The sequence below is a fragment of the Amblyomma maculatum genome, chromosome 1, assembly GCF_055883805.1.
Source record: "Amblyomma maculatum isolate TAMU_Amacu chromosome 1, ASM5588380v1, whole genome shotgun sequence".
Classification (NCBI taxonomy): Eukaryota; Metazoa; Arthropoda; class Arachnida; order Ixodida; family Ixodidae; genus Amblyomma; species Amblyomma maculatum.
The window spans coordinates 74,427,839-74,499,927 of NC_139344.1; the positions used below are offsets into that span (position 1 = coordinate 74,427,839).

Genomic DNA, 72,089 nt, shown 5'->3' on the forward strand with positions numbered 1-72,089 from the left:
GCGCTTTTTTTTTTTTTTTTTTTTTTTGCGACTTGCCAGAGATTTTGTAGCAAGTGATGTTCGAACGCTGCTCAGTCGTTTGTTGAGCAGAGAAGCAGCAAAGAAACTAAAGCAACTATTTTACGACAAAAGAAAACGAATAAAAATAGCTAATTGTTACGCTAGAGGCTTAACACGCCCTATTGCTGTTCACGACAAAGACGTCACCATGTTCAATGTTCATTGTGGAGTCCGAGGGTGTCGGCAATGAAGAAGCGGAGCAGCTAGACCGTAATCTCCTCTCTTGTGGTAGCGAATCTCTCGAGAATATGCAGCGTTCATCTCATGACAGTGTCCGACTCGCCCGTTATGCCTAGCGGCATTTTGTTCTGCCTCACGCAAAGGTTGTATTTCGCCGTCGCCGGAGCACCTTTTCACGTTCACGAGCTCACCGAATCTTGGCTGCTGACAGAGCGCGGTACCGCATGTGCCCTGAGAAGCTGCATTAACTCCGGGTGACCTACGCGGACTGGCCACGGCCTCTAAATGTGCGCTCATGCTGCATTGCAGTTGCACTTCGGGTCTACGGATGAATACCACCGCAAATAAGATGACCTAAGGGAACGTTTTGCTGTAAAACTAAAACGTGGAACGATCAACCTTGCCATGCGGGTGGTGTATACCTGAAAAGTATGGCTGGCAAAAGTGCCGAGAAATATTTTATTTGCTGCTCACCTTTGTGGTTGTTTTCTTGCAGCTTCGATTTTCTCCCTCACCCCTGAAAACTATCACTAGTTGCCACTGCGCTTTATCATGATGCCACTAGAGGAGGATTACGTTGAGGAGCTTGTGCACAGCTATCTCTGAAGCTTGAACTGACAAGTGAACGAGAAACGAGGTTCTGTGGTAAGTGTCACGCCCGCAAAAGACAGCAAGCTGAACCTTCTTCCGGCTTCAAAACGTATTCACGAGATACTGCCAGACAGCAAATGTAGACATATCATTCAATGCTGGAAATATTTCTTTCCTAAACCGCTGTCGCCATCATAATTATCATCTCTACAAGGCGAAGGCCTGTCCAATACCCCTCTGATTAGTCCGGTCCTTTTCTAGCTGCATCGACCTAACCCCTGCAGACTTATTAACCTCATCCACCAACCAAATTTTACGCCATCCCCTGCTACGCTTTCCTTGCCTTGCGACCATCTGTTACCCTCTCTTTAAACTACATGCCCTGCCCATGCCCACTTATTCTTCTTTATTTTGATTAGAATATCAGTAACTCGAGTTATTTCCCTGACCCAGTCCGCATATTTCCTACCTCTTAACGTGCACCTACTATTTCCATTCAATTGCTCTCCGCGTTCTCTAATAAACTCCTCGGCTTACGCTGTGTGAAAAAGAGGTTTCGACCTCGATGCCGAAACGGCGAAAGGCTATAGAATATTGAACATCATTTCTGGAAGCATTGCAGCACTGTTTTCTCCAGTCGGCCTGAGTGGCCTTTTGAAGCTAAAGCTTCACTACGCCATGCAAATCAAATTTGGCCGTGGAGCCGAAGCCGCTACTGCGCGTGCGCCGAGCAACATGTGTGCCGCGCGTGACGTTAGAACTGCACCCCCGCCTCTGCCGCAGCCGACTCGGTGAACGGCGCGCCGCTCGGCTGCCGCCGACTCCACAGTCTCGCTGCGCGCGTTGGTCATGCGCAGAAGCTACAGTTGCGATGTTCGTGACGTCACAGTTGCGTCGCTAAATAGGCAACAATCTGAAGGTAAACAAGCTGCGACAATAAAAAGCTTTACTACGTGTAACCATGCTTACAAGCTTTCGCGATACGCTAGGATAACTGGAACTAAACCAGAGCAATTTTTGTTCGCCACTCCGCTGTCGCTGACTTTATCTCAGCCGCCCAACCAAACCCATGCACTGGCCATCGTTCGCTAAGCCCGCGCCGGGAAATCTAACCCCAGCTACCTGCAAAGCCGCTGTCGTCGGGACATGTCAAGAACCTCCGATTCTAGACCCCCAGCCGGCGAAATGTGGACAGATGCAGGTAGCTACAGTATCCGACTTATACAAACAGACAGCCCCAAGTTCACCACCCTGCTTGATACCGGCTCTGGTCACTGTGTAAAAAGAGTGTATTTGATCGATAACTGAACGTTTGTCGTGGCTGGTGACCTTCATGGGGTCACCTAATTTCATCTGTGATCTCATGTCTGTGAGCTTCTCGTACCCTCCGAGTGAAACCGAGATCACCGTTCACCGTGCGATCCTCAGGAAATTACGGTTTACGTTCGTCCAAACGTGTTGCGGACGCCTTTGATCCCCCAGGATTCATTCAGCAACGCTTTGCGTATCGTAGAGCAAGAAGCCCATTACGGTGCCATACGGTGCCATGTGCGGAACGACTTATTGCAACTACACAGAACAGGCAGACGGCCATTTGTAGCTGTAGCTTCAGCAAGAACTTTTTTTATTTCCAGAGACCTTGTCCGATTACGTGACGGCCGTACCATCGTCCCCCCTCATCAGCTTTGCAAACGAATTATGTCCGGGAATGGCCGTCGCCTTCCTCCACGACTCAGTTTACGGGTTTGTACGCGGTGCGTGCATCCGCTCCATGGGACATTGACCCATATCACGTTCTTCAATCTCTCGAAATAAATTCTACCTTCCATCAGTTCAGAAAAATTGGCGGACGGACCTGTAGAATATTTGGAGACTGCTTCACCATGGGGTCGAAGGCTGACCGAACGCTAGTTCCCAAGCACCGTATTTTATCAAAATAAAAGTACGCGACCAGTGTGCAAAAAGCCACACCGATTTCCTCCGAAGAAACGAGAAGCCTGTAGGCATCATGCCACTCGCAGACAATGCAGTTCGGCCATTTATGAGCCCGTGGGCGTGGCCGGTGGTTGCTGTTTTTTTAGAAGTAAAGAGAATACTCCGCGTTCCTGCGTTGATTACACGAAACTTAATGATGTCAACAAAAAGGACGTTTAGTCGTTGTCCAGGATCATTGGCGCGCAAAACTGATTGATGGATGCCAGATACGTTTGATCATTGGATCTTAAAATCTGGTTCTGATTAACGGAGGTTTTCGCTATACGCTTGACACTAAATTCTCGGTTGCGTGTCTTATGATTTGTAATGATTCTCAAGACATCGCTAAATATTTGATAATCGAATTTCTTTTCTCATCTGTTTAGGTTTCAAAGCAGAGCGGTATATATGACGTCAAAGTCCAGTCTAGGTCACGGGGGGGATAAGAAACTGCGATATAATCCTTCAATCATCGTTTTAATACACTAACCTGCCTCAAAAATGGGAATTACAACTTATGAAGATGCAGAGGTTATATCACAAATTTTTCGTCCCTCACTTGACCTATATTAAGCTTCAGGTCATAGCCACCACTCGGCTTTTTAAGCCGACACCGAGACAAGGGAGGCAAGAATTCAGTTGAATATTATTTAGTGGTTGGAGGCAAAAACAAATCGAGATTCATGTACACTACAGTAATGCTTTAGATATTGTTCACAAGAAGAAAAATTTCCCTTCTCCGTGGAGGAACTTGACGCTGCGCTGGCTTCTTGCAGACGGTCATCATCGCCGGGTCCCGACGGTGTAACATACACTGCGCTTGCAAATCTTGGACAAGAAGCCAGGCACGCTCTTTTGGAATATTACAACAAATCATGGAGTGAGGGTACAGTTCCACACGAGTGGAAGTGCAGTCGTTTAGTTCCGCTCCTGTAACCTGGCAAATCGCCTCTGGACTTGACATCATACCGTCCACTTGCACTGGCTAGTTGCGTTGGTAAAGTACTTGAAATAATGCTGCTTACACGTATTGAATGGTACCTGGAGCGCTAGCGCATATATCCGGATATTATGTCAGGGTTTCGACGTGGACTCTCTTCGATTCACAACGTGGTGGACCTGGTATCATCTGTACAACGCCAAAACATTTTGTAGTGCTTACCCGCGACGTTGTTCCTGGATATAAAGAGCGCATATGACAACGTCACTCACCAGGCCATTTTGAACGCACTGGAAGCTGCCGAGCTTGGCGGTCGTGTTTTTTGCTGGACACGCAGTTATTTATCCAACAGATCTCACTTTATGCAGGCTGGGGATGGCCCAACATTTTCTCATTTCACTTCCCGTGGAGTCCCACAGGGCGGAGTACTAAGCCCAACGCTTTTCAATCTTACTCTTGTCGGGCTTGTCCACTTAATACCACAATCGGCGCAACTTTCAAAATATGCAGACGACATCTGTATCTGGGCATCAGGAGTTACCCGCCCATAGGTTAGAGCTAGGCTTCAAAAGGTGGCAAGTATATTTGCGACCTACCTCCACCTGCGTGGTCTACAAATATCAACTTAAAAGTGTTCGCTAGTTGCATTTACACGCAAGAACATGTCACCTTACACCGTACGCATTGATGGTAAAGCAATACCCTACGAAAGCAGCCATCGCTTTCTGGGAGTTATCATCAACAGAAATCTTTCGTGGACTCCCCATATTTCATTCATGAAAAAGAGGCTGACAGCAATTACTCACGTATTTGCCCTTATTGGGGAAACGTCATGGGGAGCGTCCGTGCGGTCGATGCTCCAACTGTACCGTGCATTATTTATGGGATTTCTTCGGTACAGCTTACCTGCACTTGGAAATATCAAGAAAACCAACTTAGGAATTCTACAGAGCGTTCAAGCTCAAGCTCTGCGAACCTGCCTGGGATTGCCGAAATGTGACTCTACGGCTGCTACCATTTTAATTGCAAAGGAGCATCCCATATCTACCTACATAACAATTGACTCCCTGAGGGCACAATTCCGACACATCTCTCGGATTCCCTGTCATCATTTGGCCAGTCTTCCTATTACCAGGCCGCGTACATCGTTTACAAAGACCGTTAATGCGCATCGCGCTATTTTGCCGTCCCAGTTTACAGCCGCATCTAGACCGTCCTCTCCACTATGAAGCCTGCATAAACCACACGTGCTTCTTTCAATACCCGGCATCAGGAAGAGGGTTGAACTATCGACGACAGAACTGGAACAAATCACTCTTGAATATTTACATGAGTACCATGCAAATCGTTTGCACGCCTACAGCGATGGTTCAGTGAATGCCGGGAGTTCTTCAGGCTCCATGGTCATACCCTCAATTAATACAGAAATAAAAGTTAGGACAATTCACCAGACTTCTTCAACAGCTGCAGAGCTAACCGCTCTTCGTGTCGCAGTTAGGCATATCAGACAGCAGAGCCCCCAGTGGTGGTCTATTTTTACAGATTCAAAAGCAGCCCTGCAAGCCTTAAAAGCGGCTCTTCGCAGTGGAGCGCAGGAACAACTCATTGCGGAAATACGACAAATTCATCACTGTGCGATTAATGGAGGACACGACATCATCCTCCAGTGGCTTCCAGGACACAGCGGCATAGCGGGCAATCTTCGGGCGGACGAAGTCGCACGAATAGCCCACCAAGACGGCGATTGTGTGTTGATTCCCTTTTCCAGGGCAGACGCAGCGGGCAGGCTTCGCGATCTTGCGCGGGAACAGACTCTCCTTGTGGAATTCTGGCCAGTTTGCGAACTGCCGCTTAAAATCCCTGGACCCTGACCTGAAGCTCCGCCTTCCACCTGGCCTACCCCGACGCGAATAAACTTTGCTGTGCCGCCTGTGGGTTGGTGTAGCATTCACAAACTCGTACTCTTTTATGATAGGCATGGCAAACAGCCCTGCATGTACAAACTGTGGACGCGACGAATCTATAGGCCACATTCTTTGTGAGTGCCCGATATACAGCGAAGAAAGGCAGTGTCTGTGCCGTACGCTGAAGCATCTAGATGGACGCCCATTGACTGAAATTAAGATTTTAGGTCCCTGGCCACGGCGATCGTCTGCGGTGAAGGCTTCCCAGGCACTGCTCCGCTTTATGAGAACCACAGGCCTAATCGAAAGGCTATGAGTTTGCTGTGGCATGACTGTGACGTGATGTGATGTGGCGTGTCTGTTATGTGACTGTACTAACTTCAACTATCCCTCTCTCACAACTTTTATATCTACTCATTCCCTTCCCCCAGTGCAGGGTAGCAAACCGGTTGCTTTTTTTTTCTTTATTACCAATTTTTTAAGCACACACCGGTTGCTTTTTTACTGGTTAACCTCCCTGCCTTTCCTCTTCATCTTCCTCCTCCTCCTAACCAACATTAGGTGCATATGCTCCAGTTTGGTCGGTGCTCAAAGCCATGCACGTTCAACACACACACCGTTCTCACTTTTTTAAATGGATACAGTTATGCCTGTATCCGCTTGGACTTGATCGACATCTCTATCTATATTCTGCCTCATTTTGCCAACACGTGGCGTGGTTTTCTTTATGTTCTACATGCGCACAAAGGCGCACAATTTACGATAAAATCAGAGAAATGGCATCTTGGCTTTAAGGAAATGCGCTATGTCGATCTCTCGATCACGTTGCCAGCATACAAGGTGTTCGCCCGGGACCTGAAATAACCGCTGCCGTCTGCGACCAACTGACAAAAAGGCCACTCGACGTTTTCTGTGCGCGTGCTCCTATATGAATGAATGAATGAATGAATGAATGAATGAATGAATGAATGAATGAATGAATGAATGAATGAATGAATGTGAATGAATGAATGAATGAATGAATGAATGAATGAATGAATGAATGAATGAATGAATGAATGAATGAATGTTTATTCAGCTTTTGTCGTAGGTTAGTTGTCCCGAATCGCTGAACTGTTAACCTTATTGACTCAGGACGCTTTCTCGGGAGGCGGGAAGAGGCTGTTTTCTTCGAGCTCCCCGGCCGTCTGCTCAGTATCCCGATAATCGGGCATTTCAATGAAAAAAACGGCAACTGACGTTCACACTGGTGCCAGCAATGTTGGCTTTGGTGTGATACTGATACATCGGCAAGGCGGCGCAGAACGCGCCCTTACTTAAGCGTGCTTAACAATTACGTGCTCCATGACGAACTATTATATGAATGAGAAAGAATGTGATTTAGTAATATGGGTCACCAGCAAGTGGCGACCATACCTCTACCTTAGACCCTTCAGGGTTGTTAGCAACACAGGATGCAGGTTGTTTGGCGCGGCAACTGTCGCAATGAATCCTGCCCAAACCGCAGATTTAATTTTTTCTTGGCGCATTAGTACAATCCAAATGTCACAGCCTCATATGAGGGACTCAGAGGCAGCGCCACTGGAAGCCGCCGACGCTCTCAATCCATGCGGTTTTTTTTTGTTTTGCTTTGCGTTGGCTCTAAACCTTTACTATACTATACTGTGTCTTGTTCTTTAGAAGCAAAAGTTTACCAAACGCGAATAAACGTTCTTACTTATGCCATCACAGTTGCAGGGCTAGATATTCAGTCCCTCTTATGCTGCACCATTTTCCGGCCACCTGGGAGTCAGCAGTACACTCGCTCGGACTAAACAAAATTAATTTAGGCCCAGGTTGCTCCCAGCAGTGTGGGCCTAATTAAAAACAAACTGCGACTGCCAACGTCGCGAGTCTCCTCCATTAAAGTCTCCGAGATTCCTCGACACCGTCGATCCCTCAAAGGCCCCTTCTGACCAAATGGGCAATACTTTTCTGATCCTTTCTCGACGTCCTTGACTAGCCGTTGCAGCCCACTGCTTGGCTCAGTATGCTGAGATCCCTTCCCTTGTCAATGGCACGGATGCTTAACTGGACTGTTGTGTCCGGAAAATTGTCGTGGGTCATGGCGCGCAGACGTTACTGAAAACGGGATAGATTTGACTCTGTCTCTCACCAACCATCGAGATGCGATGGTGTGTCACCCGCAGACGAACAGGTTGGCGGAGTGCCTCATTTGAACACTGCCGGACATGCTTTTTATGTTATGTTGATATTGATCCCAGAACATTCATCCAGTTCTTCTGTCTGCAACGTTTCCGTATAACACCGCCCTCAGGAGATCCAGTGACTGCTCCGTCGGTTGCTATGCTGCCTGTTGGCCCTCATTGCGACACTGTCCTCTATGTCAGCACCTTCGATCAGCTTGCTAAGGAAGCGCGGCAACTGGCATTCCTTCGAAATTTCCGTTAACAGGAGACTGAGACCGCTAGGTATAACCTTGGAGGATGAATCTTCACTTTGCGCCTGGCGACATCGTGTCGGTTTGCACATCTTCGCCACAGACTTCCTGAAAAGTTGCTGCCCAAATGCTTCGGCCATTCCAAAGTGGCGCTTCGCATCAATCATTTGGCGTGCTATGCGTGATGAAAGTTCCCGGGACACTCCGCGCGCAGTCGGGAACTGAAGCCAAAAACTATATTATTATAGCGGGTGGTCTGAGACCAGGTTTGTCGAGAAAAAAGTCGCACCGGAGTGACGTGTCGTGAGCTAGAGAAATTAAGTGATCACAAACATACCACTTGCACGCTACAAGCTCTTTCCGCGCCTCTTTGAAACTTGTGGCCCGGATAGTACGCTGTTACTACCACCGCGCAAGCTCACTCATCCTACTTGCCGCATCGCACCGAAGCCGTGTACGTGGTTCGAACGAAGTCGTATAGTGGCGGACTGCATGGCTCTTGTAGCTAGCTGCTGCTCTGTCTCCACTGTGCTATTTTCGTCCACATTTTCCCCTGACTGTTTCATCCCAGCTGCATCGCCTCGACACTACAGAGGAGGATGGCTGTGATGAAGTAATTCATGCACTGTAGAAATAGACACTGATTTTCTTCTGCTGGCGCGTTCAGCATGCTTAGGTGGCCAACTGCAGTTCTTTGGCCTTGATTCTGCGATTCTGCCTTGACCAGCGCGTTACAACATTATAACAGCGTGCTTGAAGGGACTCCAACCTTCTGAAAAGCGGCTGCAGAGATATGACACCGATAGTTCTTTGCAGGTAGCTGAGTTTATCGCGTGAAATTATTTTGCAGATGGCATCTTTATAGGTAAGCTTTCTGCGAACGTTGCAACCTCCACGGTATTGTAGCTTTGCTGAATGGTGGGGCTCGGTATGGTATGGTATGGTATGGTATGGTATGGTATGGTATGGTATGGTATGGTATGGTATGGTATGGTATGGTATGGTATGGTATGGTATGGTATTAATTTTACTACCATTGTACTCAATTTTATGAGGTTAGAAGACGTCCCGCCTACGTATGCTTTGGGCACGGATTATAAAGGGGTATTTTTCTGAACTCGCCACTTCACATTTACGAACTCGCCGCCTTTGCTAGTTTACGCCATTCAGCCGATATCCTTTCTCATATTCAAATGTGCTGGAGTTTCTTCCTTCGTATGCAGCTGGCAGCGAAGTGAAAATGGTTTGTAAAGAAGACTGCACAGAAACACAGCAAACCTTGCAGGGCTACAGACAATCATAATTTTGGTACATATAACTGCCAAAGTACGTTGTCTCACAAAAGAGCAAGGCTTGAACTGCAAAGCGCTGCCGTAACAGCACAACTCGCATCAGAGTGTCCGACAGGTACGATTGTTACTTCAATATTGATTATATAACCTATAGAAACACAGCTATAAAGCAGGAAATGTACGACAAAAGCAGTACGGACCGAAACCTATATCTGCGATCTATGAGCAAACCTAAAGCAGGCGACACTGACAAGTGTGAAAGTTAGGGTTATGAGGTATAACGTCCCAAAGCGACTCAGGCTGTGGCACACGTTGTAGTATAGGGTTCGGGAAATTTCGACCTGTCTTGCACTGACATCGCACAGCACACGGGCACCTTGTTTTTCGCCTGCATCGAGACGTGACCGCCGCGGCTGGCATTCGATCCCGCACTGTTGAGCGCATCAGTCGAGAGCCCTAACCCCTTCACCGCGGCGGCGGAGCACCTGTCCAGCAAGAATCGACGTAGTGTAACACCGCTGGTAGAGTCCATGCTGGCGCAGCGTTCCACAGATCGTCGCTTCACATTCCGCGAGCTCATCGTTTTATGCAGTGCCAAGAAGAGTGCTGCAACAGAGAAAAAAAGACTTTGCAGTGGCCGCAAGCCGAACGAGAACACGACGGACAGACAACGCTCAACGACTGTGCAAGGCGAAAACTTCGCAACCGCCACATTGTGAAAGCTGCGAGTTTACTGATGCACCCTCCCGGGCGCTGCAGAGGTGGAGACGACAACGATGAGGAACTACTTCGTAAAAGGCTTCATAAGGACGCGCCAACGCGACCGGAAACTGAAACAAGACCTTCAAATTCGCACTGCCAAAGCAAACACACCCCTTAACAGGAAGTGCGGTAAGTATGTAACAATGAAATTACAGACTTTATCATTATGCTAGCAATAACTAGTGATAACCTACTCATACAACAAAGTATTCTAATAATTATTCTTGTTTTGCTGATGAAAAGCATTCGAATTGGCCGTATAATCGTTTCACTTTGCATGAGCGTTTGGCCCCAGCTCAGTGGCTATCTTGCAGTCGCTCTACATCGCATCTTGGTCTTGCCTTGTCAGTATCTGGTTGGTTATTAGTTAGGCGTACCCATGCTTCTAACAACACTAATTTCAAACGAAAACGTCCAACATACAGGAAATTTGATTGAGCTGTGGTGAAGCCAAGCCGAATGTGTGCAGAACCCCGTTTAGAGGTGCATCAACCTCAAACTTTCTGTGGCACTGGCTCCGCGCTGTTACAGCAGCTACCCAACTGTTAAAAAAAAAAAAAAAAAAAGCATTTCTGAAAAGGCAACAAATAGCAAGACACAATAGCACCTTGTTAGTTTAATAGCTTGGTCAATTGCGGGCAGCAAGACATGCGTTAAATCGCACTCTTCGCCCATAACGCCCATAACAAAACTTTTATTTTGCTCTTTATTTTTTTTCTTGTTTCCGCTCCCCTCCCTCAATTATATATGAAGCTGGCTGATAAACTCGCACGCAGCGCTCCCCCGACGGGCAACAACGGCTAGAATACCCCAATACGATCATAAGCAACATGCAAGTGTCCTGCCACCGCATAAATTATGCTACTGGTAGCCTCCAAACTGCTTCCCTGACACGCTTGGTTGCTACAAATGTGCAGCCGCATTCTGAACCACCAGAACCGCGCATCAAGCTGACTATAATGTTTCTCTATTCCCTTTTCTCCCCGTAGCCCAATTAGCTTACAGTACACGACGCATGCCTTCGACAGAGTGCGAATGTTCAAGCTGGTAAGCGAAGACAGGTGGCATGGAAGAGCACTGCGGATGAACCAAAACCTTCTCCTCTCGCTGGGCTGTCATGATAGGCACCGCAAACTTCATTGCAGGTCACCAATTAATATCGTTAGCTACTCCGCAAATGACAATTAACATTGGCAACAGCTTTATCAATGTCTAAAGGCACACAGTATATATTCGACTGTAGCCTCAAAACTGTCGCAAAGCGTCACCATAATAGAGAAGAAAAATGTAGGGAGACACATAAGCTCCACCGTTATGGATACGACGCGACAGCGCTTCACACACACGGACGATGTTTTCACTTTTCTATATTTATTTTTGTTTCATATCTATTACAACTGATTTCTTTAAGCTTTTAATTTCTATTTTTCTTCGTGTTTTTAATTTTTTTTTTACCGATGCTTAGCAACAGCGAAAATTGGCTTTCCATTCTGCACAAATTGACATCTTTGAACACATGTGTATTTTTTCAGTTAATTTCTTTAATTCATCACTTAATTAATTACAATGATTTCATTACCTCGTCATCACCTATCACACGGCAATCAATCATCAATCACTAGTACCAGAAACTGCCATGATACAATTTTGTTTTACTTAGCTTCCGAATACTTACAGCACGCGGTGCCGAGTGCTACTACTACTAATGCTACTACTACTGCTACTACTACTACTACTACTACTACTACTACTACTACTACTACTACTACTACTACTACTACTACTACTACTACTACTACTAATACTAATACTAATACTACTACTACTACGGAGACTACGAAGACTACTACTACTACTACGACGACGACAACTACTACTACTACTACTAATACTACTACTACTACTACGACGACGACGACGACGCGTCTTCGACGACTACGACTACACTACGACCCCTACCGCTGCCGCTGCTTGCTGCTGCTTCTACTACTTTGCTACTACTACTACTACTACTACTACTACTGCTACTACTACTACTGCTACTACTACTACTACGACTACTACTACTACCACTACTACTACTACTACTATTACTACTACTACTACTACTACTACTACTACTACTACTACTACTACTACTACTACTACCGCTACTACTACTACTACTACTACTACTGCTACTACTACTACTACTACTACTACTACTACTACTACTACTACTACTACTACTACTACTACGAAATGTACAACTACTGCACCGTCTGGAACTATTGCGATGACAACGATGGCTTTTCGACCTAGTGAGCTGTATAAGCTATCGCTTAAAATAGGTATGCCAAACTCCTCGTATATGATTTAAACACAGCGTCGAAGCATGACGACGCCAGAGACGACTTAAACGTTTTGTAAACACAGCCGTCCTCACTCGCGAAACTAGGAGCAAGAACGAAACAAAGCCTTCAGATTAGTTGATATTTTCGGTCATTTTCTTGTTGTTAAGAAAAGGCTCTTAGGCTCTCCGATTATAATGCTATGGACATGCATTTTTTTTTCTTATTTTGCTGGCCATCGTTTCTTTTCTTTTTTTCTTTAACCTCCTTACTCATGTTTACTAGCTAATGCAAAAACTAGCGCAGATCTCTTTGACACACAAAGTATACTGCTTGCTTCACGTGTCATGACGGCTTTCTTTAGAAGCGTTGTGTAGAGAAAAAGAAAGATAATGATAATGAGAGAGGAATTCATTTCTATGGCACTTCAACCTACGCTTAAAAGGAAGGTTAAGAGGTTTGAGATTTCAACAAGCTTAAAGGGGCCAAATATATGAATCGTGGCCAAGAAGAATGCGAAGTCTTTTTGTGTTAGCACTTGAATAAACGATGTAATAGCAAAATAAAGTAGCTTAGGCATGCAGACTTCTCCGCAGTGCACCGCACCCGGCTGGGGCTGCAACAATGGCGTCATAAACAGCGGCGCTACGTTTCAAGCGAAGAAACGGTTGCTAGAAGGGAGAAAACCAATGACGTCATTACGAGTTTCTGTGCACTACTCCGACGCATTGAGGATAAGTCTTAACTTTTGACCTGTAATTACGTCGTCATTTTAAAAGATAGCACAAAACCAGCTCGCAGGTTTCACCTACAAACTTCGTACATTACAATCGTTGTATATCGTCCGAATGTCCAAAAACTACTTCAGCTTCCCTTTAAGTCGTCGTTCCCGTCATCAAGCCCCGACCAACGTTCTTAGAGACAGTTGGAAATGGAGCCAAACGATCGCCTATATTATGTCAGCTAATCTCAAAACGACCACAGCGCTCTTCCCTCACTACTGCGGTGGATGGGTAAGGCAGGAATTTTAAATGGTACTTACCCTCTTCTTTCAGCAACGCAACAGAAAATGAAGCTGCGTTTACGTTTTTAAACACACTTTTGTGCGCATATGAAAGCCACTGCGTTTGCAGAGGTACCCCAAGCAGGCAGGCAGCAGACAACACGCTTGAGCCGCGTCTGCAACCTCCTTGCTTCAGACGCGTCAGTAGACGCGGTGGCTTTCATATGCGTATAAAAGTGTGTTTAAAAACGCAAACGAAGATTTAGTTTACGTTGCGTTGCTGAAAGAAAAACGTAAGGAGCATTTAAAATTTCCGCCTTACCCATCCACCGCAGTGGTGAGGGAGGGGCGCTGTGATCGTTTTGAGATTAGCTGACGTCATGTAGGCGATTGTTTGGGCCCACTTCGCACCGTACAGTTTTCCAACTGTCTCTTATCTAAGAAGGTTAGCCCTGGATGCTGCACTGAAAGCATACACAACACTTCTGGCGTACCCATAGTCTTGTTAGGCTACGTGGACGCTTTGAGACAGACTTGCGACTAATATTGGAGATATATTGTACGGCTTTGGGCACTAATAAAGATGTTTCTAACCTAGATTGTCGTTTCCCCAGAGGTCAACCAAACTGGCAACCTGCAATGAAGTTTACAGCGTGTATCATAACGCGAGAACGCACAGCCCAGCGAGACGAGCAAGTCATCCGCAACGCTTCTCCATGCTATACCTGTCTTAGCTTATCGGCTTAAAGATTCGTACTGCGTCGAAACCATGCTTTGTGTGTGGTCCGCTAACTGGACTACGGGGAGGAAAGATGGTAGAGAAACATTATAGTCAGCCCATGTGTGGTTCTGGTTGTTCTAAATGCGGCCGCGCCTTTGTAGCAACCAAGCGTGTCAGAAAAACAGTCTGGAGGCTATCAGTATAGTACAGTTTATGGGGTACCAGGGCCCTCCATGTTGCTTATGCTTTTAATGTGTAATTGTAGCCGTTTTTGGGCGTGGGGGGGGGGGGGGGGGTGAGGCGTGCGAGTTTTAATGTCTAGTTTACATTATGAGTTGAGGAGGAGAGTGGAAGCGAGGAAAAAGAAAATAAAGAGCAGAGTTGAAAAAAGTCCAGTTCTACGCGTTACGGGCGAAGTCCAAGGTAACGCGTGTCCCGCGCAGCCTGCAATTAGTAAAGCATTAAACTAACAAGGCCTTATTGAGTCTTAGTCTTTGTTGCCTTTTTAGAAAGGCTTCTTTTGAAATAGTTACGTAGCTTTTTTGAACAGTGAGGAGCCACTACCACGCAGTGTTTGAGAGTGACACACATCTAAAACGGGCTTTGCAACCTATTCGGCTTAGCTTCGTCACAGCACATTAAAGTTACCTGAGAGTTCGGCTTTTCTTTCTTACATTTCACATCGATGTTTGGAGAATGGGTACTACCTATTAGGTACCATCGCCTTGGAACTAATACTGCCTAGTTACTTCCCACTGCGCTAATAAAACAGCTGAATTCAGTTATTCAGGTCCAGCTAATTCTGCGACCGCATTCTGGAGGTTGATAATACAATATTATTACAGAGTGCAATTGGAGGTGCGCGTTTAGTCGATAAAATTTCTTGCCTAGTTAATCTCGACCAAGTTGGTTTAGCCCACGCACGACATGCGCGGCTTCAACAGAGCGCGGATTCTCATGCCTGCAACCGCACGAAGGTGGCTTAAAGATGCGCTACGGCAGCGACCATAAAATGCTTGCTCTTCTCGCTAGGTCATGTTAAGGCATTACGATCGACACGGAACCTCCCTCATGCCGCGGCATCACTAAGTCAGCAGCAGTTTTCGCTTTACAGGCAAAATAGTATCTGCTATTAGTCCGTGTTTAAGGACGCTCACAGGCAGAGCTAACTTAGCTACAAAAGAAAAACAAAACAAAACAGATTGAGCTGGACCAGTAACTATCCCCTGGAAACGTTTTGATGTGAACAGAGTGCGGGCTGGCTTCCTTGTGACCAATATATCTCTTCCCTTATTGGAAATGTAGCATGCGTGAACACGAACCCGTAAGGGTGCGTTCATGGCGTTTTATATTTCCTTGAAGCTGTTTACTAATATGGCTGTCGTAATTCACTCACTCAATAAACGAAGCTCTGCTAAATTGTCGCTCTTGCCCGGTCACTTTAATACAGCTAAATTAGCGCAATTAACAATAAATTTGTGTGAAAAATGCCTAAAAATAAGGTAGCTGTTTTCATTGCATGCTTTGTCGTATGTCGTTCCGTGAAGCGGTGCGTGATTGCGAAGCTTGTTCGCGATGAAGTTGTCATAGGAGGGAACTCGCCAGCTTGTAGCATGTTTTGTTCTAGTTATTTTTATAAATCATCATCATCAGTCTGATTATATCCACTGCACGGCCAAGGCCTCTCCCATATTTCTCCAATTAATCCGGTTCTGTGCTAGCTGCATCCACTTGACCCCTGCAAATTTCTTAACCTCATCTGCCCACCTAACTTTCTTCTGCCCCCTGCTACGCTTTCCTTCCCTTGGAATCCAGTTTGTTACCCTAAGCGACCATCGGTTATCCTCTCTTCGCACTACATGCTCTGCCCATGCTCATACAAAACACAGTAAAAACATTTTTGAAAAACCCAAAATGCAAAAACTTGTAATAAATACCCCACAAAACGGGTAAACACTAATACGTGAAGAAAAATCGAAGTTGGCACTAAAATAGAGAAGAAAGGACGATAAATGAAATATAGCATAAAATTGTCAGAAAGCGTGAAAGTTCCATTACTAAGGAGTCAGAACACAAAAAGCAACGCAAAGTGACAAAAATTGCAAACCAATTTCGGAAAGACAGGAATGACATTAGAATAGCATTGAACAAAAATTAAAAACCCCTGACATTTTCTTCTTCCCATCTCCATCTTCGTACGTTGTACGGAGGAAAATTAGATTTGGTCTGATTTGATTTGATTCTGATATACGAACTCAGAATTTTGTCAAATTGAGCGGTGCTTACTGCAGTGGGAATGTCTAACGGCCGATTATTGTTCTCAGGTATGGCTCTGGGTATAAATGATTGTACGTAATGAGTCGAGTGACACTGTGGACATTTGACTTTGTAATGGCTACCTTTGCGAGAGAAAGTGACTGAAGGTAACTGAAAGAAGTCGAGGAAACGATCGTGGGGATAAAGTTCATGCTAGAGTAGTGTGAAGTAACATGGCTTTGCAAGGATGCAATGTCAGATGAAATGGCACCTGCTATACAATTTCCGGTCTGATTAATCGAAGGTGCTTGCTTCAGTTTATTTGATGATTTCCATGTGCAGTTAGCTGACGCAACAGTAACGTTGATGTGACGATGTCATGTTGGATCCAATTGAAATATAATTTCTCGGTATTTACATGTGCAAATAAGTTCGACAATAATCTAGACAAAGATAACCTAAAAGGTATGATGTCAGAATACAGGAAGAGAAGTGTGCAAAAAACATGCACTTTGTTTCCCTACGCAACCGCCCTTGCGATATGGTGAAAATTAGAACGCGCCTACAAGTCTTTAAGACCTGCGCTCAAGAATCCCGCGAAACAGATGCCGGAACCCTTGAGTATAGCGAGGTTATTGGCGACTGCAGCGCCAACGTTTTGCTTTCAAATCAAGATAATTAGGGTCGGTATGACTTCGCTCATGAGTTGCTGGACAGAAATAGCTTACGCGAGCCGTTGGGCTAGCGACTAATACGATGGCATTTTGCCTTTTCCTCAAGTAACGCGAACGTTTTGTGCCTCCCTGTTCGATGTGTCTTCCGAATGAAAGTAACTTACGCACCACCTGTTCGCTGGCAACTGTTTCGGAGGAAATTTTGAGGGCTCCTGTGCTACCTCGGAGATGTCAGCAGACGCAGCATGTTAATTCATAGTAAATGACGCATCTTTCCCCGACAGATACGCACACGCATGCACGCACGCACATACGCAGGCACGGGACGTTACACGCATTGTTTGCTAGGAACATACTTTCTCCAAGCATTGCTGTTGCTCCAGCATATCTAGCATACATGACAATTTAAGTGGCACCGTGATGCATGCCGATGACGGCAAAGGCAAGGGGGAAGTTAAGGTGAGAGGCAACGATGCGGGAGGCTAGAAGAGGACAGTGGGGTCGGAAACAGAGGCGGCAACCAAGTAACGCTAGGGGAATGTAAGTTCTCTCGACGACAACTTTGGCAGCACGGCTAGATGCCAGGTCGTCGACTGCCGCAGTGCAGTGAGTAGAGAATGCGATATGAGCACGGGCAAAATCACAGGTGGCGCGGTGGCGGAATAAAAAAAAAATCCAACGCAAGGATGAAACCATGCGAACCTGAATGAATAACTAAAATTAATACAATAAATAAAACGCCCCCGATGATGACTCTCGCAGGTGCAAACAGCGCACGTGTGAATGGGCTCGGCGCTTGCGATGTCACGTGTTGAACACCACGTGGAAAGGTGGTCTAGAAAGCGGCGTAGTGAGTTTATGTAGGGATGACTTAAGTTTACCTCAATGACAGAAACGACAGCGCTAGCGATCGCAAGTGCGAATACTCTAACAGTGTCAACAAATACGTGCAAAACATTGGGTGGAGAAATGCACAGAGTTGAGCTGCTGGGAGTGTACGCAGTTCGTACCCCGGGAACTGCACATGCTATTTTTTTTTTTTTTTTTTTTGTTTTAGTCGGCGTTGATGGCCAGTAGAGGGCCCTTGAGGCAGTCCCGACGGCGAGGGAAAGATGTTACGGGCAAGAGAAGACCGGCATAGGAGCCGCGTACGCAGCGTTGCGATAGAAGCGGACAACGTGGCTGTAAATGCCGCACGGGAAGTAAATAGGCCAGTAGTCAGCGGAGCGCCAAAGATGGTAAGAAGTCGGCGCAGATCAGAGTCGCCGAGCGAATGACAGCGACGCTGCTCGCGGGACTTACACAAGGACTTGCGTCCGCGATGGTTGTGTGACGGCAGCGATATACGTAAGAGGCGCAGGCTCGGTGGCAGGCGGCAGAGCGACATCGGAGCTGTAGCTCAAGTGCAGCAATAGGGGTGGGCTTTACCTGGGCCTGTTCGACATATAGGTGCCAAGGGAGCGGACTGCTGAAGAGTAGGAAGGGCATCGCCAACCTCTTGCGTAATGGTTTGCCGACCTTAGGAAGAGAAAAACTATAGGATGAATGTTGGAAACACGATGCAGTGTACAAACAGAACCCACTAACTACAGGAGAAAAAACAAAGTTAGAAACGCTACAGAAAAAACAAACGCAAACATGGCTCACGCTGCAGAAATACCATTTAAAAATACAGCACTGTTTTAGCAACACGATAACTTTGGGAACGATGAACAAATAGAGCAAAATACACGAGGACGAAACATATTGCTGTATTGATATTAACATTCATATTAGTGGTCATATTAAAATGTTATTGGAATAACATTAAATGAGTGTTTGGAGCAGAAGTGAAAACATATATGGAAAAGGAAACAGTGATGTGTGCAGGCAGACTGTTCCAATCGTATTAGTTCACGAGAAAAAAAAAAACAACTAAAAACACTTCCAATTACTTATATGTCGAAACACTAGATTTGTTTGTGTTAGCAACAAAATAGTCTGTTTTGTCGAATTGTTCATTTCTCGTAAACTGCGCGAGGTTACATTTGGAGACATTTATCGACATTCCAATTTGTCGCACCAAGAGAACATAGATTTGACGCCGTGTTGTGAGGTAGTGCATCTATTTCCTGAGAAATGTTGCGGTAGATGCCGCGAGATCATTTAGAAATGTCAGAAAAAAGGTGCACCTCAATCCGGCCCTAGTGGAGCACCCGATGTCCCGCCAACGCTTGCTGAACTGATTATGTCGTAAACTACGCATTGATTTCTTAAATTCTTCCCACAATATATGCTTATATGCAGGTTAAGAGTGTAGTTGGGATATTTAAAAGTGAAAGCTTCTGTGCTAATAGGCTATGAGTAACTATATCGAACACATTACGAAAGTCCAGAAAAAATAGTCTGCCTCGTGAGCGGAATATAGGAAAACGGAGATTTCATGGGTGAATTCTACAAGTTGTGTTTCGTGACAGAAATCGGACCTAAACCCGTGTTGCATCAAGAAGGAAAAAATTGTGTTTTGTAGCTGGTTAAATAACTTCGTATAAATGACATGCTCGAGTATTCAGTAAAGGGCTGATGATCAAGTATAGACATGATCAAGTATAGAATCAGGAACTCATTTAAGCGGACGCAGCCATGTGAACCTATCACACGAACCCCTCTGGCCAGCACGGATCAACTGGACACACACAAAACTGACAACAAACCGGAACGCCCACGACCTCCCATTGTCAGGACCCGCGACATGTGCATACAAACGGAGTTCGTGGAACCAACACCAGTGGAACAACACGCGCGCACAGACCCGAAGACTTACCGCAGTTTCTTCACACAGACACCCACCCATTCTAGGAAAAACACCAGCTGCCAGGCGGACACCGAAGTGGACTTCACCACGAACACCAGCCCTAAGCCAGCTACCCCCAAACACGTAACGCCTGTCAGGAGGTCCACTCGGAACAACAACAAGAAGAAATGACTCGCTCCCAGAGCCGAAATCGCCCAGCACAAACGTCGCCCTTTTCTTGTTGCTAGGAAATTAGCCGCAAAACACAGTAACTACATATCGCATTTAGATACTTACAAACATTATTTAACGAAACCAATGGTACCGAAAGGACTTAAGATAAATGTAAAGTGCGCTCTCGGCACACTTCGCCCTGAACTATACATTCGCTGGAAAAATATTTTAGATGATGCGTCATTAGCTTTGATTGCCATTTTAAAACAACACTGTCAGGAAAAAGTAGATGAACTTAACGATCAAATGGCCAAACTAGCACTAACCGCGGACGAGCATCAAGTACTAAAAGAATTCGTGAAAAGGAAAGAACAAAAGCTTCAGGTTAAAAAACAGCGTAAATTCAGAAGGGATCAGCAGTCTGTAGATAATGACACACCTTGGCAGCGAAGAATACCTCCTGCAGTTTCACAACGACGGATATCACCTACAAGACGGGACACAGATGATAGCAACATCATTGACATTTCTAAATCTCTAAGCGATAATGATAAACAGATTCTAAGGCGAGGCCTGACCTTCTGCCCAACGAATAATAGCTTTAATGAATATGAACTTCACCGAGATATAACTGAATTCGCAAGAAGAATGCGTATTAAAGAATTCTTCGCTGAAAATCTAAACAATATACCGGAAGCTTCCAACCTACTCAGAGCCCCCAGCACATGGTTTCCCGATGCAGAGCGCAGCCCCGAACTAGACCTATACATTAAATCCGTCTCAAAAGAAATTATTGAAAAAACAAAGCTAGCTCGAAAGCCCAAAAACCTCTCTATAACTGAAAGAGCAACTCTTGACAACCTAGCTTCTAGAACTGACTTAGTTATCAAGCCTGCAGACAAAGGGGGTAGCATAGTTATTCTCCCTGTTGAAAATTACAAAAAAGAGGCATATAGACAGCTTAACAACTCTTTCCACTACGAAAAGTTGAATACCGACCCGACAGAACAGTTCAGTGAAGTCATCCTGAATAAAATAAGAGATCTATTAGCCAGGGAACTAATTACCGAGATGGACTATAAATTTCTTCAGCCGTCAAACAAACAAGCAGGTCGATTTTACCTACTACCCAAGATCCATAAGGTTTCCGCAGAAGCATTGTTTACCACAGACATACCAGGAAGACCAATTGTGTCCAACAATAATACGCCCACAGAAAACCTCTAAATATTCCTAAATCACCACCTAGCAGACCTTCCGACCCAGATTCCTTCGTTTGTGCAGGACACACCTCACTTTCTCCGAATTATTGAGCGTATTAATAACACCACCAATCTGGCAGATGATTGTATACTTGTCACACTTGACGTCGCGGCACTCTACACTAATATTCCTATTAATGAAGGTATCGACGCCCTCTCCCAAGCACTAATCAACAACCACCATCCGCATGCCTCTGAAGTTTATCTCTCGCTCCTTAAATTAGTCCTAACTTTAAATTATTTCGAGTTCGATTCATCCTATTATTTGCAGATATTTGGAACCAGCATGGGTACTCCATTCGCGCCGACTTACGCGAATATTTTTATTTTCTCACTTCATGACCCACTTTCTTCTCACCCATCTTCTCCTCCCCACTCTTTCGCACCCACTTTCCCCTCCCCAGCTTTTCTTCTTCGGAAGCAAAAGCGTATTTAAACCCCTGCCAGTGATGATCGCTATGCCCAGACGAAGACAAGGCCACTTGTCGAAACGTTGGCTCATCTGCGACCTGAGGCGTACCCTATTTACCCTTGTTCGGTTCTTCTTTTTTATCACATTGTCAAAGCGTATCAGCATTGAAACATACACTGAATCTTCAGCTTCTGGCTACGCGTAGAAAGTTTGCCCGGTTGTCATTCTTTCATACGTTATACTATAGCGACCAGCCATTTTTTCCGACACCACATCTTTTCTGCGCCCCATTGCTCAGCTCGCATTGACCACGCGCATAAAGTCCGCGCGATTTTCGCTCGCACACCAAAATATCAGAAGTCGCCGCTCGTATTGGCAATAAATTAGGGGAGTGCTTTGCCATATTATATTTGCCATTTATATATTTTTAACCATCTCCCCCGAAAGCGTGAGACCTTCTGCCAACAGCTTCTGCCTTAAAAATGGAACTGTATTGGTAGAGGTGGGAGTCTATAAAAAGAATCAACGGCTAATTACTATCGCCCAGCAGAAATGTGCATCAGACAGCTTCAAAAGAATTATCAAGGTTAACACAAGTGCTTCTCAGACTGCTGTGACCGAATATAAAGACACCACCCCCGCATGCACTGCGATCCTTCCTATACGTGGTATAATACGTAAGAAATATTTCACTACTGCTCAGGTTGCTGTCTAGCGATGATGATTCCGTTCCAACTACCAAATGTTCATTCATTACTTGCAGGAGTGAGAGCAATATGTTTCATTTTTAGGATCTCGGCAGTTAACTACAATGCAGACAAGTTCACTTTTACGAGTATTTTGTGGGCTACCATAGGGATACGGTGACGGTTATTGGTCTACGCAAGTTATATAGTGTCTGTATCAGGGCTGTACATAAAATGTTTATTGTCCGAGTGTAGCTTAGTTATTAAAATACAGTACTCCAATACCCCTCCCCCCCCTCCCGCCCCCAACCTCCTCTATTCTTTAGCAAACTACGGTTTTTCTTTGTTGCCGAAATTTGGCCGAATAGTTCTCTTTTATCACCCAGTTAGTATTCTTTAAATTTCCGGCATTTCAAAGGACACATGGTTCTTATCTTTAAAAGACAAGAACGTAACAAAAAGGTCTGTTCGTGTCTGGTGGATATTGCCATACGCCACTCTTTCTACGGCTACGGCAGAAAAAGAATACGGAGATACATTATATCGTAGCCTAAGTCTTTGCATGCACAGTAGCATGTATTCGTTTGCAGTGATTATTCAGCCGTCCTTCAGCGGCACCAACCACAGAAGCGAGTGGAGCGAAGACCACTAAGCGGCGCTAATTGCATGCAGGAAACCGCAACACCGGTTTGCTATTGGAGACAGCGTAAAGCAAGATTGGCCAAGTCGCTCGTGTTATACTGACCTTGCAAAAACATTTGATAAAGTTCACAATGATTTCTTGTTTAGGATGCGGACATTAGGGGTGATTCGCTCAGGGGAATTCGACTGTGCTCTAACGACTCGTACACAAGGCTAATTGCTAAATGCAATAATAGGTTCTAAACAATGAAATGATCTGTTCGCCAAGGTCGGCACTGTCGCATTTGTTGTTTACCCTATATGTTGCCGTATAATTAACAGTTCAGCTGTCCGTAGTTTAACAATACCTCAATATGAAATTAAGGTTTTACCCTATGCTGATGGTATCACCCTCATTTGTTAAGACGAAAGGAGTTGAGGCTGTACAGGTATGTAGCAGATTTGTGAGTTATCATGAGATGCTCAGATGCTCATAATTTATCTAAATTCAAAAGGTTTTTGGTCGAGCTTTTGGAGTACGTGGTCAAGTCATTTTGGTTGTGTAAGCTGGGACTGTGGAGACCTCTAGTACAGGGGGTTGCTCTGCATTAAGTTCGAAGTAGTGGAGCCTTCTAAGATTCACAAGCCTTGTTTATGAAGAGACAAACACAGGCTTGTATGGATCAGGAACTTACAGCGTTTGCTCGGGCAAAAGTCAGGAACATATTTTTGACCGTAAAGCTTGCCTACATTATCCAAGTATTGAATTGTGTGAAGCAGAAGCTGCAGGTACCGGAAAGAATATTCGTAACCTCCGTTTGGTGACCTCAGCGGGAACCTCTGTATTATGTTATATCTTTCAGTCTGATGGAATAGGCCTTGTTCGCTTGTTCGTGCTGAAACTTATTTTGTGTTCCTTATTCTTCTTTTTCAATCAGCAAAACGCCCACTTTCAATAGTTTGGATCATTAGGCGTCTAAGCGTTCATTTTTCTCACTTATTCACCCCGAGTAGACGTGCTTGTTAGGGATCTCAAAGGGATTTCTTAAGGAAGTAGTTAACTTGGTTAGTGTTTTAATCTGGATTACATACATAGCCTTTCCAGATGGCAGACGACTTAGGTTGTTATTGAGTCTTTGTTCTTTGTACAGCTGCATAAACACCGTTATCAATGTTCCTTGAAAGGAGTGTTTTAAAAAATGAGGCTTCAACACTGTTGCATCAAATATGGTGCGAAAGCATTATTGTTGTTGTTGTTGTTGTTGTTGTCCAAATAACTTATACCCACAGAGGGCGATCAGCCAAGAGTTGGGTAGTAAACAATTTTTTTTTTTTAAGTATACTTGCATAAGAAAAAAAAATTGATTTGAGGGGTAGAGAGGTAAGGAAACAAAACGGTAAATAAGTGAAATATAAAATGAAAAGTGGTAACACTCACGGGAGATTGACACTGCAATTGTAGAACAAGTGATGTTTAAATATTTAGCAAGGCAAACGATTTGATTCCAGTAAAAAAATTTGCATGGCGGTAAAAACAGACCTGTGACTGTGCCCAAGGATGGTGGTGCCAAATGATAACAATGTCGGGCTGCTTAAACTAAGGCCAAGCTGTTGCAATGGCCTTTCCATCAACTGTCTTCTCAACGTAGTGAAGCGGCGGCAAACCAATAAAAAGTGATATAATGTTTCTTGTTCACCTCAAAATGCGCAGACGGGAGACAGTGCCAAACCAGATTTGTAAAGATAGAAATTTAAAGGTGGGATACGGCATCGCAGCCTTGTTAGAAAAATCTCAAGCTGCCGTGAATGAAATAATTTTCTATTCCAAGAATAATTTAGATGCAGGTAGTCATCAGATCTTAAAAGATGTCTATTTTTCATATTTAATAGAACGTTTCTCAGAAACCTCGCTGCGGTGATGTACGCTGTCGCCGGAAGGATAGATAATACGGGGCCATTGAAGGACTCTTTTGCCAAACTGTCAGCATATTCATTTAAAGGCACATTGCTGTGGCCTGGTACCCATACCATATGTACAATTTTCAAATGTCTAGGGATCAGGGAGACAAAGGTTTTTACTATTGCAGAATCCGCCGACGAAGAGAGGGATGAACACAATGATAGAGAGTCGGAAATTACAGCCACTTCGGAAAAAGAGGAGTCTGATTTCCGTAAAGCAAGTACCACCGCCAGAAACTCCGCTTCAAAAATTGGGATGAAGTCCGGAAGCCGGACATAAAAAGACCAGTCTAAATGCGGACAATATATGCCCACACCCGCCTTTTCAGTACATTGAGATGCGTCAGTAGCTACTACTAAACTAGCAGAAAGGCTTCTTAAATGATCTTCTAATAATCCGTTTAGAATAACGGATGATAGGTCTTTAGCATTATTCGGGAATATGTCGCCAAAGACAATTTCAACAGATGAACCGATGGTTTGTATGGGTAGAATACTGGGAAGGGAAACATTTAAAGGGTCCAGCAAATTTGTGACCATAACAACCTGCGGGGTGTGAAATTTAGGCCAATGGACACCAAAAAAGGAGGTCGGTTGACAGCAAAAAATAGACATAGATCGGTGAAACTCTGATTCATATATCCTTGTACGTCTGAACAGTTAGAATTTGTAATCTATATATCAAGGGAGGAATCCGAGCTTCAAGGTAGCGCACATTGTTCGCAACAAATTTTGGAAGTCCAAGGCACAACCGAAGCGCTTCTCGCTCCAAGAGAACAAGCGGTCGAATTTTATAAGCTGCTGATCCAGAAAACAAGACTGAACCGAACTCTAAAATTGGACGCACATACATAACATAAACCATTAAAAGAACATCTCTCCGCATTCCAGACCGGGGACGACTAAATCTGCGCAACATGGCCACGGCCCGAGCCCCTTTCGTAGCAATATGGTTAATGTGGGGCTGCCATAAAAGATTATCATCATAACTGACCCCTAAATACTTTAATGATTTAACCAGTGGTATTATTTGCTGCTGATACATTACAGATAGACTTACAGAATCTTTTATATTGAATACGAGGACCGCGTTTTGTTCACATTTAATGTGAGACGCAATCCATACAACCAATTCTCAATAGAGTTTAGGTACGTTTGCAAGCGGAGATAAAGCGATTGAATATCCAATGCAGTTGCAAAAAACGCAATATCATCTGCATATACATAAGTGCGAACGTCATGATTAACTGGTATTGAGCTGAGTAGTATGCTGAAAAGGACTGATGAGAGGACTGTTCCTTGTGGCACTCTCCTGGCTTGCTTATATCTGCCAGAATGAACGCCATTTAATGCACAGTAAAACTCTCGGTTTTTGAGGAATTCAGATAACCAGGCTACTAAATAATTTGGAAACTGGAGAGATTTTAATTTTTGCAATAGAATGGTATGTTCAACGCTATCATAGGCTTTGGCTATAGGGACCGGGCGCCCGTTGTATGGCGCCACCGTCGCCTCGGTGGAGCAGCGCCTCCCACGGCGGAGTGCCGAAACAGCGGAATGGCGAGGCAGCTGAGCGGCGCAGTCGTTTCCGTTCTGCGAGGCGTTTTTGAGCCTGTCCCTACCCGTCGTTTTGCGGTGTGGCTTTGAGAGCTTAGAGCTGCTTTGAGTAATCGCAAGTATTTTTTGACCAGAAAATCTTGAAAAAGAAAAGGGCCGTTCTCGGCAGGGCGTGCCTGTTTTTTTTTTTTTTTCTGAAACCGCCCGGCGCATTGTATTTCTGTTATATACTCGAAAATGCCGCGCGCGTGATTTCACCATGCGCTAGGAACACCTTCGTTAAGCGCTTGTTAAGGCGACTTCGAAGACGGGAATTGCGCCTGCACTGCGCGTCTATCTTATATTAGGTCTAGTCGAAATCTGCCTGAAGATCAAATACCGCCGAGCCATGGCGCCGTAGTAGTGGTAGTTTTAATGGCCAGCGTTCATGTAAAATGAAGAAGATGCTGCACCTGTCTTTTTTTGGTAATAGCTAGGCTCAAACAATTCAGAGTATAATAATAGCAAATGACATTCCAGTTTCAACCTTGCAACAAGAGCTGTAAAAGGAGAAAAATAAATAAGCAAGACAAAAGTAGGATGATATTTATGGTTTGAATAGCAAACGCACATATACTTCCAGGACTTCCTGCACAATTACGCTGCAATAGCTCACTGAACCCGGCCTTGAGACTATCAAACTTAATCATAATGTAAAGCAAATGAGTAATACCACCTCAGCATCATTTTTACATATACGGCAATGCTCTTGTTGAACACGTCGGAGCTGCAGTTGACCTAGAAAATATTATACTATATATGCATTTCTCCCGACATGCTGCGGAGGTTGTGAAAAGAAAAAAAAATAAATTTCCTGTTAGCGTTCTCTCAGCGCAGGAAGTTCAATGCGATTGACCGCACCTGCCTTGAACATCTGAAGGCAATAGTCCAATACTGTCAAACTGTTAAATACAATCGAAAAAAAAAAACACAGTGTGATGTGTTATAAGTCACCGACAACTAAGAGGGCGTTCTATTGTTAAATGAATCCCTCTGGTGGCTCGTTCGCTAAGGTGGTCTACTTTCTCAGCGTACCACGAACTTGCGGGGCGATACCTAGCTGACCTCGATACCTGATCAGTGTGAGGGGACACGACCATGTATGTAGATTTCTATTTGTACGTAAAGGAATCCGGATAACTGAAAGCCATTCCTTTTACAACTTTGTCACTGCAGCTTGCCGGACTGCTGCTAAATCTGTTTACATTGGCCATAGAAGCAATTTCGGAGAGGTAAAACGGTCTTGTCATACTACGCCACAATCAGGAAATCTCACGTTCACTAAAACGCCGATGAGAAACACATGTATTTAGGCGGACCAGGAAATGGACACTGCTGAGAAAATACGTAAAGCCGTGTCAGGTGCAACGTGAATGCGAAAAAAAAAAAACTGCTACACGGGCTTCGAAATTAAAAAAAAAATGCAACATTTATGCTCGTTTCCACAAATTAAATTGTATTTTTTTTTCTTGTTCGACTTTTATATGAAGCCGATAGCAGATTTTGTGACCATGTGGTATTGATTGAGATGTGAAATGAGTGATTTTATTAGGCGAAATGGACATGCCACAAACAAATGTCAACAAATTATAAGAGTATCAACTCAGAGCTCTCAGCGCATTTTCATTGGTTGACAAACGAAAAGAGGAAAAATGACAAGATCATGGTAATAGGAATTGTTCATGTTTCCTATCTGCTCTTTCTGTTAAGAGAAAAAAGTAAATTATATTTGACTATGTCAACGAAAGTATCTGCACAAACATTGTCTCTGCTCATCACTGAAGATCGTAACGCAGCCCGAACGACGATGGTGGAGCTGCCTTTTCTTTTTCCGTGCTGGGGTTTTCTTGTACACAGGCGGGGAAATGCTAGCGTTGTAACTTACGCTGTTGGGTTACTTCGATTTCCAATTGTCAATAAAGTGACTACAGATGAAGGAGTGCGGCTTCGACTCCGAGACTATCGTGCCGTCACTCCTGGGGAACAGAAGACACAGAGCATCCGGTAGCAAGCGGAATTTTAAACATTCGGCACTGTCCATGACCACACAGTAACCAAATACGTAGATTAGTGCCTTTGCCTTTCAAAGAACCGTGCTTAGGCCACCCGCCACTCATGCTTCCGTGGAAACCCGTATAAATGAATCGACTTAAAAACGTCCGACGAGTTTGCGTAGCTGCCAGTGGAGCCAACAACGCACCATGTTTCGCCAGCCTTGTTTGGCCAGACTTCATTTCACTGGACATATTCACACAACTAGCCCAACTTTCTGTTCTCTTGAGAATATATTCACGCACAACGTCCTCTAAACCTTAGGATTTCCAATTTCCACACAAACCAACGACAAACAGTACGCTCCAACGCGCTGGCAATGCGCCGGCCGGGGCTGGCGCATTCCGGCGATTGAGCGATACGCCGAGAGACGGCGCCACCCGTTCAGCTGTGCGGTCCCTATATCTAGCGTTATCAAGGCGGCGTGCATTTTTTGGCGCCGCGCTATAAAGAACTCGACTCTCGAGGTCAGCATCCGCATTCCAGATGGAACACTTTTGACGGAAACCAATTTGGCAAGGACTGAGGATATTTTCTTTAGTCATGAAGTCCAAAATACGTATAAGTATGGCTCTTTTAATTAGTTTTAGAATGTTTGATGTTAATGCAATTGGTCTAATATTATCAATGGACAAGGCACCGCCTTTATTCTTAAGTAAAGGAATTATTTTGGCAAGTTTCCATTCTGGGTGTATCCAAGTATGTTTGATGGAATAATTTACTAGCTCTAATGTCTCAGATGACTCGTCAAAAAGAATTTTTATCATTTTTGAAGTTACGTTGTCAGGACCGGGAGCAGCGGCTGGTAATCTCATAACTATAGGAGAAAGCTCAGAAACGGAAATTTGAGGATCATAATTAACTGGTTAGCGACCATACGTTATCCTCTCTTCGCCCATTTACACCCCACGCCTATCTCTTCTTAATTTCGACTAGAATGTCACTAACTTGACTGATTTATGTGAACAACTCTGCACGCTTCCTATTTCTTAACATTAAACCTCAGATTTTCCGTTGCTTAGCTCTCAGCGTGGTCGTCTGCTCAAGTAGAACCCTTTTCGTTAGCCTCCATGTTTCAGCTCCATCGGTGAGCACCGATTACTTTCGGCGGCGTCGCTGCGGGAGTCTGGGAGGCAGTGGGAGGTGGCCGGTGTGCGCTCCTCTCACCGTCCTTCCTCGCGCGCGTGTAAACTCGTGCGATTATTACGCGCGGCCGCAATAATGGGACAGGGGATTCACATGTGTCCCCACAGTATGCAAACCACTACACCTGTTTTTTTATTCCAAGTAAGCACTGGTGATGCTGTGAACAAAGCGGGATTTGCATCTATGATTAAGCTACATTCAGAAAATGAGTGCACATTAATAATTACTCTCTTAACTGGGTAAATGGGATGATGCAATTGATGAACTTCTGCTTTCGAAAACTCTAGGACACATTCTGTCCAGTTAGCGTGTAAGGGGAAATAATCAACTATTAATTTGGGCTCCAAAACTAGTGATCCAGACCGCTCTCATTTGTGGACATAAGCTGAGCATGTTTTAGCGAAATTTGGATCATTCTGAGGTAGAGTTAAAATGACCTTGCGGTGTCAACCCCAGAGATGATTCATAGACCCTAGAACGTTTCCAAGTGGCTAAAATCTAGTGCATGGAATACTGGCGTACAGGTTGCTTTGCTCCGAAGGAGTTGAAGAAACAGCCATTAACTGGAAAAGCGATGAGTGATATCCGCACCAATACGCGATTGCGTCATGAAGTAGCGTTGGTCCGTTTGGACACAATATTAAGCCCTTGAATCATCTCCGAGGTCGATACGGCGAAGTCCCATTACCTCCACATCTGGAGTAAACTTTCTCTGGAACATGCTAGGTAAGTCTTATGTGTAATCTATGAGGCGCGAAACAATAGTGAATTGAAAGTGCTACATGCGGACACTAGAGAAACTTGATGCATTGTTGCGTAGACCTCGTCCGCAGATAGATGCTGTGATTTAACATGACGACACTCAGCCTCCCTCAAGTCGGGAGACCAACGTCCCACTGGAGGGACCGCAGTTGCATAATGTTCAGCCTCAGCCGCCTTGCAGTTCCGTCCACACGCCACCGGACTCGTGGCGACTCCTCGCTCGAATGGAACATACCAACGGAGGGCGCTTAATTGGTTTCCGACGAAGAGGCCGTCGGTGTCTTCAACAGTCGCCCACGTTCTTGTACCCCGTCGGCGTGCAGAGGCTGCAGTGCAGCAGTGAATAAAATGCCTTAAGGCCGGCGAAAAATATATGGCGACGCTGTTTGTCCCTTGGAAAGTAGGTGGTTCTGACTTCCATTCCAGAGTAACAACTCCCAGTTCTGTCTTTTAATAGCACCATTTCCAACGGAAACAAGACAAAAATTTAGCCATATTCGTATAATCTGTAGATTATGACCTGATAACGGAGAAATTTTCCTTCTTCGCAGTTGCATATATGCAATTGAAAGCTTGAAGTAATCCTTGCGTCGTAGATCGATGAAGTAACTCGTAGTATATGTACGCACTCTATGATATTATTACAGCGCGATCTCTTAAAGCCATGCTTACATGTTGCATGCATCGTTGTTGATGATGTAACTGTAACATAAAATATTGCGAGAAAAAAAAAAACATTGTCAACAAGGCCAGCGCAAACCGCTGACTCAGACCGCCTGGGGTTCCTAGCGTCAGTTCAGACCACCTGGAGTTCTCTGATCTGCGCTGCCATCCACGGCTCACAAGTGTAATGTATTAACGCGATAACTTTATAGGACCCGGTCTGAAGAAGGTCCGGCGTCGGCGCTGGGAGCAAGAAATCATGGCCATCGGTCTGGCACTGCATTGACTGGTCGTCAGGTAATGTGACGTTACGAGACCAAATTACATGGCCAAGCTGGCAGGCGATGCCAACTCGAGTTTCCTCTTTGAGATTGGAGGGTAGGATCGGAATCCAGCCCTCCAAGACCCTTTGATCTGGAATTAGACACCCTGCCTTTAGGCCCCACAGACCGTCCGTACGGCTTGCTTAAAGCGGCATCTTTTATCTCTGTCAGATGGTCTTTCATATAATTCGGTATCTTGAGACTCCATGGCACGTGCCGGGTAAGAGAGGCATGAATTAAATTATCACTGATTAAGCGAGTAGTGAAGTGAATGGATGCTAAAAAGGATCCGCAAGGGAAGCCGGCAAACGGTAGCCATCAATGCTGTCACTCCCTACTTTCAAAAGAGGAGCTTGAATGCACCCTTCTCATTCGTTTTGCCTTCATTCAAATGTGGCCGCGTGGCCGGTATCGAATCCGTGTACTTGGTACTAGCAGGCGAGCAAAAAAGCCAACAAGCTACTGTGAAGAGTCCTCAGAACCTTTTGTATATTCTAAATCAAACTGTTAGCAGCCAAACTGTGATAGTGACCTCGTAGAAGGACGAACGTTGACCTGAAAGAGCAGGTCGTCACTGGACTTCTCGATTTCGAGCAGCGAATATTTTACGCGCGATCTCGGTGATCGCTGCTGCAGCATTCTCACTCGTACAAAACTAGCATAATCTTTCGGTTCACTTGTAGAAGGTCAATTTCCAGCGCCCCAGCTAAACTTCGATAGCCTTCACAAGCCGCCCGCTGACGATATAAAAAAAAGGTGCAGTGGCCAGCCTGTATGCCTAGACGACAACTGCTACAAAGGATGTCATAAATAACGCGCTTATTTTCCTTGTTTCCTGCGTCCTTTAGAAGAGAAAATGGTATGATATGGTACGGTACGGTACGGTACGGTACGGTACGGTACGGTACGGTACGGTATGGTATGGTATGGTATGGTATGGTATGGTATGGTATGGTATGGTATGGTATGGTATGGTATGGTATGGTATGGTATGGCATATGGTATAGTATACAGTATGGTATGGTATGGCATGGTATGATATGTGGAATTTAACGTTCCAAAGAGACTGAAGCTATGAGAGACGCCACAGTGCGGGTCTCTGGACTAGTTTCGATTACGTGAGATTCTTTAAACGTACACTAGCATCGCACAGTACACGGACGCCTAGAGTTTTCACCTTCATCAATAAGCGGCTGCCGCGGCCAGGATAAAGTCCCCGTCCTCGGGCCAGCAGTTGAGTGTTCTAACCCATGAGCCACGTACCATAGGAAGAGGGAGGGTTTATGAAGAAAAGCGCACAAACAGCAAATCCGCAACAGTAAGCATTTTTGACAGTTTTTCCCGTCCGTGTTACATTCTCCGAGCGCAAGTATAGAAATCGTCAGTAAAAATCGCAATATCGAAGCACGGAGCATTGCTGAGCAAAGATACTAGCTATAGTGATGGATGATCTAAATTACTAGAGAGATACACCTATTGCGAGCTTCATAATTGTTGTCATCACTATACGGTTTGGCTTGATTTGTGGTGTTTACGTCCCAAAGCGAATCCCGCTTTGAGAGACGCCGTAGTGGAGGGCTCCGGAAATTTCAACCACCTGGGGTTCGTTAGCGTGCACTGACATCGCACAGCACATGGGCGTCTTGCTTGCTTTTCGCCTCCATCGAAAAGCGGTCGCTGCGGCCGGGATTCAATCCCGCATCCTTGGGCAGAGTAGTCGAGCGCCTAACCACTGTACCACCACTGCGGGGCATATGTCATCACTGCACGCCCGGCTCATGCAAATCCCCCCTGCCGCTGCTCCTCCTCACGATGCCTTACGTTTGCTAATTCCCTCAGCGTGTATATAACCGTAATCTAAATAAAAATTATGGGGAATACTAAATTTTCAACTTTGAGGGTATGGACGCGGTAGCTAAGGCCACCAGCCAAGTCTCGCTTTAACCAAGCCGCATGAACGTGCCTGCGTGGCCTATAGGGTAACGTGAATGCAAGAAGCGTCCTGGCGGGCTGATTCTGATATCACCTTCCCATATAAAAGGAGAGGCCTGAGCGGGCAGCCCCTGCGAAACGTCATGTCAGGCAACGCTACGTCCAGTTAGTGATCGGCCGTGTCAGCTGTCAGCGCCATTATCGTGACTTTTCGCTCCCAATTCGGCAACGCCGGCGGACGACCGCCGACTCCGGATTTTCGGTTCACGGGGCCTTTATAGCTATCGCGTTAACAGCGAAGTTCAATACAGAACGAACGAGCTTCGATGCCCGTTTCGAAATTGTCGAAACGAAGCGCCGTGCGACGCAGGTTTACTGGGAAAGACGCGAAGAGTCTGCAATGCTGAAAGCTGCCACGCGATTTATTTTCACGCCCCTCCTTTTATGAGCGTCTCGTTCGTGGAACAAAAGAAACGAGGAACGAAGACGAGTGCAATGGCCCCTCGCGGTGAACTGCTGCTTTTGAGTTCACGCTCCTTTCTTTTCTCTTCGCTTTTCCGTTTTTAAAATTGCAAATAGTACATAAGCGCTGATATGTGATAGCAGCTGCTGCGGTCGACTGCCTATTTATGTGGGGGCGCTTTTATTATTTGCGCTGGATACCAGCCTCAAGCGACTTTTTTTTTTTTTATTTCTCGTCGCAGTCTCAGCAGTCAGCTGGCAGAGCACGGAGGTTACAAACTTTCGCTATCTTTAATTTTTATTCCAACCTCCGCCTTGCGATTTAAAAAAAAAAAAAAAGGCATCCTCTCCTTATTCGTTTATTCCCTCATAGAAATGCGTGCACAATCTAAGCACCCGTTGACAAACTTCACTCATGTCAAGAGCTAGCAATAAATTCTTTCCAGACAAAACGACCTCTTTTATCCAAATTGCCATTGTGTAGCAAGCTGAGTGGCTAAAAACAATGCAACCGTGCCAGTAGCTGCACGTGTTGTTCTTTGTCTTGCTTCGCGCAATTAGCGCGGCTCGCAACAAGATATTAGTGCTCAGAGTTTGCGGAAATTTTGAGCCGCTGATAGGCAAGTCCCGTCACCGCTCGGTGGGAGCGTAACACTGATGCCAAGCGTTGGGGTGAAAAAACTTATCAGCACCGGCAGATGCCTATTTCTATCATTGCGGCCGCTGCGTCAAAAGCTGCCATGGCCCTCGTTCCTTTGTTTTCTTTTTCCTGCTGCTCTCGCGATAAGCGGCCTGCGCGTCTTGTTCGTGATTTCTGGACGAGCTATCAGGCGCTTCAAGTTACTATCTGCAAAAACCAGCGTCTTCACATCGTCCCGGCCCCTCCCCCCTCTCACTTCGTCGCTATGTCAAATATTTTCAGACGATGAAGACCATTCCGCCTGCAAAGTAGGCTGAGCGATGAACCTCGAAGACACGTAAGTTTGCGTCTTTAATTATATTTCGTGTTAATATTGAAGTGATTGCTTCTGCCTTTGTAGTAGTCAGAGCTATTTCAAAAGCTCAGTAGACAGCAGCTTGGGCCCGAACCAGTTAAGACCGTCGGTTATTGTGCCGCGTTATGCTGCCCACCATGACGCTACCCACCGCTTTGATGCAAATCCCCCTCGGCATTCGCCGAATGGTTTCTGCGGGTGCGTGCCCCTTGCAAAACCTCTCACAGCCTGATGTCGTTTCATAAAGGATCGAGGCACAGAACAGTTAGTATGAAGTTGACTCCGAAGCTAGTTCTAGGAGAGACATAATGATCGAAGTGCTGCGCGTCGAACTGTCTGAGCTCGAACCCGACGAGTAAATGTCATTCTGTTTCTTTGTGTATGATTTATTGCTCGCTACGTTCAGGCAAAACGAGTGCGATATGTTCTGTAAGTAAATATTATGGGGAAAGATTATATATATATATATATATATATATATATATATATATATATATATATATATATATATATATATATATATATATATATATATATATATATATATATATATATATCCATTGGCTACGCTTTTTATTTATATACTTTGTTGTGCTCAGCAGCTGTTAGGGACTTTGGCATTGACGTTGATGCGTACGCTGGAAATGGCTCAATAAATGCAAGCAAAGCAGCAATGGCGTCTAGTTGGCCTACCATTTCAAGAATTTACGCGCTACGATATACACAGATAAACAAGAAAGCAGGAACCATGAGCTTGTCCTGTGTACGTGGTTCCTGCTGTCTTGTGTATATCGTAGCGCGAAAATTCTTGAAAATGCGCAATAAAGACTGAGGACAGAAGAGCAAGCGTTAGAACTTCCTCTTCTGTCTGTTACTTAGTGCTGGGTCTCCAGAATGTTCACGAAACGCCAACTCGAACCGCTCCCCCATTTTAGCATTAAATGTATATTGCCCTGTTTTTTTTGTTGTTTTTTTTTTTTTTTTTGCTACAGCATCATATTTTCACAGCGAAGAAGCACAAAAAAACATAGAAGCGTCCTGCATTACCGATACTCTACAGGAATTAGACCCATCCCTACCCCTCCCTCGTGTCATTGGGAACATTTCATGTTCCTTGCTTGGACCAGTATGCTCAAGATACTGTTAAAAAAATGTATTCGTTCTCTATGAACACTGTTTCTGCTTTGAATCCCGAAATTTGTCTTTCGCCTGATCAAAAAGCAATGCTATATTCTTCGTTTCACACTGATGCTTCTCAATTCGTTTGCGCTTATGTGACTTACAGAAACTCGGAGGAGAATAAGGGATAAGTAATGCTCCCTGTTAAAGTGAGCGACAACACGACCGAGCGAGCGGTAATTTTATGCGTTTTTGTGCTAGTGCTTGCGTGCAGTTAAATTGCAGTAACAATGCTGAAAAGAAAAAAACTTGTTTTGGTTACGTAAAAATATCACACTATTCTAAGCTCTCATAAAAGCAAGTATTTTATAGGCGGAGAAGAAAAAAAAGAAGCTAGAGCCAACAATTGCCGACTTTATTTCTGCAATTATATGAGAATTGAAGAATGTAAGCGCACTTCGTAGCAGTGGCTGAGTACATTTCGTCGACTAAATTTTCTCGTTTTTCTGCTTGGAAGAAGTAGATATTCACACTCGAAATAGTTCACAGCAGGTTGGGCGTTCGTTTATGTGATCCATACTTGCACTAAAAAAAATGTATGCGTCATATTCCCGGTGTCGAAAGCCCACGGTTGTAAATGTTCGTGTTCGCAAGCGCAATCGGCCGTTCTTTGCAAGATGCCAAAGCCATTCCTACCGGCCCTCACCACTAATGTTTAGTGGGAAAAAAACTTTTACAATGCTTGCTGCATGTTTCAAACCCTGGTGCCATACTGTGGTGTGGACAATTCTGGCCGCGTTCTAGATCTGTAAAAGAAAATCAGATCACGGGGGGACCGAAATTGGTCTGTGGGGATAGGGTAGTGCGTTCGAGACAGAGACCATTGTCACCGAAACCTAGACTTTTGCAGGCGACGAGAGACCAACACACTAAAAGACGAAAGACCCTCCAGACAAAGATGGCCAAAGTACATAGAAGACGAAAGGCCAACACACTAAAAAAAAAAAAGAAAAAACGAGTCCTGAAGTGAAGTCCGCGCGTCGACACGGACTTTTTTCATCCGGTTCCCAGTGGTTATACGCTACACCGCTATACAGTTCAAAATGACGGCCGCCCGTACTTTATAATGACTACGTCAAGGATTTGAATTGAGTGCCGGAAAAATTTATAAATCCCGTTTTCTCGCCGATAAATTCATAATTTGCTGCCGAGAAACTCCAACGTACCCGGAAAGAGTCAGAGAAACAATGTTTAGTGATAACTATAATTGGATGCAGTTGTACTCGGTGCCCCTTTAAGGCCAAAGGCGTCGTCCCAAGTCCCTATGCTGCCCTTAAAAAAAAGAAAAAATCGTCCAATTCTGGTTAGGCCGACTTGCGCGGGCATGTGTCCTAACAAACTGAGCGTGACGGAAGAAGGAAAGAAACCTCGAGCAAATGAGGCTCGATGGTGCCAGCAAATGCGAAATGCTTCAGGCGGAGTTCGGAAAGACTTCGCGAATGAAAATTAGCGTGCATGAAATTCGTTTACGAGCAACAGTCCCTGCGGCAAAATCAAAAGCCGTAGAGCAACCCGGAACGGGACGAAGCTTACGACAGGAGATTATCTCGGAAAATAAAGGTCACAACTAAATGGCTGGCAGAGGGGTTTGATGGCGAGAAGTGCTCATTTCTTTTATCTTGCAAGCGCGGTCATGGATGCTTGTAGTCCTGAATTAGTAGAGTTTAGCGACCTGCGGCAGCTTTTTCTGGCGTTGATAAATTTGGGGTTTAGCTGACTGCGTGATCTAATGAGTAACGAGCGTTTGAGTACACACATTGTGCTCGCTTTGGTTATCTCAAGAGTGGTTATAACACGGTGCACATTGTTCGCTTTGCAATGTATGCCGGCAGCCAGCTCTATATATTTTCGGGCACAAGTATCAGCCGCTGCTGCGCAGTACGTACGAGCAAGCGGCGTCTATTAAAGGGCGGCCGACTACAAATTGAAGTTGTCTTGCATAAACTGATCACCGCATTTCATCGACCGTCAGGCTACTTTAACGAAAAACGGAGCATTCGTTGGCTAATAAGCGCCAGAGAGTGAAATTCAGGCTCCGGTGCATCACCACGTCACTTCGGGGGTAAAATCATGGGAAGACTGTTTTTAGATGCATAGCCTAGTGCTCTCGGTTCGCATGTATGCCAGCCTTCTGATTGAAAGGGAGCAGAGTTTATTTATTTATTTATTTATTTATTTATTTATTTATTTATTTATTTATTTATTTATTTATTTATTTATTTATTTATTTATTTATTTATTTATTTATTTATTTATTTATTTATAGAATACTACAGGCCCTGAAATAGGTCCAAGCAGGAGGGGGCAAAAAATACATAAAAGAAACGCGGCAAATTGCATCGCAGAAAACTTTAACAGGACATAATTAAGAACAAGGAAATGCAACTCAGCAACTACTCCGCCGAGGTGGCGCAGTGGTTACGGCGCTCGACTACTGGTCCCAAGGAAGCGGGATTGAATGCTGGACTCGCGGCGGCCGCTTTTCGTTGGAGGCGAAAAGCGAAGCGCCCGTGCTGTGATGGCAGTGCACGTTAAAGAACCCCAGGTGGTCGAAATATCCGGAGTCCTCCATTACGGCGTCTCTCATAGCCTGAGTCGCTATGGGACGTTAAACCAAGCATATCAAATCAAATGAAACAACTCAGCAACTATCAATAAGCAATTTTGTCAATGACGTCAGTGCTGTTTACACCAGGTGGGAGTTCATCGCATTTAGTTATTGTGCGAGGGAAAAAAGGAGTATTTAAAGGCATTGATTCTAGCGATGTACGGTTTAGTGATTCTGTGGGACGATTTCGTGTTAGCCGGGTTGTGATCGGCTTAAGAAATAAATCAGGGCTCATAGAGAGTTTATTTTTGAGCAAGAAAATAAATTTCAATCTTTGAACTTTTCTTCGCGTTTGCAATGTCTGTATGTTGTGCCATAAGAGTGGTTGGAGAGTCAGTAGAACTATATTTATTAAAGTTGAATCGTGCAGATTTTCGCTGAATCATTTCGAGTGCATCAATGTTATGCTTTGTGTAAGGGTCCCAGACGATGCAAATGAGCATTCAAGTTTGGGCCTGATGATGCATGTGTAAGAAGTGCAAGATGCCTGGATTGTTGGTACTGCATAATGAAATAAAACAGCGCAAGGAACGGGACACGGAAACGGCGCCTGTGTCTGTTTCCTTTCCTTCGTGTTTCGGCCCGTTCCTTGCGCTGTTTCATTTCATGAAGCATGTGTAAGCTAAAAAGGTTTGCACTACAAGGGGCACCTTTTAATCTGTGCCTAAGGAGACAAAGTTATTCCAGCTTATGTCAGCTGAGAATATTGCTTATAGTAACACCTAGGTATTTATATTCGCTGACTTCCTCTAGCGGATGATTTGGAAGGGCACGTGGAAAGGATTTTTGTTTAGGGATTACTTTCATTCTGTTTTGTCATTGTTCAGCTTATTTCCCATCGACTGCACCATGAGTGAATGTGCAGGAGGTTGGAGTTAAGAATGTCTTGGTCGTCATAGGATCTAATTTCATGAGACAAAACACAATCATTGGCAAAAAGCCTAATTTGCATTGGTTCACTAATTACATCCGCAATGTCACTGATGTAGAGCAAAAACAATAACGGACCCAATACACTTCTTTGCGGTACACCAAAAGTGAACGGAAGGCAGTTGAACAATAGGCATCAATACTGACGAACTGGGCGTGGTTACAAAGGTAAGCGGTAACCCAGGTAATTATGAAAGAAGGAAGCCCGATGTATACAAGCTTATGTATTACTTGGGCTTGTGAAGCGAGGTCATAGAGCACATTGCACAGCTTCAATAGTGTTTCGGAAGGCACGTGTTCGTTTTAATCGATTTAGCTTTAGTTTTAGATGCAAGATTTTACGCGTAATCCAGGGATATGTTTGCGTGTTTTCTTTACTTTGTTAGGTATAAAATGTTCTAGGCAGTACGTGCACCTTTCATTAAATCTATTTCATAGTACAGCAACGACATTCCCTTAAAAATCACTCAGGCATAGGTCAAGATAAGAAAGTATGCTTTCATCCCAGGCACGCGAGAAATCTTTCACGCACACACAGGCGTAGCATGGTGAGAGTTGAGGAGGGGAGGGGGGTGAACGCTACATGAACAATACAGCATACCTTGGTCAGAAAGGCAGCTTTCCACCGAAACGGAGAATATTTGCATAGATCGGCCGACAAAAACGACACCAAGTGCACTCGACACACGTGGGTTTTGAATACCAACCTGTTGAAGGTTGCGTTGCAACATGCCATGCGTGCCTAGGCCGGAATTACAAACAGGACAATTCCAATCAACTCCCGGTAGGTTGAAATCGCCAAGAAGAATAATCTTTTCATGAATGAATTTGGTCATATGATCAGCCAAATCAGAAAAACAAAAACCACTGTGATGAATCAGGTGGTCGTTAAACCGCAAATAACAGTAAGGGCCGGCCTCAGCAGCACAGTTTTAAAGAGACGCTCTCGTGATCATGAATATGCGGCAACACAAAAGCTTGAATACTGTACTTCCCCAAGACTGTGCTTCCCCTGCTTGCTATGTATTGAATAACACTCCTTTAGATACTGATACTTCGTACAAATATTTGGGTGTGCATATTACTAATGACCTCCGCTGGAAGCAACATATTGATTACATTATTAACAACAGTAACCACATGCTTGGGTATTTGCTCCGTAACTTTTCGAAGGCACCTGTTTCGACTAAAATGACTATGTACAAAGCATTGGTACGTTCAAAGATTGAATATGCTTCTGCAATCTGGGATCCCGGTTTCACGAACTTGAAATCCTCACTTGAGATGGTTCAAAATAATTCAGCGCGTTTCATTCTTTCCAATTACAGTCGCACTAGCAGCATAACTTCAATGAAACTAACGCTATCTTTGCCATCTCTCGAGCTTAGAAGGAAAATTTCACGTCTTAGCCTTTTTCACAAAATTTATCATCATAACGAATTGAGGCATACTTTCATTTCGCAGCCATCGTATCGCTCCTCCCGCGTTGATCATGCTTACAAAGTAAATGTCATAACTTGCAATTTTAATGCCCTTTTTCATTCCTTTCTACCTCGTACGTCAGTAGAGTGGAATCGCCTTCCGCCCGATATCGCATTAATCCAAGATCACGATTCATTTCACTCATCACTGATGCAATATCTTGAAGCTGATCCCTGACACTTTTTCCCCCCTGACTATTATCTTATTTCCGTTTTTGGTTTTTCATGCTTGTTTGCTCCCAGTGCTGTTGTTCTTTTCGCTGTATAATGCTGTTCTCTCACCGCTTATGATTGTTTTCAATTTATTCCGCTTGTATAACTTTCTTTATTGTAAGATTGTTTTCGTTGTTCTGTATTCCCTTGTTCGTTTAGCCTTTGTTATGTTTTGTTCATTTAGTGTTCTATGCGTTCTATCATATATGATGTACCACTCCCCTCTGTAATGCGTATGCGCTTGAGGGTAATAAAATGAAAACACCACCACCTATTGGTCGTCTATCGCAGTGGTATACGCTATACGATGGGAGGTAAAATTTCAGCATAATCGATTTGTTTCTTTCAACCAAGTTTCAGGATTTTAGCAAGAGTTGTTGTCTGGCTAGTTGGCTTGAATCTTGTAAAGCCATGAAAGGTTATGCTCAAAAATGACGACACGAAGAAAGACACGAGAGGACGAGCGCGAACTCGTCCGTTGCTCTCGTCCTTTCGCGTATCTTTCTTCGTGTAGTCTTTTTTGCACAAAACCTTACATGGTATTACAATAAGGGGATTATAATCTAAGATTAGAGCTTCTAGTGGATTGCTTTTATTTACTATACTGCGGGCATTAAGGTTCAACAGGCGTAGATTCTTGCCGCTGGGAGGTTGGCGTCACTCCGTGCCTGAACTTGACTGGCGATTGGACCGTTGAACACTTGCACATGTGGCGTAGTCCCTTGCGTAAATTGCACTACCCACTTTCAGTTTATTGTTTATCAGGGCGACCTATTTCCTTCTTGTTTTTCGTGTTTGGCACTAGCTCAATGAAGCTTTCTTTTGCGCAGCGTCTCGCGCGTGTAATCGTTCTGAACAGATATGTCCGTTCCTTTAAGTTTGAATGCGTTATTGCATAATTTCTTGTTTTTCGTTCTGGAAGACTATTATGAACGACCTTTGCTTTTCTGGTTTTCCACTCCTATGAATTGTTCCGATCGACTGGCACGGGATGCTATCGTTTCAGTAAATTTATCGGCAACTTTTTTTTTTTCAGTACCGACAGTTTCATTCGGGTCTTCAGATAATCCAAAAACTATCACATTATCACATTTGCGCCTGCTTTGATCCTCCAGATGAGTGATTTTCGTTTGAAGTTTATTTAGTGTTCCTTCATGCTCTCGATTCGTTGTTATTGGCATCAGGAGGGTTCTGAACGTAGCCGGAAATGGAATTGTAGGTAGGTGCACTGAAGGCTCTTGTTTGAAGTCTTCAAAGTATATGCATTGGGTAAAGTTTAGTAGTGCGCGATGTTGCGGTCGATGCTGGACTTCAGTTCTCAGTTGTGCGATATAGCGCATTATAATTGAGTATGTTTAAGCTAGTGTCTCATCCCACGTTGGAGAGCTTGATGTGGGGATCATAGATGACCAACTGTGAAAATCACGGGACATATATGCTACAAGCCAGGTCTTTTCTTGTGATTTCTTCTTGACCCCATGGTGACTGAGTACGGGGCCAGGAAATGTAGAGTTACGTCTAGGCCTTCTCTTGCCTCACGTTTATCATGATAGTCATTCGTCTTTACGCACCTTTTATACTTACATATGAGCTGACGCTTGCTGACCTTACATCGAAGCCTCCACAAAGCTATTTCATAGGCGTATTAACAGCACCTGTCTGCCGTAACCGACCCCTGCCGTAAGTGGACCGAAAACAAGTTTCACGTGTGTCTCTGGCAGTTTTTCTAGAAAATCCGCATTTGCCGCGGTGGCTCACTGGTTAGGATTCTCGACTATATTGAGGTTAGGGGAGCCGGGTTCGATCACGGCTGCAGCGTCCGCGTCTTCATAGAGGCAGAATAAGCGACTGTGATAAATGTGGAGTGTATGAGAAGAAAATCCAACTGTTGCAGGGAGCATTTAATGTAGAAGGGCTTTCTGGGTACTCTCGCACTAGCTTTTCGCGAAACGACGATTGCGACAACAGATTTTCGTCCGCGTTGAGTTCACAAAGGGCAGTGACAATTGTGGCAGTGACGCAGTATCCCAGACCGTGAATCGGCGATCAACGGGGGTGATGATCGGTGCTGGCATATTGCCAGCATCGAATAAATCGCATTATCTGTGGAACATAAGGACTACCTTTGACTTGACGACGCGGAATGACGCCACAGCAGTTGCGGAAAGGGCAGCGTTGTGTCAAGAAGAGCGCATTCAGCTTGCATGGACAAGGACGTCATCATAATGAAGTATGTTTATGGAAACAAAAAAAAAATTATGTAGCGTAGATTTCAGGTTAGGAAGTTAGAGAAGAGGTCATTGTGTTGCGTATTCTTTTTATATGATTATTCGCGAGTACGCTTTGAGAGAGAGAGAACGGGTGCTTACCGTTGGCGCAGCTTTCGCAGGGCTGTAATCTTCGTTGCACTTCGATCCGAAAGAGAATTCGGAACGTCTGTGCACGTGTATGTGTGCTGTGCCCAGTTGCAACATTGAGCTGGTCCTCGGTGTCGATAATACGAAGTCGCGTGTGAAAAATTGTAATTTAAGGGCCGTGTAATGCGTAATCTGCAGCCGTAATTGGTGGGAAAGCCTTTCTGCAGCATGTCGCACCCATTGCTTAGTGGGTGCACTTGCAATGGGGCATTCCCGTAGATGCTACTCCAGTGCTACGAGGAAGCAATCGCAGAAATGCAGCATTTGCTGCAATTTCCAGCTTGCTTTGTAGAGCAGAAAAGAAGTCCGCGCGACTGAAGGTTCTTGCTAGTAAATACGGGTTACATGTGATGTTTCGGAACTCTGACCGAGTTTTTTTTTTTTATATCCTTGACAGTTTTTTTTTTATCCTTGAGAATTTCGTTCGACAAATAGTTTATTCTGTGGGTATTAGTGCGGGTTTTGCGGATATTAGTGCGAAATAAATAGGCTCGTTTCATTCGCAGATGGTGTTTTAGTAATGCCTTTGCACATGTGTTCTGGCGAACAACAGCATCAATGACCACTCGCTATGGATAAATCATATATTACACTCACTGGCAGGGCCACAGCCGAAGGGAGCGGGGTGGGGGGGGGGGGGTCAGAACTTCCCTCCAAATTTTCTGAGCGCTGCATCTGCCTTCGAGGTCTCCGTTCGGCATTTTCTTTGGTTCGTACTTCTTTTTCTTCTTTTTCTTTTACCAGTAGCGTACAACACTCCCGAAAAATATTTCTGGCTAAAGCACTGCTAACGTGCAATGTGTTTACCCATCCTAATGATGCGTCGATGAGTTAAGCGTGTCGGAGAAAACGGTTGTTTTTCTCCGTGAACCCACATGCATAAAAACTTTCTTTTCTAATCGTGCACTGCGGTCTCGAAGTGCACAAAAGTAACCCGAATAGTTGCCCCCAATTTGAAGCTCTCTTCTCCAGTGGTACACATCGGCTGGAGAAGTACACATTCGCAGACAGGCTTAGAGACGTAAAACCCCTCTCATTTGAATTTTGTGCCGAGTCCAACGTTTCGCGAGACTTCGTTTTTCTTTTTTTTTTCCTTCTCCTTTTCCACCGCTCACGGCTCGCGACTTCGTGAGCAAGCTCGTCGCTGAAGAGAATAGGCACCCTGGTCGCCGAGACGTGTGAGGTGCACCAGTAGGCGGGATTTCCCCGCTTTTCTTAGCCATCGAGTTGCGCTGCGGTGCCCTTCCAGCAGCAGCAGCAGCCCGAGGCGGCCTTCGGCGCCGGGAATGTGCCAACTGCTTATCCGCTAATTTGCCGCCGTCGGCCCTCAGGCTCGGGCGCCGAATCTACTCGTACTCGGACGTAAATGATTGCCCCCCGGTCGCGAAGTCCGTTCGCAGCTGACGTGTATCGGTTGGACAGGTGGGACGCCTGTTACTCGATACATTTTCTGTGCTCTCCGCTGTGGGGAAATGGCTAGACCCGGTAGCTATATATTCGGTGCGGCTGGCGAGTGCTAACATGAAGGTGCGGCGGCTCACAACTGCTGCACCACTTAATCGGGAGGACAACGGAGGTCAGGTACTACATATACTCGGTCATAGATCAAGGCGTGTCGATTCCTATTCTGATGCCGTCACCAAGCAATTCGAACTTCGCTCCCGGGAAGAAAATAGCGCATTTACCGGGGACGTATTTTTGTTTTCTTGCGTAGGTGCTTTCATTCCCCATGCCACACAATGCGTCCTGGGCAACTTTCGTCGCAAGCCTGTCTGCTGAATGCGACCCCCGAAGGACTCGCTAGCCTCCACGAATCGCTCTAACACGCCTTGGAAAGTTTATTTCAGCTCTAGTTTGTTAAACAGCAGGTCATCTTAAATAAACTAGTCGGTACTCGGTGCCTGCAACGTTGCTATTGTGCAGTGCGCGCAGAAGCAATTTTACCGCAATGCATGCAATGCCACGTGCACCCAAAGCTGGGATTTGAATTGCAAAAAAAAAAACAAAAAAAACCTTCGCTGCTTGTAAGACGCCACATTCAACTTAGTGAAAGCAGTGTTTAAGGATGTAAGGCTGCTATATGTGCAACCACCTGATTTATTCGAAAAGGTGCAGTATAGTTTATCCATATCAGCCGTCGCAACCCTATAACATAGAAAGAGCTAGCTATAAAGAGCTCATTTCCCTGTGCCCCGCTGGGGTGGCGCGCTCAACTACTGTTCCCAACGGTGCGGGATCGAATCCCGGCCTCGGCGGCCGCTTTTCGCTGGAGGTGAAAAGCGAGGCGCCCGTGGGCTGTGCGATATCAGCGGACGTTAATTAAAGAACCCGAGGTGGTCGAAATTTCCAGAATCCTCCTCTACGGTGTCTCTCATAGGCTGAGTCGCTTTCGGACGTTAATTCCCACAAACCTAACCAACCATGATTTCCCTGTGCACTTGCCAGTCCGTCAACAGTTCTAGTTCTGCATGAGCCACGCGGCTACGCTATACTATCGATCTTTCAGAATGACTATCCTCGCATTTATCAATTTGATGGTATCGTACATTAAAATGCTGACCTTTATTGTTCACCTCCTGTCTCCTATTTTTGCTCTTTTGTATGTGACCTCAAGCGACGGCACTATGTACTATCATATCAGTAAATCGCACGGACGAACAAATCCGCGAGAAGTTCCGCACGCATATTTTATTTATCAACGCTATTTTTACACAGTTTCAATGGCTGATGAAAATGCAAAAAAAAGTAATTATGCTACTGTGGTAGAGGACAATAAAGGATTCTTCCTGTCGTTCACAGTGCGCGGAATGTAATAAAATACCAGTAAATGTATACGTGTAAAATATGGCGTCAGTGAACTATAGGATAACGGCGGCGAGTGTGATGCGACTTTATAAGGGCCGCAGGTTGGATGGAGCGCTAATTACTAGGTGTCGCTTCTTGAAGAGAGGAAAAAAAAATAGGACCATAGTTTTTCTTCACTGAAGAGGATGCATATCATTTGCCCTAATTAATTCGCCCACATTTAGGGAATGTGATGCGGGTAATTTGAGCAAATGAACCTTGACTCCTTTTGTGCTCATTGGACACTTGAATGTTAAGTTTAGTGAATAAATGCAAAATAATGCACGCAATAATCTATCTCCAAGTTTTGTTCTGACGAATTAATAGTAAGCAATAAAGTTTTCACTATGTGGTGAATTCTTTTAGTTAGTCTGAAGGGCTCGACTTACATACAAATGTGCATCACTGTGCGTCGGAATGCCGCACAGATTACATAATGCGTTCTTAATCTTTTCATCGTGACATATGAAAGCTCCTGCAGAAGAGAAATAAGGATATTCATTTTGAAAACAAGATTAATACAGAGAACCTGTATAGCCAGTTTTCCACTCCGCGAACAATACTTACTGCCTAGGAAAACATCGGTCGTGTGAAAAGCGAGGCGGCATATCGAACTGTGGACTTCATGAACTATCGGTCGTTCTTATATCGATAAGGTTGCTAGTTTAGGAGCTGTTGACGAGGTGCGCAGTCACTTCTTTGCTTTCTGCGTGAGGTTGTGGCAAAGCGCGAAAGCTCTATATACGCGGGATGACAGCGTCGCGAAAGTGATTATTCAGCTGATTAGACTGGGCCTACAATGGAAAGTCGTGTTGCATGGAAGTTAACGAAAATAGCCTTTTTATCATCATTTGAACGAAGACTCCGGTTGTTACTTCCACGTATATGGCCTCAGGCGGCCTCTATAGGATCAAATTTATTTTCTCGTTCCGAGTTTATTGTGATCTTATACTGTACACTACGCGCAGTCGAAAATAGTGAATCCCCTTATGTTCGACTCGCTAGGCATCATACCGGTTGCCGATAATTTGAACATCTAGCGGAATTTATGTAAGAGATAGCAAATATTTACGGAGTACCAAGAAGAATAGTTCTATCATACTGAAATGCATATTCTGACAATCGTATCAATATGGTGTGCTACCTCAGGACTGGAAAACTGATGTAGTCATACCATTCATAAAACCGGAGATAAACAGAATTCACTCTCTCGCATCCCTGCCATGCAAAGTATTAGAACATTTAATATTTACTCCTCTTGTTCACTTTCTTGAGGATAACAACTTCCCTCGAACGAAAACTTGGTTCCGAAAGTTTTTCCCTTGTGGCACTCAACTACTTTATTAGCGACTTACCCTTTTATTTCGACTGCACTTTTTCAACAGATTTATTTTTTCTTAACTTTGCTGAAGCGTTCGATAAATTTAATAACTCGCTGTTTTTACCTAAACTTAGTGTTCTGAATATTTACCCTGCAGTTGTTAACTCGATGCGTGAATTTATTTCTTCTCGCGTTTAGTTTGTCCGCACTAATGACGCTAATTCCTCTACTCTACCAGTTAGTTCTGGGGTACCTCACGGAACGTTATACTTGGCTCCCTGGTATTCCTTATCTCTAGAAATGACTTAACTGTGTGTGATTTACTGTAAAATAGCCAAAGATATCGATATGCATTTTCTCCAGATTGGTTTCATTTCGTTTGGTTTATGGGATTTAAGGTCCCATAGTGACTCAGGCTATGAGATACGCCGTAGGGGAAGGCTCCGGAAAATTTGACCATCCGCGATTTTTTCACGCTGCTGAATGATCTTAACCTGTGGTGTGCGAATATTGAAAAATTTCTAATAGCCATTCCAATATCCACGTGTTGGATCGTTCGAAGAAAGCAAATAGTGCATTGCGGAAATTGTTCGAACCAAATCGAATATCAGGTTTTTGTATAATGTGCGAATAATTGACACGATACAGGTTGTATAAGGCCTGCCGGGGTATTTATCTTGGACCGCTGCTCGAAAACCAGGGCCCACACTGACTCAGTACTATCCTGCAGACGTCCGTATGCGCGAGATGAAGGGTTCAGCGCCTCGTGGTTCGGTCGCACGACACTGAAACATGACTTCTTAAGACTGGGAGATGCTACAAGCATTCGGCAAGTTTATCAACCTTGGCTTAATGCTCAGTCTCACAGAATATTGCGGAAGCACTAAAGCGTCCGAAGCTGCGAAAGAGCTTTTTTTTAGTCTACTCGAAAGAATGATCGAACGTTCGGCCGGGATGATTCCTTTGCGCCGTCATGCGACAAAAGCAAAAAGGTCCACATGACCACAACCTGCATAATGAGCTGTCGCTCCTCCGTGGCTGAATTCATGTCACAGCCGACCTTGTTAATATGTTGCGCGCTTGAGAGCAGCACAATATACTGCAAGTGACCCGTGACGTTGCTTTTTTATATTTCACTGAATTTATTTTGAATACAGAAAAGAGGAGTGTGATATATTTCATGTAGCACATAGTTTTTTAGTGGTTGCTGAAGGTGCTCCACAGCTCTGTATGTCACACTGGGGGTCTGCAGTCAGTAATAAAGAATTTGAGTAGTTAGCTTGGCTAATCGCTTAGGTAAGCGGAAAATAAAAACTAGCATGAGTTATACCTCTGTCACATGGGTAAACGCAATGCCCATTGAATCAATGGCCATCGAAATTTTCGAGGGTCCTCGAGATACACCGCTGCGACACGACGAATTTCAATGACCATTAAATATAGTGATCATGTGATCCGACAGAAGGCGCCACTGGTTACATCCGATAAAAATATGAAGTGAAGCAGGGTAAAACGAGGCTGATATCGCACTGAGCGCTGTTTTAAGTGAACGTTCGTTCGGAGAAAGGTATTCAAATACCTCACAGCTCGTCATAACCCATAGGCCCCAAAGGCAAGCAACAGTAGATGGACGATGGGCTAACAATGCGCGATCGTCGCATTCATTTTGCGCCGGCGATGCCGCCACAGCTCGACGGTCGTCTTCGCCACCCTCATTGTTGCTATCGTTAGGACTTTTCAGTCTGGTTGTTGCGAATCGCGCTCAAAGGCGAACATGAGAAAAATGCTGCAGCACGCCACACTGCCAGAGAAGAACAGCCAGACATCCTAGAACAGCGTCACTTTGTTTACATCTGAATACCGCGCATTCTGGACAGCGATCATTTTGATTTCCGAAAAACGAGCTGACAGACTGGTTAATGTCGGACTGTGACTGGCGGTTATGGACTGGTTCAATAGTTCAATCCAAAAAAATGTTTTGTTTCTTATAAGTTTCTTGTTTTTCACCTCAGGTTGAGTGCAGTGCTGCTCTCAATTTCCATTGGCATTCGAATGGCCATTCGCGAACCTCGCTGAGCCAATGCCGATAGAGTTAAGTGGTCATTGAAAACCATTGTGTGGCCGTGGCCGATCCCCGTTGAGTTCGATCTCCATCGCCTTAATGTACATGGTTCCGGTTCAATGCTCGACCGAAGTTCCTTTCATTTTGAAATGTTGGCTCAACTTACTCGGGTTCTTTTTGTGTACACTGTGTTCTGCAGGCGGTTTCGAAGCCTAGGAACAATGTGGTTGACTTGGATCGAACAGGATGGTACTACATAAGGTTACTTTTTGTTGCACGGGTTCCTACACCACTGTCGACCACGATGGAAGTGTAGGAATTCAATCATGTTGTGCGCGTCAACCTGATTGGCAGAGTTCACAATTGCCTTTCCTATGGTGGTGTAAATAGCTTGGGAAACTGAGTGTAGGAATACCGTTTTTTTTTTTAAAGGTCCAAAATTTTAAGACAAAGGCAACTGACGTTAGATTTATTTTAGCCCCGGGGCTGTATTCGAGGTTGCCGCGGACACCAGGAAAGAAGGGGCAGGGTACTTCAAATAGTTCACCAATTAACTGATTACATTCAAAATTTCACATAAAAGTTTTAAAATTCTAATTTAAACATTTTGAGTTTTCATTTTAGGGTTCGTGCATTTCCAGAATTGCAGCTCCTTCCAAATGGTATAGCCGCGAAAATAAAATTTCCTTAAAATAAGTAAATATATATATATATATATATATATATATATATATATATATATATATATAATATTTCGCTCGTTACAAGACCCAGAAATATCGCCCTGCTAGGCAGTTTCACACACTGATACAGCTCCGCCGGGGTGGCGCAGTGGTTACGGCGCCAGACTACTGTTCCCAAGGACGCGGGATCGAATCCCGGCCTCGGCGGCCGCTTTTCGATGCAGGCGAAAAGCAAGGTGCCCGTGTGCTGTGCGATGTCAGTGCACGTTAAAGAACCCCAGGTGGTGGAAATTGCCGGAGTCCTCCACTACGGCGTCTTTCATAGCTTAGTCGCTTTGGGACTGTAAACCCCACAAACCAACCAACACTGACACAGCGCCTGTGACGTAGATCGGTCCACCCAAAAATTTCGTCACTCAGGGCGCACGGCGGTTCGTTGTCAATCGTTTCGACCACGGCTTCGCCGATGGCCGCTATGTCGGTGTACAATGCGCGCAGATATTACGCTTGCAGTCCGGCCTCAAAGCGCTCATATTGGACGAGCGATCTACGCCGGACTCGCCGCTGGCACTGTGTTCTTCGGTGAAACTGCCTATGAGGATCACATATGGGGGGGTCTTGTAACGCCCGCTACAAACTTTTAAGAACTTTTTCCGGGCTATGCATTTTGGCGGACGAGCCCCAATTCTGCAATTACAACATACCCCCTGAAATAAAATGTTAAAGTTAATTGGCTCATTTAATCAATTAGCGAACTAATTGGAGCCTTCTGCGTCTTACCTGGTGTCCACCTTAGCCCCCATTATAACATCAGGGTTAAAATGATGTTACCCTTTTTAAAAGCTTTGACCATAAAAGAAAAAAAAAAGGCCTAGTATATCGTGGCCTCAGCTCTTCGGGCTATGGCGGCGTGAATTAAGCAGTTAAAAGCCGTGCTCCCGCAGGTGCCCGCCGGAGCCGACTGAGGACTGGGACCTGGAGGATGTGTGCACCGTGCTGGGTGTGACACTGCTGCTGACTGTGGGGCTGCTGGGCGTGCCCCTGTGCTACTACTGGGACACCCGCTGCGTGCTGCTCACCATCGGCTCGCTCGTGGCGCTGTGCCTCGTGGCGCGCACGGTACACGAGCGGCGGCGGGCGCACCGCGAGCGAGACCTTTGGCTCTCGCTCACCGCCTCCTTCCTGCTCAGGCAGAGCTCGGAGGAGCTCCAGCCCTTGACGGGGACCAAGTGCGCAAACACCGTCTGAGAACCATCAGCAAGCCGTGCGTTACGCCGACTGCTTTCCGAAGTGAGACGGGCCCTACGAGCAGCAAATGCCGCCGTGAACAGAACGTGAACTCATGTCATTGGGCCGAGGAAGGCCTGCGTGCGGACTTGCGCAAACATCAGTGTGAGCGGAGCGTGTTAACGTTCCGAAAATTTTCACGAGAGGTCTATCATCTCGGAATATTTTAATGGGAATAATCTCATTCCCGCACATTTTATTGCGAAATCTCTTCCGTTCCTGACCAGCATGAGATCTGCGCCTGACATTTTTAGTCTGGTCGGAAGCTATGCATAGTTACCCGCTTATGGAAACGGAAATTGATCGGCCGCTTAATCGCATTTACACGTACTTCACGGCTCAGTCCTGAAAGTTGAGGTTACTACGAATGCAAAGGCGAGACTGTCGCGCTTCATGTTAAGGGAGGCTCTCCTGGCACTTCGCAGGCACGGCGAGAAATGCTTGTCCCACGAGTCTCCTTAATCGCTCCGTAGAATGCCACCTCTCGGCGTCTGCCACTGCCTTTTCTGTGCAAAGCTTCAATGAAGGCAAATTACTCTCGCGTAGTTTAGCTATTTTACCAAGTTTTGCCCCTCTTACTTACAGAATCGAATCGCGTTTTGTGGTCACCTTTGATATTTTGCATCGCAACATTAAACCATTCACATCATATTCGTGGTAGCTGTATTTTATTTTTATTCTCGGACCATGCTATTAACCTTGCAATGAATATACAGTCGGAAAATTTCGACATATGGTCTTCTACCTATAAACACAGTGCTTGCGCACAAATTTTATCCCGATACCTTATCTATGTACAGTCTTTTTCAAAAATATACTGCCCAAGGGTTCTGCTTCTAAACCCCGTAACTGGGCTCCTTACGCATCTCCACTGTTCGAAATCTCGTAGGTGACAAGTCTATTCCTCACTCTTCTCTATGCTTACCTATATATTCCAGTATTGCTTCTAGGAGCCTAGTTACAGCGGTTAGAAGAAAACCCCTTGGGCCGTTTATTTTTGACAAAGAATGTACATTATAATAGTGCCAGCCCCTTTGCAGGGACCGTAGAAGGGTGCAATTTACATCAATAAACATCAGCATAGTTTCGAACAGTTATTTGGTGGAAAACATACTGGAAAAGAGAATTATGAGCACACACGGTTGGATGTGCAGTACATTCGAAACATTCATGGTGGCTCAACTCTGTCAAGCTTGGATATGCGTAGCCAAAGCTACCAAACGGATTGTTCACAAAGTCCGACTCGAACGTTCTGGTCGCCGATGCACTGGCTGCAAACCGTGTGGTGCGATCGGTGATTCGGCGCGTCTTCTTGGCGTCTTACGAATCTGCTTGCTCCATTTGACCGGCTTCTTATACTGCTTCTCGCTCTTCCCTTCTTCCCTTGTTCTGTGGCTCGGAGCAACTAGTGGCCGGGATTACGGCGCATGCGCAGTAGTGACCAGAGAAGCTTATCCGCAATCCGCCTCTGACTATACTTAGTGTAGCTTTCGCTACGAAACGTGAAACGACAAGAAGCCTTAACACAATACGTTCTATATCAATGTCTAGAATTCAGCTGCGCCGTCGACTTCAAACAGTATTCTGCCAAGATCGTTCTGCTCGACAACCGAGTGAGGAAAGAACGTCAAACCTATATCAGGAACTACTGCATCGCGGGGACACTGATACTTCATGTACTCAAATGGGTTGAGTATGTTTTAGACCGCCTGCCTATTATATCAAGCCCTGAACTCTATTGAACCTCAGCGCAGCTGTTAAGCGATAAAAAAAGATTACCCTTCTTCTCTTGGCACGCTGTTACAAGTCTCTTTCGACCGAAAACACACCAGAAAATTGGAAAAAAGGCTCCTATCGTTCCTGTTTTCGGGCCAGGCAATAAAAAAAAAATTTGTCGACGATTACGTTACTTCCTAATGCGAAATTTGAGTGCAGCTCATCAGTTGTTCCACCTTTTCGATAGATTGAGGGAACTATTTCGAGCAAGGCATGTATGTACAATTGCAGACGTTTTTTTTTTTTTTATTTTTCACACATATTCCTTCAAGAAACACTCCTCGTTCTTGACTGTCATGAAGGAAGCTTTGTGGTCCGAGAGAGCAATTGAGGTGTCGGGAGCAAGCGCGTGGGGCCATAGGAACGTTGCGCGGCGATGAAATAGCAGCGACTGACTGATGTCGCTGACGCTGCCAGCGAGTCAAGTCAACGTGGGTCTTCGTTTCGGCTCAGGATGCACGTATCGCGATCCGCTGATGTCGAACCGGCGCTTCAGCAGCAACCGGAGAACACCGTCGCCGCTACTCAGGAAGAGAGAGAGAGAGGGGGGGGGGGGCGCTGCCCCGGCTGCGGAGCTGGTCACGAGGGACAACACCAACGGCGACGACGACGCGAAACGCAGGAACGGGCGCCAAAGCGCCGCGCTCTAAAATTCCTGTGATAAAGCCAGATTTTCCTCCCGTGCAGCATGCAAGCTTGTCGAGCACATCATCGCATCGAATATTATGTCATATTACAACATTTTAGCTCATTTTCCCGAAGCAGCAAGGTTTTTGGATCGGGCGCTGGCGTGAGACACAACTATCTGAATAGCTGGTCTTCATCAGTCAGTTCGCTCACATTTGCCGATGAATGCCACCTTCACTGATGTCGTCAAAGTATTCCATCACTTCTCACATTATACTATTTACGAACTTACTGTATTAATTAGTCGAGCACTATCATTTAACTGGACCAAAACTTGTTTCTTCCCAAACATGTTTGACGTTCTGCAGGGCTCCGTACTTGGACCGGTACTTTTTCTTGTGTGCAACAATTACTTCAACCTTGACCTGAAATCACGCATCAGGATATTTGAAGATGTTTGTAATATTTACCGTTACATTAGAAGTCATAACCATGATATTTCAAAAGAGGATTTAAATACTGTCTGAGATTGGTGCATCAGGTAGCTAATAATTATTATAATAGGAAGACAAAAGCCCGAACATTCAATACAGAATGCCAGGTCGACGTACACAATTATATAATCAGTAATAACGTCATTCAAAACAGTCTCTATAAAATTGCTCGGTCTGTAACTAACGTTAGAATTAACGTAAAACATCCATATTTATTATATTATTAATAAAGCATAAATAATAAATTCATGTATGGGCGCTTAGCCTGGTTCTAATTAACCCACAGGTTGCTGTAGCATCGCCAATGCTCCCTTTGTTTGTAAACACTGTGTTAGTCTCTAACACCGAAGCTACACTTCTTTCTTAAATTGCACTCGCAAGATCGCAACTTGAATATGCATCCATTACTTAGCCTCCCCATAAAGCATATTTAATCGATTCTATTGAATTAGTGCAAAACAAAGGAGTTAGTCATCGTCCACTATTACTCATACCTTTCTAGCGTCGCAACCTTGAAAAGTCGTTTAAATATTCTCCTTTACAAATCAGACGAGAAGCGCGCTCCTCTCTTACGGATACATTATGTTGTGATTTCTACTTCTTTGGCAAAACTTTTATTCCTCCTAGATGTCAGGTTTCATCACGGCTGAATATTCCTTTTCAGATTATGGCTATCAACGAACGAACAAACAAGTATTCACCATTCCTTCTGTTCCAGATTGAAATAGTTTGCCCAATGCTGCGACATCTAACCCTTCTTTTGTCAATGCCTATGAAACACTGTAATATTAACAAGTGTATGTTTATTGCATCTATATAGTTTATTTTTATATGGGCTGTTGACTGCGGAAAAGTGTTTTTATTCTTTATTACCATATTTATTATAAAGTGTGTCTTATGTTTTCCTGTCTCTCCTTTTCTCATGTACGCGCTGGTTGACTGCGTGTGAAATGTCTGTACAGACTACGTGTGTTACAGTTTGCAAGATCCTATTGTGTATTTTCTGCCGCATGAGATGCCCTCTAGAACCTTTAGGACATGTGAATAAATAAATGAAACGCATTTGAAACATTGTACTTTAGCTAGAATTGAAGCAGGCGGTAAATGGGGTTCTACGTATTTTAGCGTAACCCGACCAAAATGTGACATATCCTTGCGCTGCTTTTGCATTCATCTCACATATTTCGGCAAAAAATGCAAGCGCGCAGTTTTATTTCTGGTATCGACCTCATACGTATCCTTTTCATAAGCTCGAAAACCAAAGCCATGCGATACTAGCTAAAAATTCTGACGGCACTTTGGACCCCTAAAGTATGATGAGGCGGAAGCCACTGAAGCGTGGTGGATCGCAGCCCTTCACTATGGCACCTCTATCTCCCTCTCTTCTTTCACTCCCACCTTCCTCCCTTCCTTTATGGCGTGGTACATGTGTCCGCGGAGAATTATTACAGATACTGTGCCTTTTCTATCCTGTAGATCAATTGCAAACGCCGCTGAGTCCTGCTGTAGAATAACGCCTCCTACACATCTGGGTCTCTTCTGTTTGCTGTGTGGTGCGGCTTTCGAGGAAGGGCCAAATGAAAGGCGCCGCACGGACGCCCGGCGGGGTCAGCTTCGCCTGTGCATGAATCACGTGGTGACGTCATGACCTGTCGTGACGGTACATCGCGAACCCCTTCTCGAACACAACCAGCATTGCATTGTATGCATCAAAGTTCACTGCCGTTCTATAATTCGTTTACAGGAAATTAAAGGCGCAGTATCTGTTACTAGTGGAATCCCGCTATCATTCTCACTGTAGACAAGGAGAAATATGATGAACGTTTCAAGATCCGGGGCATGGCGCAAGTGTCTCTAAGCTGGTGCACCATCTGGCCGAAATGAGTACTAGGAGAAAAAAGAGGCTCAGCATTTCGATTCAACATACGCATTTCTGCACAGTGCAAGGAGGAAAATCATGTCAAAGGGTTCATGGTCCTGTTCGATGGCCATTAAGACACGCAAAGTGTGCGAATTCAAAATAGTCTTTCTTCGGTGTTCTCTGCAGAACGTCCCAAAATAATATTGCATCTTTGCTGGTAATAAACAGTGTTCGGTGGTTTCAGGTTTGTGACATAGCCGACAATTAAAGAAGAAGCGAAAATGTTTTTAATTTTTTTGTGCAGCCACACTTTAACAGACAGAGCTTCGGCATAGAGTTTAAAGACAAACTTTTTAGTACAAAGTGAGATCGGCGTTTTGCGTACCCTTTATAACACAATATGCCCCATGCAATTAGAATAAAGTGAACGATATAAGGAAGGCGCGAACAACATAGATATCAAATCTTTGTATACACTTTTCTGTGAAACAGAGAATAAGCACTCATAGGAAGAGCGAACTGCCAGAAAACGCACTGAATCGTAAACATCTTTCATAAAACCAAATAATACGGGCCGATCGGTAAAAGTGGAAGAGGCCACCAAGTTGGGAAGAAGCTTCACAAAGTTAATTTGCAGGGATGCTGTAGTAATTGGATGGGAGCTATTGCGGAAAAAGAAGAAACGAGCAACTAACTGTCTGACATAGAGATGTGTCAAACCTAGTCTGCCGGCAGAAACAGGCCTGAATACGTTATCGCGCAGCATATGCTCAACACTGGAGAACCATATGAACGTCGCAAACGTTCGGTGAAAGCTTTAGATGTAATGTTACTTACGCAGATGGTGACTATTAACCGGACTGGCTGTCATTGTTGATGTGTTGTGTTTCCTTGCCACCGTTTTAGTGAAGTTGTTCTTAGCCGTATTCTGGTTGTGTGATGTTGTGTTGTATGTTTCAATTGGACTTTTCGGCTACAGGCTTACTACTTTGTAAGTAATGTATATAGGAGCCCTTCCTGCATTTACAGGCATGTAATAAATACCAATTGGTGATGTCTTAGCTTGGTTTAGCCTGGATATTAGAAGCGAAAATGTTCGGCGATGCCATGGCTCAGCTTGTGGTTCCTTTGCGATGTTGATCCACTACACACACTTTCAAATGGATTATCTGGGAAGCGAGGCTGAAACTCACGATTAGCATAGCCAAGCTCACTCACCCGAATAGGTTGGTTGGTTCACAGGAGGGAAAGGCGCAGTATCTGTCACACTTGCTCTGCGGACACCTGAACCGCGCCATAAGGGAAGGAAGGAAGGTGGCAGTGAAAGTGGAAACAGAGAAAGGGGAGCCGTAGTGGAGGTCAACGGGATAATTTCGACCACGTGCGCCGACATCGCACAGCACACGGACGCCACTTCGTTTCGCCACCATCGAAACGGAGCCGCAGCGGTCGGATTCAAACCCGGGAACTCCGGCCCATTAGCCGGGCGTCAAGGTCCACTTTTTGTAATCGGTTAACCTCACCGTCACATAACGTGTTCTTCTTAGCAGTAAAACGCGCCGGTCTTGCTGCGTCACTCATGCGTCTCTTTTCCAACCGCTTGGCACGCTGTTCTTCATTTTCCACGGCCCGCCGCCTATTCTTGTTTTCATTCCGCCATGCAGCAGTGGCTTCGGCCTGAGCACCCGACGCCTCGTCTCCTGCCATTCTTCTCTTCCCCGGCATACGTTGTCACGGTGCCACGCTGACGGCTTGAAAACCTAGCGGAGTGCATTATTATTATTATTATTATTATTATTATTATTATTATTATTATTATTATTATTATTATTATTATTATTATTATTATTCTCCATTGAGGTCACGTGGTTTGCGCATGAGCAGCTGTGGCTTTTTCTGACGACGGACGACACGCGAGACTCGGAGTTTACTAGCCTAGTGAAGCTTTTCGCTTCAAAAAAAAATTCGTGTGTGGCGCAGTTGGTAAAGCGCTCGGCTGGGGATCCAATGGATCAAGGTTCTATTCTCGGTGGAGACAAGGTTTATTTATTATTTCTAAATATCTCCCTTGAAAGTGTGACACCGTCTGCCGACAGCTCCTACTGACAGCTCCTGCTGACAACGATGAGGAATTAAAGGCTTTCGGCTTAATATAGGCCAACAACGATCTGTGATGCAAGCAAGATGGGATGGCACTGCTGCCGCCAGAATGAGCCGACTGGTGGTGAAAAGAAGGCTTAACGCCCTTAGGAATACATGGAGCCAACAGGTTTGAAAGCAGTTTTCTGACTTCACAGTCCTCGTACGGTGTAGTCATTTGGTGCACAGTAACAATGGACATCTTAGAACATGTTATGAGTGTATGAAATTATATTACTCAGGCGGAAGATTTTTAAAAGATCTTGAAACGTAGGGGGGTACAAGTCAGGAGCCCGACGCTAGAAACACGTGCAAAGAAAGCTTACCAAACCAATTTTCCGGTTCCGGAGACCATCAATATAAGTGGACGATGATTAGAAGATATCACAAAGTATGCTACGTCATTTTGAAGTCAACTTCTTTTTTCAAATACCTCGACTAATGCGCACTGTGAAGTTCTACATACCCTTGAAAAGCTCATCCAGTGGGTGCTCCACGCAATTGGTGCAGCTCCTAATGCTGTCCGACATGCTGCCGAGCAGGGTACATACCCTCTTAGATACTGCCGCTTAAATAATACATTTAGGCTGAACCTTATTCAACGCGATAAGCGACCCGTGCGCAGCGCAGACAACCAAGCTCCTCTGTCTACACAAAGCCCGTCTGCGGATGCCGGCGCGGTCTGCGCTAGAACAGAGCGTCGTCTGCGCCGCCGTCTCGTTCCCTTGTCATGATGTTGGAAAAGTGCTGTTTTGAACTTAGCTTTGTCGAGGCTGCATACCTTGAATGAATCGTATTAATAAGCAGAGTGAGTACACGCGGCAGGATATTAGGCTACACGAGAAGCTCGCGCTGTTCGGAGAAACAACTAGCAGATAGCGAGACTACCGACAGTACGTATGGCTTCACAGCAAAATTAAACGGCGTTTTAAAATATATTGTCTCCAGAAATGCGCAGCATACTTTGTCGCAGACTGTTTCAAATGCTCGCCAACGTTTAACGGTCAACCGCCTATGTCATTGCTGTACGAAAAGATAATAATATTGCATTCGGTTGTGTTGACATGTGTTTCTATGGGTTGCCCTCTCACCTTGCCTCCCTCCCCCCTTCCCCATATGTTTTAAAGATACTGCTCCTTTGAAATGGCGTTTCGTACTTTCGCACTCTGTTCTAGGGCATTCATGGTTGTTCTGTACCGAAAAACGACATCATGGGTACCTCGTGCAATCAGACAGCAGCTTTGAAATCTTTCGCTTACATATAGTCATGTATGGCTGCTAAGCCTGATTCTAACCCACAGGTTGCTGTTGCATCGCCAACACCCCCTTTGTTTGTAAACACATTGTTAATCTCTAAAGCCAAATGCTTTCTTCTGGAATCTTTTTACTTCATTGATAAGAGACGTAAATAGATCCCAAATAATATTACCATCATTCAGGAAGAGGTGAAACAAGAGCCCTATTCAGAAACCCGCAGAAGTTGGCTGCCATCAGCTGAACATTCAAAACAAAACCCAACAGGCCTCTTATCTGTGATGATAAAAACTTCACTATTGTCACAACACTTTCCACTTGCCGTAGAAAGAGCTTGCATATACGAAGCTATGGGAAGAAAGATAGGGCATTAGTGTTAGCTGTGAAATTCAAGCTGAGGTTGAAAAACTTGTCTCTCAATTTGTGGCAACTTTTTCAAGTAGATGAAGGCACTTGTTCGATAGACATTTGACTACCATCCCCAGCTTAAAATTGTCTCGATGCCTTGAAGATGTGCTTTCAAACAACTCCTAGTATTCAAACAAAATGAACTCCATGCAAACTGACTACATAGCAATTTTTCAAAGCTTTATCCGAGAGAACAAATTTTTATTATCGTCTTTAGTATGTGGGTACATTAGCTAGCATATGTAACGATTTCTTTAATTTGCTGCTTATTTGGGCATTATAGGGTTAAATTGTGTAAATGGTTGTTCATTCCAGAGCTGTATTCAGCCCCGCGCCGCGGTAGCATAGTTGTTAGGGCGCCGTACGACTGAGCCGGGCAACCAGAGTTTGACCCAGCGGCGGCGGAGGCGGCTACGTTTCGATCCAAGCGAAATGAAGAAAATACCATGTAGTGTGTGATATGAGTGCAAGGTAAAGAACTACAAGTGGACAAAACTATCCACAGTCCTCCACCAAGACTGCTTTACGACGTTAAATCCCAAAACCATCTAATCATGCAAAGATATTTTCAAGAGGTAAAGCAAAATTTGTAATCACCTTATGCATTGCATGTCCATAAGAAACGTGAAAATGTTAAATAATGGCTTTATACTTTTTTACCGACAGATTCGGTCATTTTGCCTTGCTTGACTTTTCATTCCAATATACCTTTGATGATTTTACTTTTTGTCTCTGTGTGTGCGTGCGGGCCTGCGTGCAAAGAAACTGCCGTTCGAAGCGACGCCTGACCTTTTACACGCCTGTATAAAGCATGTACGTGTCCACAATACCGCAGAGATTTTTGTCCTTTTTGCCTAGCCCGCGGAAACTGTTTTGTCTACACTGCTACTTCCCATTGCCCAGGTGATGCTGGTGGTCGTCTTCCAAAACAAGAGGCTGCGCTATCTAGTCATCACATTTCAAACGACAACCCAAAAGCGCCCCAAAGCACTTTGACTAGACATTCCCGCGTTACCATTCGCGGATATATGTCGAAGATTCCACTTTTGAGAAACATAAACCGGCTTTAATCACTTCAGCAAACTTGTGCATTGTTTCTAGGTATAAGTCGTTTTTAACGTCCTTTGCAGAATATCCCGGAATTAAACCGCTTTCCAACAATGAAAAAAACAAAAACAAAAACGTGATCAATCGTTTCAGCTGTTCACATATAGACAGTGCGATCCCCATGGAAGAAAATAGTCCCTTCGCCTCTTGAAATGACTTCACTCTCAAGGCACCTGTGTGAAGTTTAAAAATATTATCCCTACCGGTACATATATCACTTAACTCGTTTTAGCACGTTAGTGTCTGGGCCTTATGTGTAAGGCTCTGTACATGGGTTCCGGAAAAAGTGTCACATAATTCCTTATACAATGACTTTCTGTTGACATTGCTTTAAAATGCTTTGGTAAAACGACTGGTGGGAAAACTTGCACTGAAAGCGAATTTTCTCTAAAAAACTGTCACTAGTCCATTAACTTCTTGCGTGGCAACAACCAAATTTGCTGATATTCTCATGGCACATAGTTTGTAGAAAGGAGTGTTTTACAAAAGAGTCTTTTACAGGAACTATTTACAGTCTGACATAAAAACAAATGTCTGAGACCAAGTCCACCTGCTTTGACGTATTAAAATAAATTGGTTCTGCGGCACCTCTCCAAAATTGAGGCCCAACGAAGCTGTCCACGGTGCATCTTCTCCACATTCAACCGAGAACAATGCAATACAAGCAGCACCGTGTAAGCGAGGCTTGGCATGATAGGCGAAATGCCTGCAAGTTCGATGGAATGCAGGTACTGACGGCACTTAGATCCGTCCGCTGCTGCTGCTGCGTGCAACTGGCGATTTCGCCCACGGCGTTCTAATAACTCGCTCACCCGTCGCTGGATCAGCTGACACGATGTTCAGTTATAAGCCGGCAATCATGATACGCTAACAAATGTTTTGAAGCAGCCCCGTTGATGCGACGCTTCGCACGGTTATAGAATGATTATTGGTCTCTACTTGAGCACAATTTATACATTTATTATTTGGCACCATGCCCCATCTATTCAGCCTGTCCCTCGTTGGCAAGATGCCCCACGAGTACTACCAGTAAACATCTCTGACAGTGGATGGCAGGTCATGGGAAGAAACAGGTTTCCAATTGTGTCGGATTTGGCTTGGAGCCCATACAACAGCTTACTGGTAAAAAAAAAAAAAAGTGTTGTTGCAAACTGTAGCTCGAGAAAAAATGGTTAAAAGGGCGCTTCTCTTCTTTTTTCGCCTTCTCTCGCGTTGCTATTTCGTGTTCTCGCCAATAAAGTTTCCAATCCTTGCAAAATTCTAGTGGTATTGGCGAAAGTGTCTGTGGTTGAAGTACAATTCTCGTGCCTTAACCCGAGGTGTTTTTTTTTTTCCAGTTCACTCTAGTTCAAGCGACAGTACTAAGCTGTCGTCAGCACAAAAAATCATAACGTCGTCTGCGTATGCAAACAGCTTAACCTCCGCTGATCGCACTTAGAAACCATCAAAAGGTTCCAATATATGCACAAAACAGCAGTGGGCTGAGAGGGCAGCCCTGATGTACCGAACGCTGTACACTTATGGAGTCCCCAGTCGCTTACTTACGATAGGTCTTATATGCTAGAGTTACGGTACGACATGACAACTCCCTCCATATTTACAGACCCGACTTTGACGTAGTCTAAAATACAGAACAGCAGTTCGTGTGACACACAGTAAAACGCTTTCTTCAGGTCGAGCTGGAAGACTGCCACACGGGCATATGTGGCATCCCAGCACTCAAGCATACACCTCGTTTAATGGGCGTTCTGAACAATGGAACGACCCTTGATTCTGCATGTTTGGCGGGATCCATCTATTTCCTGTATTACAGTCAGTAACCTGGCTGCAAGCGCTTTCATGTAAATCTTATTAACGCATTTGTTAAAGCAATCGTTCTGTGGGACACCTGTCTTATTTTTTTCTGTTTGTTCGGTTTTAGGAATAAGTACAGTGTTGGATGATGCGTACTATGCGGCGGAAGCTTTAATTTGTAAGCCTAATTAAACAATGCAGATAATAGTGGTGCTAAGCCACTTTTGAACTATTTATACAACGTACATTAGGCCTACTGGCCGTGGCAACTTTCCTTCGTTTAGTTATCTTATTTAGTTAACTTCACTAATCGCTCGCTCTATCGTTACTGTATCTTCTTCGGCCACACCGTGACATCGCCTCCAGAACGCATTCTTTAAATCTTTCCACATCAACCTGCTGCATAGACAAGAGCATTTTACATTTTGTTTTATTTTCTGGGAGCATAGCTGTTGAATTAGCAGTATAAGGATTTTCCTCCTCCGCCCATGACTATCCTGCAGGTCCGCTAAACCGCTTTCGGGCCCAGCTTTCAATCGCTTCCAAACCACCTTTCCGTTACCGCTACCCCTCGACCCCATCCCTCCTTCTTCCATTCTATCATCTTGTCTACGAGCTTACACGCTCCGCGTGGGCTTTTTCCGTGTAAAGCTCTTGCTTTACCGGTGTTTTCGTTGCTGCCACATTTTCAGAAATCACGCCCACAACGGTATCGTTCTTTTGCGACAAGGGGAGGCTTTCGTTTTATTTTTCGTGCATAATTTGTCCATCTCCTGGGTGCTCTACCTTCTTATTCGAATGTGTATTAAGCGTTCATCTTAAATAATATTCTTTAAATTTCTTGTAATGCCGTTTTGAAATGCTTTCATTGTAACTCGCTCCCTACACAACCTCACTGCTGCTACATTTTCAGTGTTATATATATATCTGGATGCACGTTGGATAATTCACTAATACTACTATTTCATATATATCCTCATTTAGTAACTTGTGATTAAACTTAGGAAGTCCTTGCTGAAGGCACAGCACCACATTTTCGTCCTGAACGAGTGCATGACTAGGCAAAGATCGAAGCATAACACGACCGCAAACACTACATTTTGGTGTAAGCTAGAGACACCCTAAAATTCGGTCGAGTTGTGCGTGGTTGGACCATTAGAAACGCACGCACTGTACAATGCGCTTGCCTTGTAGACATACAGCGGCAACCACTAATCCTTTGAGACATTACGTTACTTTTTCGCTCTTTAAAGCACAGTGGGATGGTCTGATCCAAACGTTTCCTTAAATTGGCCACATTTATGACGTTTAACATATGGAAACCGGTTTTATATATCAAAGGGTTTTCATGTCTTCTTTTCGTTTTGCTACAGGACTTTGATCTGGACTCAAGATGGTGGCAGAACTCGTGAATACTATCTGTTAAGCGCGATTGTGTGCATCTACCTGACCTAATTTGCACACTAATTACAATTTAAATGGTGGTATGATGGAGCAGTTACTGGAAAAACCCGCCGCAAGGCTAATCCCACCTACAGCTATCAAAAACTTCAACTTCAACCTCTTTTTCGACGTCTCTCATAGTGATATCGTCTATGATCGACACCGTAGTGAAAGACTGCGGATAATTTCAACGACCTGAATTTTCTTAACAACCACTGACATCTCACACAGTACAGGGGCGCCTTACGTTTCGCCTCCATCGAAACGCGGCACCGTGACCATAATCGAACCCGAATCCTCATGATTAGCAGTCGAGTGCCTTAAACACTGAGTCACAGTAGCGGCCCGGGGCTTGTCCCGAGCACACTATAAAGGTTTCGCCAGCAAGACCGCCGCACGAAAACTTCACACGAGTGACGGGAGCTCGAGCATGTTGCTTGCCAAAGCTGGACATGCTGGTCCTGGCGCATTCGACTTTCAGTCTCGAACTATCCTGGTCTGCTTGCTGACTCGAATGCTGAATTCAATTTTTGTGGGGCAACTCAGAAGCTTCGCCCACCAATCAGCTACCCGCAAGGCGTTCATTTTTCTCCTTACCAGTCCGCGGGCTATTTTTGTCCACCAAGTAATTTTTCTTCAGCCAGCAGATGAGAGCCCCTAGGAATATAAACTGACGTCCTCTGGTGGCTATACTGAGTTAGACTTCATGGGTTTTTCTCAGCACTTTTCGTGTTCCTGAAGATGACATCGTGCGTTAAACCTTGACATGCATGAGTTTTGTAGCTGACCTCTTTCATTCTTGCATCTTTGCTTAGCTTTCTCGATATTCACTGCACACGAGCGCGTTCAGAGCCGCGAGTACTGACTCTTTGCTCGTGCTATCCAGACGTTCGTCATCTTGTTTACCGATGTTTTCAGTGCGCAGGCCTGGAACCATTGCGAGCGAACTGCTAGCGTGCTGGAGCAGTTGACACTTGTTTTTTGCGAAGACAACCCTATGTTCAGAAATTAGAACTAGGCTTCCCTGAAACGCCTGTTTGCCGGGCTACGAGAGTCTGGCCTATACTTCAAAAGATCAAAAGGTCTGCTTGACTATGCGGCCCTAGCCAGCTGCCGCGACCATTTGCACTATTTCGCCTATGTGCGAACTTCATCACGTGCGGGATTTCTCTCTCTGTTCCCGAAAAGCCCCGCCTTTTCCGCATCTCTGTTGTCTGTCTCCAGTATTAATCGGACGTCTGCGGGTAAACTTGCAAGCGGTGTCCCAGCGAAAGAACTGCGCTCGCTCCTGCGTCGTGCTAACCGAGGGTTTGCAACATCTGCCAGCAGACAATGGCATAGAGGCATAATGTCAAAAGAAGAGGCCCGCCTCTGATCTCGAATCCGGAAGCAGTCCCTGGCAGTCAGGGCATGGGACCGTGGCGCTGTTTCTAGTAAAAGTAGAAGCCAGTGCCTGTGGGCAAGTTGTCCGGGCCTGAAAATCGAATATTCTCGTTGATGCATCGCAAATCCAGCCGAAAAGGCGCATCACGAAAACAGATCTCAAAAAAAGCCTCTCTCTTGCTTGCTCCTGCTTCCACACTGTATCTTTGTCGGCTAGAGTTTTCGATGGACTGCTTCGGTTGGAGGGGAACGACGAAAACAGCGTTTACAGATGGGAGGGCACAAAAGTATCCTACACACGCGTTTGGCGCATCTGCTAGGTCCTTTTCTGCTGTCCTGGCTGTAAGCGCTGTTTTCACCATTCATTTCCAACATAAACTAACCAGCCCGACTCTACCAACTCTACCCTCTTCTCGGCTTCGATTTCTTGGAGTGACACCAGCACCGCGATGATTTGGCCGCTGTGTGTGCGAACGTGCGAAGAGTGGGCACATCCGATTTTTCTGTCCCGGCCAACTTGCTAACAAATCCCAGCTACCGCTCTGCCAGAAAGTAGCGTCATGGTCACATGACCTGAATGCCAGAGGCTGCTTGCAAGCAAAGCCTGCTTGCAGGTTCCAGCCGTCATATATGCTATAGCAGACGATGCAAACGATCGGTCACCGCGACGCAGTTCCGTCGCAGTTATGCCGCGTTTATCAGTGTGTGTGAAATTCTCAAGATAGTCATTGCAGGTGAGAATCAATCGATGCTTTTCGCGAACGGAGCGCATGCCTGAATTCGAAGCGTTTCACAGAACTCTTCTTGGTGAGGTTTGCTTGCCGTTGCTGCTCACGAAGTTATAAGGCCGACGTAGCCCAACCCACTGCGCTCGAAAGGAGACGAAAGGATTTTCAAAAACATTTTCAACACTTGTTGGCTACTCCAGCCCTCAATGGTTCGCTTGCGACTGAGGCCTTCGCGCTGAAAAGATCGCGACATAGGCGAACTACTGGAAAGCAGAAGAAAACAATCCGTAATCAGGGCTCTGAACACGTCCATCATCATCATCATCATGATCAGCCTGATTGCATACCCACTGCAGGGCTAAGGCCTCTCCCATATTTCTCCACTGAACCCAGTTCTGTGCTAGCTGCATCCACTTGACCCCTGCAAACTTCTTAATCTCATCCGCCAACCTAACTTTCTGCCTCCCCCTGCTACGCTTTCCTTCCCTTGGAATCCAGTTTGTTACCCTCAGCGACCATCGGTTATCCTCTCTTCGCACTACATGTCCTGCCCATGTCCATTTCTTCTTCTTAATTTCCACTAGAATGTCGGTAACTTGAGTTATTTCTCTGACCTACTCTGCACGCTTTCTATCTCTTAATGTTACCCCTACCATTTTTCGTTCCATAGCCCTCTGGGTTGTCCTCAACTTAAGTAGAACCCTCTTGGTTAGCCTCCATGTTTCAGTCCCATAGGTGAGTACAGGCAAGATGCAAGTGTTGTATACTTTCCTCTTGAGCGATACCGGTAAGCTGCTAGTCACAATCTGCGAGTGCTTGCCAAATGCGCTCCATCCCAATCTTATTCTTCTTGTTATTTCCTTTTCATGGTCCGGATCTGCGGTTACTACTGTCCTAAGTAGACATATTCGCCTACTACTTCCAGTGCTTGGCTACCTAACGTAAACTGCTGTTCCTTCCCGAGGCTGTTGAACATTACCTTAGTCTTCTGCATATTGATTTTCAAGCCTACCTTTCTACTTTTCCTGTCTACACGTCCGTGTGTAGTGTGTAAGAAAGTGGCGCGCGCGTTCTGTGAATATTACGTCGTATTTCCCGCGACGTTTTTGCGTTGCTGTTTTGTGGCTCAAAACTGAATGGTTAGAAACTACGCGAGGTTTATGCCGGTCTCGAGGGTATAGTTGCATATCGTTGTATGTGTCGGAGAGTGTTAGAAACTACACACGTCCGTGTGTAGTTTATTCAAGACGCGAAAGTGAAGATGCAGCATTCAAAAGTCCTCCACCTGCTTAGGGCTCGTGTCAGCAAGTAGGCCGGGGCTACCCGGTACTGAAAATCGAATATGTGCCCCTGCACTGAGTGGCGTTGTCGTTTTCGATGTAATTCACTCGGTGGCCGCTCGGCGCGGATCGGCGCACGCTCGTAATGGGGCCAGTCTATCGAGCGAGCTATAAAGCCCTCGCTCGCACATTATAGGCGACCGCGATATAATAACTGCAAGCGAACAGCCGCTCCCGTCAAGCAGTAGCCGCGGGCTAAAGGCCGAAAAACAGCGAAATGCACCGTCACGACCACGTTTTCTCCGCGGCGAACTGCCACACACAAAGAGAATATAGAGTAAGATCCAAACAGAACATCTCTCCCGCATTACTCATGTTTGCGGGTTAAGAGGGCCAATTGTATTTAAAAAAAAAATCAATGATTAAATTTCTGAACAGGCAAAGGAGAATGATAAGGGGCTTAAACGTTAATATTATGACGTGGTGGGGACAATGCCGAAGGAGGGAAGCGAAAAACAATCCTAGAGCACTGCAGAATCTGCAGTGGCGAAATACGAAATCCTGAGCGTTGCTTCTTTTGCGCGCCCTTTGTCGAACACAGCCAGCGTTCCGTTGAATGCATCAAAGTTCACCGATATTCTATAATTGGTTGAGAGAAGAGACGCAGTATCTCTCATTCGCTGCATCTCGTCCATTTCGCGCGGACAAATCTCGCCGACACGAAATTTGTCCGCGCGAAGTTTTAAGGCGTTCGCCTTAAAAACTGTGTTGCACTGAAATGAACTCTCTACTGGGCTGCGTTGCGCCAACAAAATAATAAAGCAACTCGGCGGTGGCGATAGCAGCAAGCGTTCTTGTAGGTCAACTACGGATGCCCCTTGCGCTCGGCAACGCTCAACGTGACCTCTGTGAAGAAACTTCTATATACGCCGATCAAACTTGACGAGAACAACCTCGTTTATTTTGGTTTAGGTTTAACTTCGCAACACAGCTCTGGCCGTGAGAGGCGTCATAATTGAGGGCTCTGAAAATTTCCACTACTTGCGGTTTTTCAACGTGGACTGACATCGCACAGCACAGGGGCGCCTTGTTTTTCGCCTCCATCGAAAAGGTACCACCCTTTCCTTAGGTACAACGGTCGAGCGCCGCCACCGCAGCAGGGCAGACTTCGATATAACCAGCATGAACTATGTGCTTTCAGTTGCCTCACGCCGTATACTCGCTGTCCTAAGTGAGTTTCCTGAAAAACTGTACTTTTTTTTTACGATATGGATTAGCAAGAAATGCATTCCTGCCGTGGAATAATCGTGGTGCAGCACGGATTAATCATCTACATAGGTGTGGTTCTTGTACGGGGCTCTCTCTCAAGCTTTAGTTGTACCTTATTGTTTGCTGTTTTCTAAAGGCGATGAAGGTGATGCATGACCCCGGGAGTTGTGGCACGAAAAGTACGCCGTAATGAGAGCTAATAAGGAACGGATATCGTATCTTCCCTCGCTCCACGTCCGTCATGGCTCGCTCACGGCACAGTTACCATGACAACTGTAGCGATTACAGTTCGATCAGTAATGTGAAAGCCTGATGCCTTCGTCATAACCGGCTTGAGTGAGAAGCTTGCATTGTCAATGGCGCTCTCTCACAGTCTACACCAGATGAATGGATTGAATATAGGAGCGTTTTCTCTGATGCCAGGCGGTGGCCATACTGCAAATAGTACGGCACCGTATCTTTATTTAATATATTGATTCCTTATCGATATTTTGCAATTCCGATTTTGTTCTACGCTCTGATGGTTTTATATTGAAACGGCCGAGACCTTTTTTGCAGTTCACCACAAAAAGCGATGACAATCGATCTGTGGTAGTATGCCGGTGGTGTAGGAATGCAACCAATAAAATGAATCGTGAATCGTGCCAAAGAGCTCACAGACTTTTAGAGGTGCACGAAAAAAAAAAAGAGGCCGTTCTTTATTATTGCGATAGCGTTAAATGATCAGCCTACTAAGCGTTTCCGTCTCTTCTGCCGGTGCATAGACTTTGCATCGTGAGAATGGTGGCACACGTGGATGACAGGTTGATTGTCACCACTCAACTCAAGGTGACGTGGAGGGACAGGAAGCACAGCGATGGATAGTTGACGACGTGGTCTCTTGTTTACAGCCACTCCTCTGCAGAAAGAAAGATTGGAAATTGATGAGGCCAATGTAGACTATATAATTAAGGCGAAAATAAGAACTATGCCACTGCCACGCATGTGGGTGTGAGTGTATAAAGCAAATTTAATTGGTTAGGATGTAAGTATAATGAAAATAGTTTCGCACAGAGGCTTAGTCATGCAGAACACAAGGCTCCTAGCGCGCTACATGCAGCAAGTCATTCGAAACTTTAGAAATCAGCTAAGAAATATCTTAATAAAATTCCAAAAGCGACTTCGAGCAATATAAGTTGGTTGATGCTGGTAAAATTGTCTTTCTTTCCTGCTGCGTCGTCTCTGTTACGCTCTGTTGTCGTATGTTTGCGACCATTACCTTGTCCTCTTTTGTCCTGAAACATATGGGAATTACAAGGGATGCTGTTGCCAAGTTGTGGCTTCAGATTATCGTCTTCTAAATGCGAGAGCATGCACTGCTACACTATAGCGCCCTTCAGCTTACACAGCGCCACCTGCAATGCCATTGAACGCAAGAAAATTGGGCAGCTGGCATAGTTATCTCGTAAAGAAGTTACTATCATAATTTTGCAGCAGGTAAGATTGTGTTGGGGATTGGCTAAGTATTTATTTATTTATGTATGTATGTATTTATTTCACTTTTTCGAAGCACAAAAATACAATAATGCCTTTTGCAGGAACCGAAGCTAAAGGCAATTGGTGCCTGACGCGAGGCCTCTGTCTCTATGCAGTTCGGACTGATGCTCCAGCATATATTTAAATAGCAATCTTTTGCTTAACAAGACCAGCCATGTAACGCGGCACTGTTTTACAAATGCAACAACTTTTCACACATGTGTTGTTTTTTGCTATTACATGATATTAGCCTAATCTCGATCAAAATATCACAAATGTAACTTGTGTAATGGCACAAACTAAGACGCATTGCATTTGTACATATAAACTTCACAGCAGTCTGGGAAAGTCTTTTTGAGCGCAGTGTTTGCATGTACTGCATGAACTGCACAATAACAGTCAATATATTCGCAGGTCGTTCCTCGGCAAAATTGTAGACTTTGCTATTCATTTTCAAACCGTAGTGCTCTGGTTTTCTGTGGCAGTCTTAATTATTGGTTATGAGCGCAGCAGAAATTTCAGAATCGACATTTTGCTACTCATTGGAATCTTAGGCCTTTCCTATCAACATGCTGATAAGCATGGTTAACTAGAGGCATTATTTCTCTAAGGCAGTCTTAATTATCCTATGTGAGCCAGTAGCTCCCAATTTTTCCAAAAGTGACCTCTCTGGATTTTTATGGCAGGTTTAATCACTCGGTGCGAAACGAGGATGACTTCAATAGCATATTTTTTTCTCAGCGTCGGTAGCATAGTCAATTGCCTTCAACAGGCACATAACAGTAGCTTGCAATATCCCAGAGCTTCCTCGCAGTTACAACAATTGCAGGGTGTCTCATAAAGCTGCACATTCTAACATTGCGTTGGGAAGGAGGAGTGACATAAGCTCCAAAGCTGAGCTTCTTCCTCGGCAAGATGAGAGTAAAGGCGCTTCCCTAGTACTTATACCTATCATTTCCGCTCAAATTTGAAGATATTCTTCCGCATGCAAGCCTAAACAATGTTTATTTTAGTGTAATACGCCTGTGTCATCATTGCTAG

General features: G+C 44.9%; 1 protein-coding gene across 1 annotated transcript; it reads left to right on the forward strand.

Annotated features, from left to right (window-relative positions):
- The first annotated feature begins 34,773 nt into the window (after positions 1-34,773).
- Positions 34,774-57,988, forward strand: LOC146202817 (uncharacterized). The gene is made up of 2 exons (XM_084588350.1): positions 34,774-34,927; positions 51,628-57,988. Exons 1-2 carry the CDS (start codon positions 34,911-34,913, stop codon positions 51,929-51,931), a joined length of 321 nt encoding a protein of 106 aa, XP_084444476.1. The 5' UTR covers positions 34,774-34,910; the 3' UTR covers positions 51,932-57,988.
- Positions 57,989-72,089: the final 14,101 nt, after the last annotated feature.